The sequence below is a fragment of the Pagrus pagrus genome, assembly GCF_965226575.1.
Source record: "Pagrus pagrus genome assembly, chromosome: 14".
In the NCBI taxonomy this organism is placed as follows: domain Eukaryota; kingdom Metazoa; phylum Chordata; class Actinopteri; order Spariformes; family Sparidae; genus Pagrus; species Pagrus pagrus.
Window position 1 is genome coordinate 14600359 of NC_140198.1, and position 61849 is coordinate 14662207.

Sequence of the window (61849 nt, forward strand, 5' to 3'; positions counted from 1 at the left end):
AAGCTTGGGGCCATAGCATTCTGAAATATAGTTCTACATGAAAATGTATACCACCTCCAAAATAAGAGCTGAATTAGCTACATGTATGCAGGGTAGAGGGTTGTAGTTGGTGTCATGAGTAGACTTTATTGTCCTCTTTACTCTGTTGGGAATTCCAATCCAATTTGACTGCCTTCCGTTCTGGAGGTACACATATCACACATATCACAGAGTGAGATAAGGACAATGTGCCTTTGTGTAAACAAATGTTGAGGTTGGGGAGCTGTCCCTGAGGACGGAAAAATGTACTACAGAGAGGAAGCGTTTGCTAAAGCGTGGGCTGAGCTATATTGTGCATCACTGTCACTGGCTAAGTCAAGACAAGATCTTAAAAACACTCATAAAACATGCAGTCACGGTTTAAGGAGTAATGTAAACAAGTTTCAGCCCTCCAGTCGGAAAAAGGAAAACATTCCTGTGTATCCGACCACATAATGTATGAAATTTAATTTTTATTGCCTATTTTAGAACATTAAAGACCTGCAAACATATTTCCTAAAACTACTTTTTCTCTTTAAAAGGATAACACAGCTGAATATACATCATAACTCAAAGTATGTATGGATGACTAAAATATCATCCATCTGGACTCACAGACTTTTGGCATTTTTCTGTCAGGTGCGCTTTCAAAGTCCCAGCTGTCGGAAGCTAAGCTATTTTTTTCATCATCAGGCTTCATCCTAAAATCACTAGTCTTTTTTACATGTGCAACGTCAAAGAAAAACTTTATTAATGAACAAGCTGGACAGATTTCCAGTGACAGCTAATACAATTATATTATATGAATCCAATATTTGTGTTTCATGTCACTATATCACTCTTTCAACAAATTTAGAAGTTCAAAATAATAGGCACTGATACTGACAATAATGCTGTGTTTCTAGTGTGTTCCACTGTTTTAAACATAAAATCATGCCAGTAGTATTGGCTGATTAAAGTAGTTCAGCTCTTACTGCCTCAGACTGCTGTTTGACAGGCTGTTCTGACGGTGTATACATTGTGCATGTTTGATAGTGTTATTTTTAACCTGCTCATCTGCTTCCTTATTACATCAAGGCCATCCGATGTACTCCCATAAAAAATAGATGATGTTAAGCTTGTCTCAAATTCTCTAATTAAGGTTTAATGATCAAAGGCAGCAGCGGACTGATATTATCTTAGATGGGACTGTATATTTAAGGGGCTTTAAACCATATGTGACCGCCATTTACCATTCTATGATTTGTCATAAAACTTTGCTGAAAGAAGTCTTGAGTGTATGTTACCATCTTCAAACTTTAAACTTGGCAAAAGTATGACTGAGCCTGTGTTATTTAATTCAAGTCAAATTATCACATCATGGCTAAATCCATATGAGACGCCAGGTGCTGTTTGACCTGACCCATCTGACCTCCTTGCGATAAAGAGGGATTATAAACATTAAGGTAGGACAAACACCTGTAACATCATTTGAAAAATGTGACAGTCGCTGTTTTTTTGTTTTGTTTTGTTATTTAAGTTTTCAAACAAGAAGCTACCATATGTCCATCATTCACATGGTAGCTTCCACCATCCAACATGATTCTAAAACCAAAGTGTTACACAAGCAATATTTAATAGTAGCTGTGGTTTACACAGATAGCAGCGTATCACTACCTCCGACTTTATGACTTGTTAAACCAAACAAACTGCTCGCTCATTTATGTTTAAGAAGGAAAATGTCAAACTTGTTGGGACAACATGAAAGTACAGATTACCACTTCCTCCCGGAAGTGCTTCTATCTCTTTGTTTTGTGACAATGAGTCAGGTAAGGTCACCTCATTCAGGGTTTTCCCGACACAATATCACCCCTGCTGTGACATAAGATATGAGAATATGAAGTGTTTACAGTGACAATGATAGGGAGCAGCGGATATATAGTTATAATGTCTAAGTAGGGCGGAGGAAATGATGGGGGTGTTAAAACAATAATTTCTGTATTGGTGAATTATATTATATATTGAAGTATAATTAAATCTTTATTTACAGTCAGAATCCTCCTAAAAAGGTGCAAGAACTGAACGTGAGTTAACAACATGTTTTTAGGACACAGTGATCATTGTAGTGAAGATTTAGATACGTCATTGTGTCATAGGTATCTATAAAGGAAACAAACCTGATTTAGGATTAGTGCATTACCATTTTTTGTTATACTACCATCATTATGAAAAGTGCAATAGTAACAATTTCATCCTTAAAATGTGTTCTGCAAGAAATGATTACCATATAATTAGATGATCTTTTCAGGCTATCGAAAAGATAATCTATTTTTTCAATAGCCTTTTCAATAGAAATTTTAATGAAGATTTCAACTTTGTGTTTTCCCAGGCTTTAAGTTAATTTATTTGAAAGTAGCCATTGTTTCAGCTTTGCCTTGCCTTTCAGAGAATCCAAGGTTTTTATTAATGTCAATAGATCCCCTCAGGGATAAACACTTCTTGTTTCCATGGTGACTCTGCTTGTTCAGCACTGACATAGTGTAGATCGAGCTGTGTCCCTGGTCAGCCTGCTGCTTTCATTTGGTCCCACAAGAACCAGGCTTCACTGGACATGACGAGTCACAGAGAGGTAGTGAACTGTGCTCAAAGAGGATTTAATACAAAACTCAAAGAACAACAAATGATCCATGTTTGTCTACGCTTTCATTTTGCCTTTCATTGCTGATGTACCAGATGACTTAGGTAACAGGTGAAACACAACACTGTGTTACCACGATGAGACCCCAGATCATTTTACAATTCATTGCATAATTAATTTCTTGCTTCCCAGACAGCCTTAGAGAAGAGGCAGAAAAAATGATGGTCAAATTTTCTCCATGTGAGAAGAATGTGCCAGAAAATTAGACAGACATTGCTACACTGGCATAGATCCATATGATGTGAAAGGGATGTATTGGTATATTGTGCTTGTAAACTTTGGCCACATGCTGTATTACAACTACCTGCACAACTACAAACCACATAATATTGGCTTTGTAAGCCATGTGCAGCATATCTCAATGGTTTGCTTATTAACAGTTACCAATTGAGATTTATGGACCGCTGTCATCAGATATGCAGGTGCTCTACACTACAAATGATCTCATCTACTAAACTGCATGACATTATATTGCTATTCAGCAGCTCTTAATATAATAGAGGTATATCTGCACACAAAGGTGGGCATCATAGAACAAATTCAATCTAGCTGGTGAGGTTGGATGAGTCAACAGTGTGTGATAACATCGTGGCAAAACATCCGGCCCAGAATGACACATGGTAGGCCGACAATATAGATATATTATTTAACAACATGTAAGCAGTGAAACCACTGAGAGCAGAATGATACTTTGGCAATGTGCCAAGGTCATGGCCAAGGAGACTTTTATATGATCTGTGTACTGTGCATTTGTATGCATACCTCGTCGTTGCACAATGTTCTGCCACAAACTGACATTTTGGTTGTACTTATAGTAACCATCATTAATAAATGTTACATTTATGTGAGTAAACTTTAGTTAATAGTCAACAAACAATGAACATCAGTTGCAACTTTATTATGGCCATCTAAATAATAGATGAACTACACAGTATTTATTAACCATTTGCAAAGTAATATAAACATCAGTTGCACGTTTACAATATACAATTGCTTAACATTTTTAAGCAATTTACAAAAATAGCAATTGCACAACAATTGCTTAAAAAACACTTGCAAAGGTTTATAAACACCAGTTGCAACTCTGTAATGGCCAGCCGAATAATGTTTGTAGACAAACCACACAGTAATTATAAACAGTTTACAAAGTAAAACTGTTTAAACATCAGTCGCAACGTAACAATAGACAGTTGCTTAATAGATGGTCTATAAAGCCTTCCAATGTTTGTTACCAGTGAAATAACTATTATCATACAGTGTTACCAACATTTTTAACCATTAGTTCATCCAGGATGTGTTGATTACACAACGCAGACCAGTAACATCTTTGCAGAAACACAAATTTAATTTCTTTGTGACTTACTGGAACAACTTCCACATAATTTTTAATTATCTTATCAACCAGCTACACGTTGAAACCAACAAAAGAGAGTGATGCAAGTTAGAGTGTATGCTAATGTAGGATCAAAATGATTTAAACTGAGTGACAACATTAAATCCTGTTTCAGCTAACAAACTAATATGCTGGACGGGTGAAGTAAAACCACAAGTTCACTCAGACTTGCAATAATGTTATAATAACTGCCACACATGCAACCACTTACAGGTTTTTGCCTTGAATATGTACCTATGGCTTGTGTGTTATAACAATTTACTGCTGCATGATCAACCATCCACCTAAACCATCATGTGAATGTGTAACAAGAGAAAATGAGAGATAAATGAATCACTAAGCAACACATCCTGAACAGTCCGAACACCAAACATCGTCTTTGTGACTGGGAGTTTTATAGAACCCCCAAATGAAGTTGCTCAAAGCGTGTTGACTCACCTCACATGGTTTGTTTTGCAGTAGATCTCTCTCAGATCCCAACCTGCTTTCCCAGATCATGAATGCTTTCCTCTGTTTCCCTGATCCTGCTTAAGTGTAAACTTATTTCTTTCTCTCTCTCTCTCTCTCTCTCTCTCTCTCTCTCTCTCTCTCTCTCTCACTCACGCTCTTTCTTTATCTCCTCCCTCTCTCCCTCTCCGTCACTGCTCTGCGTAGACAAACACTTGGAATGGTACAAATGCTGTTTAACTCCCTCTAATGCGTTCATTCATTGTTTGCCCATGAACGTTGTCACTGTTGTTTTAGCTTGATAATTTATCTCACCCATAGCTTTTAAATAGTCGCACACATGACTCTGCTCATGACAAGGAGATTGTCAAATTGTGTAATTTTCCATAAGAAGTATTTCAACTGATTAAAATGACATTTAACAAATAGGGATTTTTCATATAGAATCATTACCTGTCTTCATTGTATGTATGTTTGTAGCCTCTATATTTTACTTGCAATGTGCAGAAACTACATGGTGAAAATGGGGTAAGATATGCCATGTTTTACTCACTTTAAGCATCATTATGTAACTTTTTTTTACCTTAAAATAACAGCTTCAAAATCATTTTGATCGACAGTGTCATGTAATAGGGTGAATTGTATCTCTGTAACAGCCACTCCGCCCCTCTATCACTTGTTTCTGCGCTATGTAACTTCAGAGGGTAGGATCACAGTGTCACATGCATGTTTACTTCAAGATACAAGTTTTCAAGACAAAGTATTGATATGATTTTATTTACATTTACATTTACATTTACATTTAGGGCATTTAGCAGATGCTTTTGTCCAAAGCGACTTACAATAAGTACATTTGTCACAAGAAAGAAACCACAACATATCACTGTCGATAAAGTAGAAAAGAAAAAATAGGAACGAGTTTTGTGTGTAGTTAGCACCTACATTACGTCTGACAACTTGTGACAGACCTGGGATTTGCATCCGATGGTGGTGTAGCACTCAGAAACTGTTTCTACATAGTGTTGCTTCCACTGAAGATGGAGTGTGTGTATTTATATATATATATATATATATATATATATATATATACTGTATATATACACATATACATATATATACATGTATATTATACATATGTATATACATACATATATATACTGTATATATATATATATGTAGTATATACATGTATGTGGTAGATTGATGATTTGTTATACAAGTTGTTATTTCTGCATATGTTTAGCACGTGGAGAGGATATGTTAAGCTAAAGCAGCATTAAATTTGAATCACAACATAACCACTGAATTTTTTTGTGACACCCAATTCAATGACAATTTAAGACAACCAAGAATCTACAGTCATGCTAGCAGCTCTAAGAGGCAGTAGTTGGGAACAGAGCTGCTTTGAACTGAATGCTAACGCCAGCGCGCTGGCTGAGATTTATTTATTCATGGCACTAGATGACAGTACAAAATTTCATGACAATCTATCAAACAGTTATGTGGCGATTGTTCAGTCTGGACACCCATCACTCATCTTCAAACTAGTGACTATCCTAGATTGCAAAGATCATTGTATTGGTGCTGTAAAAACAAAGACATTTAAACATCTTAATTCAGCTTGAGTTCTTTTTATTGAATTTAAACTGTCCAGACTAATGGTCTGCTTGCCCTGTAGGCTTTACCTCAACCAGATCATTTCCAGACCAGCTGGTATCCTAAAAATGTTACAGTATATGACTGGTATTTCAGCCGGCTTTGGAAATGTGTGATATAGCATCAAGTGAACATTTTAATCAAAATTATACCTCTTTCCCCATGACTCTTGTGCACTTTAATTTGGTATGCAGATACCTGCCAGAGAGACTTTGTGGAGGAGGTGAAGGGAATTTTAATATGATGCATATTTGAAACTCAACAAAATCTTCCCAGTGTCAAAGTCCCAACTTTAAAAAAACCAAGACTTTGCTGTGTGACTAATAACTTCTAACATGTGTGACATTGTTTTTGATATCTTTACTACAGGCTCTATAATCTTAACTGTGTCAGCATTAAATAATTTAGAGACAAAAAAAGATTGTCCTCCTCCATCACAGTAAAATGTGGAGCTATTCACATTATGCGTTAATGGTTTCCTTGCAGCAAGGTAGGGCTCAACTTTACCAGGAGCTAATATCAAATCACCCCTCTTACCTCAAAATGAAAACAAGTTAACAATTAAAGCAATTTGAATAATCGTGCAGGCTAAAGAGTTTTATGAATAATATGAGTAACTTGGGGGTTGTGTCAGTCAGCCATACTGTGGTCTGTACTGATGTGGTACAGAGTCACCATCCTCCAAAAACTCCCCTCGAGAAGTTATAGCTTTATTCAACTAAAGAAACCTTCTTTTAGTTGCTTTAAATGGATGGTAAATAAAAGGTTAAAAGATTACAAATGGTAAGATCAGCCTGGATGTTGATAGGAATATTAATATCTTCAATAATCCAAAAGGGAGTCATAAAATAATGTATTTAAGGGAGGAGGAGAATTCCTGAGAATCACACAGGCTGGTGAGACTATTTGTTCAACTAGAAATAGCACTGCGCTATGTTTCATAACTGACCAGGTCAATAAGGGTAACAGAAACTTCTCAAGTGGAGAACAACTTGAGCATTAAGAATATTATGTGACTGGAAGGAGGGGGGGCTGTTTATGGTTTCTCTATTAAAGTGAACTAATTAGAGCCATTTGAATGCTCCAGACATACAGACGTGAACACGCAGCGAGCAACGCCAGATAATTGTGAAAATCATGTTATTACAATCAATTCAATAAAAAACAGGGAAAAACAAACCAACTGCATTATCTTATTCTGTACAGCAGTCTCACTGTCTTATCTTGGAAGCCACTCCTTTCAGCTTTCGCTGGCTGAGTCGGTTGAAACAACACAGTGTTTCATCTTAATAATGAAACAGTTAGCAGACTGTGTCGCACTGCAACCGTCATAGTGGTCAGTGTTTTTGTCTGTTTTAAAATGAATCAGAACCTTAAAAGCTCTGCAATTACATAATGCACTCAACCCTAACCCTAACAACACATCAAGCCTTTCTCTCTGTATTTCTTATCAAGTACTTTGGTGACTGACTGAAAAAAACCAAACACTCTGACTCTTTTCTTCCTCCTGCTGGACATTGGCTGGTAGTGAACTGTAGATTGTATGTTTTTCCATGCTGACACCTGGAAAGTGGCCATATGTGACTTACAGTACTTAATGCTAAAGTTCTCATATTTTACTTGAGGATTTAAACGGTGTATGCCTCTAGTCAAATCCACTCCAGAGTAAAATAAAGTACTTTTGACTCCACTGCATTTGTTTGAGAAGAATAGTTTGTCAATTAGTTTTTAATTTCTCTTGCATGCCAATATCTGGCCCATACCACACAGAATACCATTGGCATTGCAAAATATTGTATCAGTTTCCAGTAATACACGTAGCAGCAGAGAACAAGAAATAGAATAAATGACCACAGAGTTTTACCAAATTTTTTGTAGGAAAAGAAGATGTATTGAATCAGACATTTCAAAATGACTGTACAGTGAAGAAAGAAGAATGCTTGGAATAAAATATGATATCTCTTGTTCTGCTGTGTCGATTTTGATAATTTGTTTTTAAACTTACCATAATGAGCCCAACAGTGTTATAAGCAGTGTAGTGCTGGACAAGGGATGGCTGGACCACTTTTTAAGACCTGGTGCCTACATCAACCCACAATGCAACTGAGCAACTCAGTGGCATCACTGGAGGCAGTTTAGCAGATTACATGCAGCTTCCTTTGGAGCCACAAAAGACTTTATGCCACTGTTTCATATACTCAGTAGTACTCCCATAGGACTGTATACACACTGTAATGTGTAAAATTGGCATAGTTACTCTTTAATCTTTGTGCATCATCCAGTTTTGATAAATATCTGTTTTTATATTACTGGACAAAGTTCTGCAAAAAGGGAGTAGAAAACAAAATTAAACTAAAATAGTATAGTTACTAGTTACTTTACAACACAAACATGTCAGTCTCTGAAAAACATATAATGTTGATTGATTTAACGTCAAACATCAATATATAAAACCAGTTCTAGCTTGACAACAGTAAAATTATTAATGCATTAGCATTAATAATTTAATGCATTCATAGTTCTAAGAAACTTTAAATAGATTTTCCCAAACATACCTAAAGACTTATACTTACGTAACGTTCTCAGTGCTTCAATATAAAGATGGTGCTGTGCAGCTGCATGCTTGTCCTTTGCAAATGCTTCCTATACAAGTGATGAATGTGTAGACTTCAGGAGAGCAGGCTGCATTAGATGATTCTAGCCACAGAATATAATTCTTCTCGTCCATTAACAAGAATTAAAAAGGCCTTCCAGCTGTGTTGTCTGTGTTGTCAATCATCCTCATTCACACGAGTGTGCTAACAAGATGTGAGAGAGCCTGAAGTGACGTTTCTGACTAACAAGCTTTTTCTCACTGTTTCAAGGCCGCTGGTCTGACCTGCTTCGTGTTGCTGCACTTCCTTCATTGCTTTTTGTCTATCATCAAAGCTGTCTTCTAAATCAAATGAAAAATACTGGTACTGGATGAAATATTTCAACAACTATTGGATGGATTGGCATAAAACGCTCTGCTGACATTCAAGGTCTTGAGAGGATGGAAAGGATTTTTCATCTATTTCATTTATTTGGTGAAGTATCTTGACGTCTGTAAGACACACACAGTGTTTCTAATACATATATTAATGGGTTCCAGATGATGTATCCTAATATCTTTGGTCATCCTGTGACTTCACCTGTTGCACCACCAACAGTGAAATATCTTTGAAATGGACTGCTATGAAATTTGGTACAGCTGTTCGTGTTTCCTACAAGATGAATCCTGACACCCTGCCTTGTCCGTTAGTGTCACCATGAGGATCACATGTTGTTTTTTTACTGAAATATTTCAGCATTATGGGAAGGATTGGAATGTATTTGGTACAGAAACTCATGTTCCCCAAAGGGTGAATCCCCTAATAGTGCTGCATTCATCTGTATTCATCAAAGCCAACAGACATATTTGTGTAAAGAATGAAAAAGGCTCCTTTCTCACCTCCACACAGCCGACCAATTAACGTGACGAGGGTGTGAATGCTGGATTGTGGGTTTTCAGAAAGTTATGCCACCCATTCCAACATGTTCTCACACCCAACACAACACGTCAGCTTGGTCAGTGGCCTTAAGCTTCAGACTATGACACTCTACTTGTCCCTATAGTGTCAATTTTGCAATTGAAGAGCTCTGTGGTCAAGTTAGCGATGCAACTTCTGATTAGACTTTCAAAATAAACATTCACATGACAAACTTTGACCTTTGGACCGCTATAAACATTGTGAAACGGTCGTGGTTTGATTAGCTTTAGGCACTGAGCTTTGGGTTCAAAGGGGGTTTCTGAACATCCAGTAAGATCGTTGGATGACAAATACTGGCGGCTTTATCTTGTGGTAACTAGCCAAAAGAAGTCGTGAGAATTTGAACCATAATTCATCTGTATTTACTCCCCGTGATAACAAATGTCAAAAGATACTAAAAGTAATATAAAATAAAAACTGTGTTTTGTAAATGTATAACTAAAATAGTGCATTATAACAGTTTTGATGGTAATTGTAATTAAAACATAGAAAGAATTAAGAATATGCTTATAATAAAAATCCCATACCTAAAATAAGCGTCTACAACTTTCTCTCTAATGCTCAGTGCCCCTTGTTTACATTTGGATTATGCACTGTAGCTTTAAGGACTGCGGAAATAGGGTTGAAGAGACACATTTGATGAAGTGGAGCTGGGAGCTTACAATAGATGCAATCCAAAAGTCAATAGATTGACCTAAACAAACAAGCAACACTAAACAAATTACACAAACTGCGTCACTGCAGCTGCCGTTACATGTTTTGCTTGCATTCTGTGCGTGTGTGCGGTATCACTGTGTGATATGATCCTTGTCAGCCAAATGAATCGCCCTCTTGGGGCAATAAAGGAAGTCATTACTAGATATACAATGTTTTGCTTACTATTTTTCAAAGTTGTCATACTCTGGGAGTATTTTGTGATCCTGTATTCTTTGTTGAGTCAAGGCAAAGTAATTTGTGATCTCAAATGATTGTATAATTCACTCACAAGACAGCTACCAACGTGGCTCCTGAACACGAAATTGTTATGTGTGTTATGCAGGATTGTTAAGCCAAATTCTAACACGTTCAAGGCCGTATAAAAGCCTCCAGCTATTTCTCGCTGTGTTGTAAAGAAATTCAGCCAGTCCTCTTCCTTTGTGCGCCGTCATATTACATTTCCTTTCCAAGGGAAGCCATTCTCTGACATCTCAGTGGATTACTGCTCCTCTGTAGCCCCTCTGGAGGACACTTGACCCTGGGAGGAGGAGTGAGACTAAACCCCTATCTGCCCTCTTCCACCCCTTTTTGTCCCCGAGGAACACTGCCAGTGCGTCTCCACGTCAAAATGACTCATTAGTTTTGTCTGTGAATCGAACCGGCAGCAATGTTTCCTTATAGAGAAACAGGGAAGAGTCCTCAGTGCTTATACTTGGTAGCTGTAACGGCAGAAAGGGGGTTGCTTATTAATAAAACAGGCTCATGTAAACAGACAAACAAAACCTGACATGGGAACTGAAATCTGCTTCATAGTTTTGCTACTGACCGGAAACTTGGCACAGCTACTGGATTTTTTGCCACATTTGGCACGTATCTGCAGGAGCACTTTGTCCACATATAATGAGATCACAGCTACAGCTCAAGAATGTGAGCAAGCTTACATGACAACCATACTGCTGTCTCAGTGCAACCTGATTACCCCGTGATATAGCCTATTTGCATATTACCCTCCCAGTACAAACACAGTACAGTCAAGTACAAATGGATGCTGCTTCTGTACCTACATTTGCATGCGTGCACACATTTTTCTCTCTCACTTTAAACATTTAGCCTCATAATTCATTATTAATCAAACCAAATTTGAATAATGCATGTATAATATATTTGAACCAAATATGCTCGATAGGGCGTCACAACATCCACATCTAAATCAAAAGGGATTGATATTACACCACTTTAACAGACCATATTATACATTTAACACCAATTAAAAGTAAATTATATTCAATTTTGTACTGAAATAACCTTTTCTCAACAGGATCAGAAATCATCTCCCACACATGATGTTATTTCTTTTATTTCTGGGAGTTGCATACACAATAAAGTACCAATACAGCACTATATAATAACATATACAAATTGGTACAACAGATATACAAACATTTTTCTCAGCTGATTTTTTAACTTTTGATCACCTGTCTCCATGGAGTCAACAGTCCTCTGCTCACCTTGAAGGGCATTATCCCCCTTACACCATGGTCACTTGCCACAGAAAAAATAATACAATTATTAATTTATATTTGAATGCACAATGCGATCAAAATGTTTTTCACAGGCAATGTTGTTACCCTGGCGACACCTGAGGGTTTGACTAAGAGCTGGAACAGTCATTACAATCCTCCTAGGTTCTTATATAATGGAAACATTGTTCACTACTCTGGTAAATAGGACAGATCATAGATAAGACTTGACAGCAGAAGATGAACTGGTCTGCTCCGCTCATAGATGCCTTTGGCTCCGCTATTAGCCAGAAGGCTCACGTTATGCTCGTAAGGGGTAAAATCAATAACATTGACAAACAGGTAATATCATTTTATGATATTTTTAACAAGAGGACTAGCTAGCTATCCAGCCATGTCATTGCTCCCAAATCAATACCAAGATTTTTTACAAACGAATGATAGTCCATGTGCACAGTGAGAAGATCGCTTGCGTTCAGAGGGGCAGTGTAGGCTACTGTGCAAGGAGAGGATGCACTAAAGGATTACACTCAGCGTTGTAAACAAAATATTCATTTTTGATAACAGAGTTTAGCACGTTTTACTTGAACTAAGTAGTGGCTCAACAGGTGTCTGTCTATCAGGTGTTAATTGGCACCCTGCAACCAATCAAGCTGAGCATCCACCAAGATCATATTAAAATAAAACAAAAACAAAAAAGCAGAACAAATAATACTATGATAAAATAATCTGATAAGAGATACATTAATACATCAAAAACAAAAAGATCTGCATGTATGTGGTGAATGCCATTAAATATAAAATAGCACATAAAATGACAGTCTAGTGAGGATATACTTAAACTTGTCGAGTTTAAGTGACGTTCACACTCACTATCATTAAGAAAAAGTGCATGCTGCATAATTTGAGAAGCAGGTCTCGACTTGGTGTCCTGAGAGTCTGAATATGATTATACTGCATATTAAATATAATATGAATATGAATTTCCAGTGCTCAGATGATGAAGATGATTTCCATTTTTTCACAATGACTCTACAACAAATATTATTTAACATTATCATATATAGCAATAATAATCCTAGCACATATATATATATGCACTTATTTGGGCCAAAACTGCTATGTAAAGCTACATAAACAATTGTCATTCGTAACTATAAAACAAGTTTGGCGACAAGCCTTTTCTTTTGTGTCAGCTGTCCCTGTTTGCATTTGAGTAATATCAATGCTGGCATAATTAAATTGGGGAATACAAAGTGAGAATTGTTAGTGTGTTTCAATATCTCCTCTACAACACAGGAAATAGCTTACAGCAGGAGACGCAAGCTGGTTAATAAAACTTCAGAAAGTCATCCGCAGAGATTAATGTTCTATTGTCATGTCTTCCAAGGGACACAAAGACAGTCTTGATTACTTCATGCTAATTAAAGCTTCATCAGAGGATATGCTGACACAAGTTGTAAAACTGCCAAATCAGAGTTAAATCCTTACAGTAAGAGGAATAATGAAGAACCAAGTAACTGTCCGCATTTACTCTCGCCTTAAGCGCATTTGCTTTAAAAAAAAAAGCCCAACTCTTTACCCAATCATTGGTACGTCACACAGAGGGCAAGATGAAGACAATTATTTGCATGAAAGTCCAAAATCTATACTCAGAAGACATTTTCTCACCAAAACAAACACAAAGAGAGGTTAAATAAGAACTCTCCGCCCTTTTGTTGTTGAAATCCTTGAGGGTTCCTTCCTCCATGGAGCGAAGCAGGAGTTAACAATTAGCGCACTTCGTGTCACAGCAAGTTTACAGTAGGAGTTGATAAAGCATTTCAGAGTGTAAAACATCATCATGATGACACCGTCAGAGTTCATTTACACAACAAAACTGACACTCATCGTCACACTAATTGTTAACGGCTACAAACCGGAGCTAAGTGGACTCAAGATAGTTTGTAAAGGTCATGTGAGCACCAGAAATCAGAGTCCGCTCAGAGTGCCGTCCGTTCACGAGATTAGTGTTAAAGATGTATTCATTAGCATCCTGTAGATGTAGCAATTCACATCACAGTTCACTGTGCTGGAAAGAAGAATAACAGGGCAATTTGCACAGAATTTGAGAAATGTCTGTCAGTGCACAGCAGGCTGCCCTGGGAGAAGGAGAAAAGCACTGCAGTGGAAGTGAGTTTGTCTTCTTTGAAACCCTCTCACACGGAGAGCATACAACATCAAAACATGTTGCCAAAAAATATTTAAACCTAAAGGATTTATTACCTTTAGCTTGTAGTGTCTATTTTTCTCCATTATGGCTTCAGAAGAATGACTGAAACGGTCTCTCTCTGCTCTTGTTCCTACAGTAAATTTCAAAATAAAGGGAGCCCTCCTGGCAAAGCCTCCCTGGGGAAATGGACTTGCCTTCTACTTTTGCTGCTATGTGTGACATTTTACGCTGCACTGCGTTGGCAAATGATTAGCATATGTTCTACTGGATTAAAAGCATGCGTGAATCATTGGTGCCACATACAGCTTAGTGTGGTGCAGAAATGCAAAAAAATGCTAATGAGCACCGGTGGCCTTTTCAGGATAGTGTTCTTGTTTGTCGCGTGCTTTCAGTTTGCACAGAGTAATTCAATGTGGCTCTCAGGGTCTGTCCACTTTGATCCAGGCTGAAATATCTCAACAACACAGGCATGCTTCATGTCCAAATGGTAGATGCCGCACCTTATCAAAAGCTCTTACTGTGCGCTCCGGATCTCATCTGGCCAGATCCTGTCTCAGCTCTCCTGTCTGTCGAGGCAGTTTGAGCCTGAAGTTGACTGATGTGCAAAAATTCCTCTCAATACATCACAACGACTATTATGTGGAGGGTGCATACTTTATATATCATCATAAGATTTTTGCACAGACATTCCCGGTACCCAGACGACAATTTGGACTGACTGTGATCATCCCCGGACTCTTCTGCCATCATGACATCGATATTTCTGGCTCTGAGTGAAAACCACCAGTTAGAGCAGCAGTTCTTAAAACTTTATTAAATCAACCTAAACTGATGCAAATTCGAGCCTGGACCTCCATTTGATAAGATCGTGGCCCAGGGTCCCCAATCTGATTTTTGCTTTTAGATATTTTATGACAGAAAGTGGATGGAACCTAAAATAGACGTGTATGTCTGTAGTTCTGTAGTAAAAGAAGTCAGCATTTTTGCACTTCTCTCGTCTCGAAGTCAATGGGTTTTTTAAATGTTCACTACTAAATAAATGCCTGAAATAAGGTCTGTGGTTGACACAAGCTTAAGAGATTTTCATGTTTTGTTCTATGGCATAAAATATGTCAGTGTATACCCTATGTTGTATCATAGCTAATGTGTTTGTATCACATTAGCTTTATTCCTCCGGGTGATTTCATTTACACTTCAAAAATCATAACAGTGGTAATCATTTGTTCAGAGTATCATGCTAAACAAAAAACGTGAAGCATCATAAACTTGTGTTTGCCACATACCTTATTTTCTGCAATAATCCAAAATACAGTTAGAAATCCCACAGACTTCTGGGTTAACCTACAAGAGTACATCATCTCTGCAGCACAACACGGAATTATAGTGAAACAAGTTTCAGAACCCCTGGGATAGATTTCCATCTGGTGTCTACATGTCCAAATTCTAATTTGGTTTATCAAAAATTACCTGAAAAAACAAATTCACATCAACCGCAGTTGCACTAGCAAATGCTAGCATGTTAAAGAAAAGTGGTGAACATGTCACATATTAGCCTACACCTGCTTAACATCAGCATGCTGGCATTATCACAGTGAGTATGTTAGCATGCTGACATGGAGGTTAAATTGAGATTTACTTTTAAGTGCCTACAAATGCTCTGTGACGCTGCATAAAAATTCACCAGAATGCAGGAAATTAAGTGTCTGACACTCAAAATGTCATGGGGAGGAGAAACCTTAGACCCCCCTTTATTTGTGTCCCCTGGGCATGGAGCAGCTTGAAAGGTGTTTGTTATTTTTTCACATTAAAGGTGGCAACTCTAGTTGAGGCAGAGCAGTAGGAGGACAGCGGAGAGTAAACCAAGAAAATAATTTCTCCTTAAAACATCACATGATTTCATTAAGATCAGTGTATAAAGTTCCACAGTTCTGGTTTTGTTGCTGTTATAAAGTTGTGTTTCAGTGCAGTAGTGAGTGAGACCTGGCCTCTAGACACACTCGCATCATTGGATGCAAAATTAGTATACCCCCCAAAGTGCTGGATGAGTCATCAGCATTTTTTTTTATTGTTTAGCAGGAAAGGACAAACTCTGAAATACCATTAAGAATAACTAGAAAACATATAGTTGACAATCTGTGCAACACGTGATAAAAAACATCTATTTAGATTATGATAATTCTTGCTAGCTGTCAAATATGAGTCCATTCGTTTATCCCTTAGCTCTTCTTAGCTCTTCTAACTGACTTAAACGTGGGTCTTTTTGGCTTGGTATATGTTCAGCGTTCTTCTTTTCGTTCACCTCAGCTCTCTGCCATTTTCCTATGCACAGGTAGTATGCAGGTTGTTTGAGCTTGTGAGCTGGCAGCTGCCCATGGCTCTTTATGCCGGGGCTGGTGAGAGCCGTTGGACCTCAACCAGACGGACCAGTGAACCAAAATAATGAGCTGAAGGCGGCTGAGGGCTGCGCAGGGCTGCAGACTGGGGTGCTGCTTTTCAGCGGTGTTGGCAGTGTGGGAACACTTTCACATTAACAGGGAGCCATTTGATTCAAAGTTAATATCAGCTAAGTTGCTTAATGGAGATTGAAGGTTTATTTTTCAGCTTGTAGTTTGTTTTTGTTAAGTCATGGAACAGCCATAAAGGGACAAGCAATGTTTGATTTGTCACATGTCACACTGTTTTACAAGAATATATATACGTATATGCATGTGCTTTTTTTATATGCAAACATGCATACAGTATTATATGGTGTCTGTTTTTCTTTAATGGAAGTTTAAAGTTGTAATTTGTGAGAAAAGGCCAGAATTTGAAGGTAGCTCTAAAACTATAGGGAGCGGCATACATGCTTACAGCTGCTCATTATCCCGGAGTCACTACTTACACTACACTACAGCTAGCTGCTGTTAGCAAGAAGCTCAGCTAGCTGCGGGGCTAAGTGGACCTAGTAGCTGATGGAAATCTGCTGTTTCAGTGAGTTTAATTTAGTTCCTGTCGAGGTTGAATGAAGTGTGTTTTAGGATGAGTTAAAGAGGCAGTTAAGCTCGTCTTAGTTCGGTATAAGAGAGAAACCTGAATTCTGACATGTACGGTTGTATTTTCCATTATTAAGTAAGGAATGTAGGTTTAGAAATGTTTCCTTTTTTTAAAGATTTTGTCAGTTTATTTTATTTATAATATGACTAAATAATAAACCAACTGCTTCTACATTTCCCAGCTGAAACTACAGGGGCTATCGGAGTTTGGGCTTTTTGTGGTACCAGTGGTATTAGGAGACAGGAAGAGCGGGGACTAGCAGGTTAGCATGCTAACTTCAGTGGACATCTCTGCAACACAGCACAGTCTTTGGCATAACATCAACATTGTTGTTTCTTTACACTCTGTTGATAATGTAAGTTAATTTTTAAAATGCATGTTGCTTCTTTAAAAGGAAACCTACTGTACAACATTTAAAAACAAAGACTGGTCCACATGGCTGTATCTGGCATGTACTGCACATACACGCTCTAATAGCCCACCAGCAAATACACCCTTTTCACAGCATTAACACTGATAACATTAAGGACAGCTGCAGAAAGCTACTTTAAAAACTACTGAAAGTGTTTTTTGTGCAGTCTTTTAGACAAGTGGGCACATCTTATTTGCACCAGCACAGCAGTTCTATGCCTGACTGGAGATGAATTGTCTCTGAGGCATAACAGACGTTTTAGTATTGATTAGGTAATTTCCCCCAATATCTGCCTCCAGCTCTAACCAGTTATCACACTTCCAAAGAAGCAACGCAATCAAATTGTTGATGTGATTACATAACTGAGACGCACTGAATTGTTCCTTTGTGCCAGGAAGTGAACTACGCGGATGCTTTTTATGGCTGTAGGGAGGGTTTGAACTGATATTGCAGAACTAATTGTCTTTGAAATTTAACACTTTAATGTTCACGCTGATGACAGGTAGTTTCATTCACTGTGAAATATATTCTCTGATATGGAACATAATTGCAATATGTTGTCTGGCCTGTTTATGTTTTGTTTTATAGACCCATTTGTCTTTGGCTTTTAGGACTCAGTGCAGTGCTGTGGCCGCAATATTGTTCAGCAGGACCACTTTTCAAAATTGGCCAGTCCATTTGCAGAGAGCTGAAGAGTCTCCGTCTTGAGTCAAGAATTTAAAGCATAAGTAAGCATGGCTGAAGTTAGTTAATCCTATTTTCTAAGTTTCTATATTGTCTTCTCTGTGTTCTTCCCTGTATTCTTTTTTTTGGGTTAGTTGGCTAAGTTTCATGAAAATGTTGGTTAAGAGTGTAACATGTTTTAGATGAAAATATTTAAAAACTAACTAAAATTATCAACAAAATGTCTTCGTCATGACATCTATGTTTTGTGATGCAGCTGTATGCTAAGCAGGTAGCATAGCTAGCCTGTCTGTTTCAAAGGTCCTGTGCTGGCGGTGTAAACAGCAACACTCTCCCAGCACTCTGAGTCCCCAGTCGAGACCACTAGATGCATGGCTAACTTGGCTAACTAGCTAACAACAGCTACAGTCAGCAGCAGTTGGTGGTTACTCTGGTGATATAGCATATCACCAGAGTAACCAGTATCCCCCTTTGGTTTGGAGTATGAATTAGACAGCTGGCCAAATTTTACATATTGCACCTTCCAAAAACTGTTATCATGATAATATTTACAGAAGGTAATAATTTAACATTACACATGAAATTAAATCTGACTTGAGTTGACTTTAACATCCTGCTTCGGTTAAAGCTGGCACTTGCATTTACCCACAGTGCTGTCAGCACCCAACCATGTGGTCTGAGGTGCAGGTGTGTTATGCTAGTAGCAGCTGATGTAGCCTCAGGCTAGCAGAGAAGAGGAGCGGGTGACACAATTCTGGTAAACTATCTTGTTTCTAACTTCACACTCCCACGTTTTTTTTTTATTTTCATTTTTCAAACTTGTAGTCTTCAAACTCAACCGAACATAACTTGAGGCAATTTATCAGACTTCACGCAGCTCCCTCCAGAGCCACAAAAAGCCTTTATACAACTTTTTTTCACATATGCAGTTGTACTCTCCAACGCTTGGAAACACACTTTGATGAAGTTGCATACAGTGTAAAGTGCTGCGGAACATTTATAAGGAGATTATTGGCCATTGTCAGAACAATGCATCTCTGTATCATTTCTACCTACTTAGAAAACCATGTAGTTAAATGGACCTTGGTGGCAGACAAGCTGTACTTGCATGAGGCTGCAAGGCTGTTACAGTTGCTATGGACCCACATTTCCCTCTAGTACCATTGTTGTGCACAATTTCATTTTCTGCTGGCATTACTCTTCTGAGAGGTGTTTAAATTAAAGCATCTAAGTATTTCCTGCTCAAAAGGCAATAACCCAATCTTTGATGCTCAAATAAACTGTTTATAAATTCCTTGCTCATAAGCTTTTATCCAAAATGCTCCAAATCTCATGTTCCCCTCACATTGATAATTTATGACGCCAACGGTTTTGGTGCAGTTCACTTTTTATGTGCCTGTATCCATGAGAGTGTTCATAGGTTTGTGCATGTGCACATGGACATTTTGACTGTGGCTCACGCTTCATTGCAGCCTTTCGTCATGTCATTGTTTTACTCAGAAACCTTTTATGAAGTTCAGATTGTTTGGGGATTTGGAGACCATCAGCACAATTGGCAAAGGCATAATGAATGTTTCTCTATGTTCCGCACTCTGTGAAATGGTTTAGATGCACTGAAGCTGTACGTCTTGGCTGAAAATGTTCTTTATTTCATCCAAAAAAGTGTACAAAGGGAATTTTTGCATTCAGAAAGCTCACGAAAAAAAAATGAACAGATATACAGACAAGATAAACAGTCAGTTAATTCTGATTTATTTTTGCATTTCAAAATTATTCCATTCGAAAACCTTTTTTATACTGCACATTAAGTCTGAAGGGAAGCAGGAGGAGGGGACAATTTAAGGGGAAATGTAACAACACTGGAACTCAGAGTGCATTAATCATAACAGTGCAAAAATATCAGAATCTCATATGTGAGATAAGATAAAGAAATATGTGGCTGCGGTTAGCAGTACATTTTAAGCAAGCATTGTTGACAACAAAATAACATTAACTTTTAAAAGTGAAAAGTGGAATTCCTTATGGTTGATAATAGCGGAAGGTCACAAAGATCAGAGGTGAATTTGAGTACAAAATCCTGCTTTTAAGCTTTGACAGTGTGCAGGAGAGTGGAACTCTACTGGGAAAGACTCCTATTCAAAGTAATCTCACTCAATGGGATGGGAGGGAATAATAAGAGTCCTCTGCAAAGGCTTCTGCTGGTCACTTGTAACACAGGCTTATGGCTATTAAACAGCACACATGTATTGTAAAGAGGTCTACACTTGCTGGATTTTCCTGGGCAGCCATTTGAACAGGGTCTTGCACAGCTTTTTGCTTTTCACCTTTGACTTTGATAAGTTCTTAATGATGATGTTTCTGAGCAGGCTAAAGTTCAGGGGCTGGGAGAGGTGCGTGGAGAAAGCATTAGTTCCTCTTGCTGAATGATTCAGAACCTCCAAGAAGCGTCTTTCCTGCTGCCTGAAGTCATACTCCACACTGGACAGATAGACATGAAGCCAAACATTAATAAAACCCCAAAAAATGCAGATGTACGACACAGAATGTGTCAAATTTAGCTCAAGCAAAAGAAAGCAAATTAATCAGCAGAACAGCTTATTTTTTCTATTGTGCATCAAGCTTTTTAGCTCCAGTTAACTTTGCTTTGTGTTGTGCTCCTCATGTGGGAAGCTTTGTGCTTGTCAGATTTCAAAGTGGTTGATTGGTTTCGGCAGGAAGACATTCCCCGGCAGGGTGTCTTTGTTTTTTCTGAAGGTGCACACATCTCGTTCGAATATCCTTATCTCCCATTTGGCCTTTAAGGACCACATGCCAACACACACCAGTCAGCGAATCAACTTATGCAACATCTTTTTGTCATGCAAAAGGGGGTTTGAACGTAAGTAGATCAAGAGGAATGTTTTGAATATTTCAAGATAAAGAGCGTTTTAGGTTTCGCTTTGTAGCGCATGGGGCATTTTTTCCAAAAGATGATGAGAAGACTTTTAGATTTCTTAGCCTCTCTTAGCCTCGTTTCCACATACAGCGTTTCTGGGACAATTGTTTTTTACTCATATTTTTTCCTTTGCCTCCACCTGATGCAACATTTCGGCTAATGGGTGCAAACTGAGACCAAAGTTTGAATATTTGCCTGGAGCTACTGCATAACACTACACTTTCAACAAAATTGGCAATAAGTATTAAAGGTTTTTCTCAGACCACAGTCAAACAATATCTACTGTTATCTTTTTTCAATAAAATGAAAATTACACTTTCACTTCTTTCAATAACCCTCTTTATTGTTATAGTCAAAAAGGCAGATTTAAATTGAAGTCTAAACTGCTGCAGGACATGAAAATGTGAAAATGTCTCATTTTAAGATAAGACTACTGCAGATAAATTCCACTTTCTCTCACAGCTCATGTCATCTGCTGAAATATTTAATGTTTATATGACTTTTTAACGATGCTAACTTCATTAGGTCAAAAATCAATATAAACTGTCATAAATCATGTCATGCAGGCTGCGTTGACACAAAACTTCTTCCCATTTACTGTCTTGAATTTTACAGGATCTAATCTGCGGTGTGAATAGCACTGATTGTCACATACAATCAGTGCTTAAATCTGACAGTGGCTCCGAAAGATTTATGGTCCACTGGAAAATGTAATCTCCCTATGTATTGTGAGTGAGAAACAAATGAGCAGTACAGAGCTTTTCATTTGGTGAGCTGCCCATACAGTAAGTCATTAATTTTCAGTGAAGTGAAGTGAGCCGGCTGGCAGACAACTGCCTGGCAACCGAAATGGCAAATGGACTCAACCTTGTTGAATTGTGTGTGTCACGTACGAAGGACACTTTAAATAAAACCTGCATTCTGAAATTGTCCTTGAATGAAATGATACATGGTCCCACTGCTGCTTATGTCCAAATGTTTAGTAATATATGTATGTATATGTAAGTAGTTCTTAATTCTGGATTAATTGAAATCCATGTACATATATATACATATATATATATATATATATATATATATATATATATATATATATATATATATACAGTATATATATATATATATCAAATAGATGATTGACTCCTATCCCAATTGTCTGGGGGTGGCGCCCTTTGTCCTGCGGCACACAGTGTTTTGTGTGCCTGATGCTCAATGAGAACCCGAAAGTAAACACTGACTTATTATTTTAATCCAAACCAGGATCTTTTCCTAAACCTAACCAGGAAGTTTTAATGCCTAAATCTAAACAAAAAGTTGTAGTGCCTTACCCGAACTAAAAATACTATAATAATACATGATATAATATAATATAATATAATATAATATAATATAATATAATATAATATAATAAGAAGGACAGGGGTTGTTGTGTGTTTGTAACACAATAATGCCTATCCTATCGAGAGTTCAGTGAATCAGTTATTGTTTATTTAAATAAGTAACACATTCATGGTACGAAGAGAAAAAATAGTTCTTGGAGAATTCCTCACTGGAATACTGTTTTAAGAGAAAGTTGGTATGAGATTTAAATGCTGGAGACACAACTGAACTTTCCTTCTGTCAAGACAGGACAAACAACTAATTTGTCACATTTGTTCAGCATTTTTGACTCACTCGGTTCTATTTGTGGATTGGAATTTGTTGTTGTATTTTTTTCCTAATAAATAATGAAGCAGCCCATGTCCCAGACTGCAGCAGTACATTTGTTTCCAGCAGGCCAGCACAGAATTAAATGAAGAACAATAAAAAAAAATCTACAGACATAAATACAAATGTATTAAACATATTAAAAGTCTACATTAAATTTTTATCTGGCATTGTTTTATTTAAATATCTGTACAGAAAGATGTATTTTAGATGTAAATATTGACATTGGTGTTTGTTCTGATGAATATAAGTTTCAGACTGCAGCAGTACAATTATGCCAGACGCAGAATTAAATACAGAATTTGAAACAAAACTGTGTGTTTACATTAAATATATGTTAGGCATTTTTATTTTTTTAGAAGTGGATCTTTTTCTCAACACAAACAATAACACAGTCAACATTTGACTGTCTGTGGAGCAAACACAGCACACGTAAAGTACACGGTTGTATATAGTTAGTGAGTTAATGGTAGAAATACTCGTCCGATCAAGTAGTGTCATTCTAAAATATTGATTTCAGTTCGTTTTCTTTCAATCCTTCTGAAAATATCTCACCTGGGAATGTTTTAGGACTGGGTTAGGACAACTTTATCTTAATGAAGGCCCCCTGCTCCAGCCTATAATCACCACCAAGGAGTAACACAAAGCAATTTCATATTCAGGATATTCCTCAGCGGTAGTCTTATACTTGGAAAAGAGCTGAATCTTAGAGAGGCTCTGATCACTTATCAGTTTGAACGCTGCATGCATGCATAATTGACAATTTCACTATTATCTCACCTGTAGACAATACACGCAGTCTTCTGGCAGGTTGAGCAGTTTTTGAGGTCCTGTCCAGTTTTGTAGCCTCGCCGACTAGAATAACAACAAGTAAATAAATTAGCATTCCGTAAATTAGAGCGTTTTTCCCCCCGCAATTTATCTCTCCTCCTTTCAGATTCACAATTTAATATTCCCTCCACTCATCCTCTGTGTCTGATATTCATTCAGACCGCAGTTGGCAGCGATGAGCTTGATAACATGCATTATGTCAGACATCAGTCGGTTATTAGGAGTCAGTTATTCTGAAACATGACCTCAGAGGCAGTCACAGCTTATTAGCACACTACAGTGGATGAGAATGATTGACAGAGACACATTGCCAGAAGCAGGTTTTAATTCCTGTTATTTGTCCCAGAAGAGTTCTATGGCTAAATAAATCTCTCTGAGATGTGCCCTCTTGAAATGCCCAAGTAGTTTGCTGTCACATTCAGGCACACGTTCACAGACCTGCTCGCACAAGGTGTAACAATGTTAAAGTTTCACGTCAGCACACTACCATCACTGATATATAACACATTTATAGTGACCACAGAGACAGCTTCGTAACATATTGACAGTATGGTCAAATTCAAAAGGGGACTTCTTACATCATATTCAATGAATGGTTAAATGGTAATTAGTTTCTCTTCTTCAGGCTTTTTTTTGTGTGTGTGTGTTAGTGTCACCAGAAAATCAGTAACGGACAATTTGTTGAATGAACTCTGAACGTCAACTTCACATTGCATTTAGCTGTTACATTTTAGAGGAAAACAGTGTTGCACAAATTATCCATATTTTCTTCAATGCGTCACACAGGATGACCATACAGTTTCTGTGACAAACATTCACTGCCATCATTACCTACCTTGTTATTGGGAAAACGTATCTTATCTGTTGATGAAAAATGTCTACCCCTGGAAACTACAAGTGGGCATAAATAACCTCAAACTGGATTTTATGTTACAAATGTTACTGCTATCATGGTAACACAATAACCATATATTATATATGGTAAGTTTAACGGTGTTATTGATAACATTCAGTGACAAAATGTGGCATTTCCAATTTACCCCCGACCATTGCATTCATGTTACAACACCGCTGTTGTTCTAACTATCCGCCCCCTCAAGAGCTTGCCAGTTTGCGCATTAGCTAACATTGCTAAAGCTAGCTAATGTTAGGGCAGTATGCTGGGTGCATACTGTGCAACCATTTTTACGTTTTTTTCCCACAAACTAGCAACTACCAAGACTGTCGATCGCTGACGAAACACAGATACCATGCGATACCAGCAGCATTATACTATTGGCTAACAAATCTTGAAGCTCGAACCAACTGTCAGAATTCTTACACAGAGAAAAACAAAAGAATGATTTGGGATCTGACAAAGTTTTTTTTTATTATTATTGTTTCACCATCATAATAATAATGTTTTTTAGGAAAAGAGATACTTTCATTCTGCACCTTTCTACAGGCTCTGTAGATGTATTAATTTAATAAATGATTTGTCTACATCAAAATGTTATCAATATGTTCTTTAATTAAGCTTTACTTTATAATTATTTCATTTTCAACAATGAAATGCTTTATAAACTGTTATTAAGCAATGTTTGCGTAAAGTTTCAAATGATTTTTGTAACAACATTTTTGTAAATGGCTAATAAATACTGTGCAGTTCATGTATAAAGATTATTTGGATGGCCATTATAAAGCTGCAATTGATGTTTAATTTAGTATAAATTTACCATTATTAAAGATGGTTATTATAAAGTGTTACAGAAGCTTTTTGTTTGGACTGAAACACAATGCTGTTTGCCAAGAAATTACAAAGTCACTGAGTGTTTCGAGTAAATGCAAGTGATGACTCACTGGAAAGTCAAAGATCAGCACTGCAGGACAGCTTTTAAAGTAAGTGAGTAAGCCAAAGTCTGGCAAACAGCTATACCTGAATTGGACAGAATTTAGAGTATATATATAAAAAAAAGAATCAAAGACATATCTGACCCTGCAGAGTTAAACTATGACTCAAATGATTAATAATCATAATCATTAATAAATTATTAATAATTATTGTTGCAATTCCATATGTTAAACAGATAAAACATTACTGGGAGTCATTTCACCTACACTTACAAACACACATGCAGACACACACTCGTCTCCTTACCCACTCGATGGAGTGTGGCACGTCTCCAGGTCATGGATAATGTTAAGCAGAGTAGTGATCCTGTCCTTGTTGGCTGCCAGGTTGGCCTCCACAGTCTCGAGCCTCTGCTGTAGGGCTGCTGATTTGCAGCACTGTGGGGAGGGAGGCAGCAACAGGGCTGCATCAGCTGGGTGGGAGTGAGCCAGACTGGTGTCCTCTGGGCACGGCTGAGGGCGGGCAGGGCTAAACTTTGAATCTGGTCTGACGATTGCCTGTGCGTCGCAGGGCTGGAGGCGGGGAAGGGACGCCAAGTTCATTGTTGATGACGGCAATATGGAATTACATTCCTGGCTTGCATGCGGACAAAGCTCTCCCTTATTGTTAAAAGAAGCTGGTGTGAAAGAAAGCTCTGGACTTGTGTGTACTTGTGGCAGCGATGAAGTGTCTAAGTATTGTGGGGATGAAGATTCTGTGGTGGTTGTGTGCACGTGTGGTCCAGTGTTTTCCAGTGATGAGATGATGGGCTCAGAGTTTGTTTTTGTCGGGTTATTGGGACGTGTCTGTTCATCTGCACTGGATTTGAGCTTAATATTTGCATGCCTGGCTGATATACCCATGGCAAACTTTTCTCTATTTGCATCCGTCTCCTGGGCTGTTTTCACTGGTGGGCATGCAGCACATTGTCCCTCATGTTCTGTTTCTGTGTATCCTTGATAATGTGCAAGCCTTTGTTGTTCTGTGTTTATGCAACCCTGCAGACAAGAGCTGCTTGACTTAATTAGGGAAATATAATTCTGAAGGCCAGTGACCTGTGATAGATTTGAATTTTCATGCTGTTTTGATTCATACACAACTAATTCATTGATTAGATTACCATTGAATTTGTCAGTGTTGGGAATAATGGTTGATTTGGGATCGCTTGCATCACTGCCTCTGTTATGATGTTTGGACACATTTAGCAGCTCAGATAATGCAGCTGGAGTTGTTGTGGAGTCGTTCCCCTGATTGGAAACAACAGATTCATTATCCGTTCGAGTTCTGCTGTCTGCCGCTTGCGTGTGACCGCGTTGATGTGTGCGGGGTGCTTCATTACGACTGAGCTCTCTGCTGCGTTGTGTTGTGTCTGCTGGTTGAAGTGAAGCTGTACCTGACGAGCACACGTTCATTTGGTTTCCTGACAATGTAGATGAGGAGGTGGCGGCTGTGGGCGGTGAATATTTCAGATTGACTGAGGAGTTCCTGAGGGCTATATTTTCGTATAGGGTGCTGCTACATGTAGATGTGGAACTGGAGGCTGCGCTCGAAAGCAGCCGAGCTCTTGAGTCTTGGGGTTTTGTTGCATTAGGAGCTGCGCTTAGAGACGCTGTTGAAACGTGGAGCGTAGGTTCAGAATTGGAGTATTTAGGCTTGATTTGTGAAGGCTCAGATGTGTTTTTAGTGCTGGTGTGCGTAATTTGATCTGAATTGGAGTTATGATTCAAATTGCAATGTGGTGTAGTTGTGCGCGCTGTACTATCAAAGGTGGGGAATCCAGCTGTGTCGACAACAGATGCTTTACTTGGTGGTTTGCTGTTAATGTTTGAGGATGGGTTTTCTTGCATTTTATGACCTGGATCTGGCAAAGTAAGTGGTATAGGATGTGCAGTTGTTTCCAGTTTATGAATGGGGTCTAATGCATTGGCTGCCAGTGACACAGTGGGACATTTAAGGGTCTTTCCTGCGCTATGAGTTGTATTTGTTGCTATGTTTACTTGCGTTGAGTGCAAGGTTTCATGTTTAGCAACTTTAGCAGGTATACTTTCAGTGGACATCAGTGCAGTATTAATGGTTGTTTGGTGCGTGTTGGTAATGGATGCTGTAGTGTACAAATGAGAAGGTAGGGACAGAGTATTTTCAGGTGTAGCATGTACGGATACACAAACATTTTGAGGTACAATATGTTGTTGTTGTAGTGTTTTGAGGGGCTTGGGATAAGTGTTTGAATGTGGGTTGTTTGGTTTGGTAGCTGTGGCCATCTGTGGAGTCAACGTGAGGCTTGTCGGTCGGGGGATCTTACCCTCCTGTGACGGTTTTGTACTGGGATCATCGTGTCTTGTTTCAATAGTTGCTTTAGTGACAGTGATAGTTTTAGCATGCAGGATGGTTGTGGGTTGGGTTGTGTCACTGGCAGCATGCGTCTGTGACAAAGTGACCAAATTGCTCCGAGAGTGCACCGGACAAGCCGGGTGTGGTGTTTTCCGATACTTTAGCTCTTCACTGAGATACAACAGATGTGGATTGACTGTAATGTGCGTCCGTTTGTCTCTGTTTGTGACGCTCTCAGAGATTTCATGAAGCTTATGGGGCATCTGGAATTGCGTGCAAGTCGACATCGAGTTCAGGCCCTTTTCTCCGAGGCAAGCGTCAGCGGTGGAGCTTTTCTCCCCCAATGTGACAACAGTGTTGGCTACAGACTGTCTCCCACCACAATGGCTGCATATTTTTTGTGGCAAACCGAAAGGTCGGGTGGCAGATAACAGCAGCGACTTCCCAGACTGCTCTGCATAATGACCTTGCGGTCTGGTTTGGTTTCTTCCACTCTTTGCAGGCTCTGCTTCATCGCTATCGAGGCTAATACCACCGATCGCCTCTGAATCAACCACGCTGCCATTGGTGTAGCGGGCAGAGGGTTTCAATTTAGGCCTGACGCTGGTTACAGTCCCTGCAAAGTGTGGGTTGGTCTTGATTGCCCTGGCATAGCAATAAGTCCCACTACTGCTCCTCTGACTGCAGGTCACATCCTTAGAGGCCTCACCAAGTGCTCTGAAAGTCACTTCCTTTTTGGTCTTGGCTTCCCCACTTTTCTGTTTTAAAATAGCCCTTTTCTCCTTGTCACTCTTTGTTAGCAGTAATATCTCCCTGTATTCCGTTTCCTTGGTAATATAGCTGCTGGATGCTTGAGTAATGTTATCTGATGGTGTGGACAGTGTATCAGTTAGCTGTACACTGTTCTCCGTGGGTGGTCTGCTTATCCCCGGGGATGTCTGAACACCAACGCTGCAGTGAGGTCCCCACGTCTGCAGCAGGGCTCCTCCGACTCTATCTCCTCCCGTCGTCCTCCAGCCGCGCACTCCAGCCAGGGCAGGGACACCTAAAACTGGAACCGGAGTTGTCAGGTCGGTCGCTCGTCTCCCCATCCCTTGTCGTACTGACTCAAAGGTCTGATATTTCAAGAGAGCAGCGGTGTTTCCACACCATTACATTCGTCTAAAAGTAAGAGAGGAACAAGTTTACTGTGAGAGGCTTTTTGAGACGGTGCTGTGAAGAAATAGATGAGTAAGCAGGACAAGCTGAAACAATGCACAGAGCAAGAATTGTGACAAGGAAGTGATTCATTGCTCCAGGAATTAGGGATAACTAGAGTTGTCAAAAATAATTTGCAGATTTGAAATAAGGGAGGAAGAGTTATGCTCTCATTTGTAAACTTTTCTGACAAAGTGTGACAGGGTAAGACAGTGGTTGTCAAACTGGGGAGCAGGCCCCCCTGAGGACTCGTAAAGCAACTGCTTGGGGGACGAGCAGGGACACAATATGGAGTGAAACTGAGTGGAGTTAATATGATTTGTTAGGGAAAATACAAAAGTGGGCTGACGCTAACATTTTGACCGTTTGTTCACCAAAATCCAACTTGGATGCTTTTTATATTAGTTGCTTTCTTTGTCATTGTTAAGGGGTAAATACTACTAAACAGTAGTATAAAGCCTTTTGTGGCTCCAGAGGAAGCTGCATGTAATCTGATAAATTGCCTCCAGTGATGTCATTCAGTGGCAGTGTGGGTACTGTAGGCACCGGGATTTGAAAGCATTGCACTCCTATAACACTGTTGGACTCATCACGGGCAGTTTAAAAACAAACGATTAAAATCAATACAGCAGAGCCGGAGATATCCCTTTTTTATTCCACGTATTTTTCTTCCTTTTCAAAACATGACGCCTACATTACCCACCATCCAACGTTGCTACTGAGTGACATCACTGGAGGCAATTCATCAGATTATACGCAGTTTTCTCTAGAGCCAAAAAACGATTTTATACGCCTTTTTTTCACATATGCAGTAGCACTCCGTAAGACCTGTAAACACACTTTAATGTGTAAAAAATGGTGAATTCTCCCTTTAATGATTGATAACAATTGTAGGTTGGGGGACGTGAACTTTTGTGAAGCTTCTGAACGGGGAAAGAAAAAGTTTGACGACCTCTGGGTTAAGAGATAGGAATGGCAGTCTATTGATGCTCATAATAAGGGGAGGCTGTTGCTGGGAAAACAAGTGTTCTATATTATATTAGCATTTCAAACATACCACACAGATCCCCCTCTCAGTGTCTGACAGCACAAAGAATAATTTATTTGAGGAATAAAATTCCAAACGTGGCTCCTGTGGCGAACTCTCTCTCCTCTCTCGCTGAAATGTTTGTCATAGCGAGCAGCTCCCGCTCTGTTGTCCTCCACACTCAGCTCACCTTGGAAAGAGGCCATAATGTAGACACTGATGCTACGGCGTAGACTTCATTAAGCCCTGCGTGCATTTAGCTGGAACACCCTTTCACAGAGGTGGCATTTTGTGCCTGTGCGTGTGTCCGTGCCACCCGTGAATTCACATGTGCCAGCTTCCTTCTGTGTGCAGGTCATTTTAATGATTTGCGCAACAACGTTTCAGTCAAGAACAAGGCGATAATGTGTGGATTTTTGCATATGAGCAGAGGTTTGATTAAATACAGTGTGTGTTGGTGCTTGCGAGCTTTGATTTATGACATAAATTTCAAGCCAACACATTCTGACAAGCCTCCCTCCATCCTCACCAACAGCCCAGGGATGTCAAAATTGCGAAAAGAACATTTAGTCACCTTTTATTTTGGTTTTTCCGTGTCATTTCATGTTACTTAAGCTCAGTCAAGTGACCTATGTCTGTTGTCACCGTCTAACGCTAAGTGACAACTGTCCTGCCCCGTTAATACACCATTAAATTGCAGTGGAAAAAATAGATTCTTGCAGTACCACACACTTTTTAAATAATCAGGACTAAAGAACGGAGCTGCTTCTGGCTTCAATACAATTGCAACCTGAAATGTGTTTGTGTTTTAAGCAGGCATACCTGAGTGTCTGATCCTGCTGCAAGATGTTTCCTTGAGTCCAAATGTCAGGAGCCAGTTCTCCGCTTTCTTACGTCCTCATAGGTCCTCAAGGTTTGGAGTGACTTTGTCTTCACATCTTAAATCCCTTTGGTGGTAGATTTCAAACTCAAACGAGTCTGCATGCAGTCAGTCCTGCAAAGCAGTGCTGTCTTAATGAGCCCTCTGTTCTAATGCTCAGATTCTGAACTAATCTACCTTTTATTGATCAGGCATGAAGCCAAGCTGTGTCCTCATTGTATCCCCTTCTCCTCTTGTTTTGGTCCTGCTGCTCCATGCTCACTCCATGATCACAACACAGCAGTATGCTACAGTATGCTGCCCTCCAACACACTCTGTGCTACTATGTCTTGCCTTTTTTTTTTTACCTCCTCTCTCTCTCTCTCTCTCTCTCTCACCCCCTCTCCCTCTCTCTTATTTCTGCCACTGCCCTCCTCCCTAGCATTCATGTATCCTGATCTACAGCTGGGTGGAGAAAGAGAGCAAGAGAGACAGAGAGAGAGAGAGAGAGAGAGAGAGAGAGAGAAAGAGAGAGGGAGGAAGTGACTTGCATCAGTGGGGTAGGGACTGTGTGTAAATTACCATGCAAGTTAAAAAGCAGGAAAATGCAATGACACCAAGGAGGAGATAGAAAATAAAACTGCGAGAGAATGATTTTACCCCAACTCTAAACTGTATTTTAAACCACGAACAATTACATCATCCGGACATATTAATTTCAAATGGATATGCACCATCTGGATTCCCTTTACTGGCAGTGACTCAGTTGGTGAGATTTAAATGCAAATGGCTTTTATCTGATCTGCTCTCAAACAAAATGCTTACGATTGTACCAGTACCAAGAAAGTCACTTTTACCCATAAATGGTACAGATATATGTATGAAGCTGGTTTTGTTGTATACGTGGGCTAAATAAATGTATAGGAACATGCATTAAATGTACTACAAGGAACTTTGAATTTGTTACGAAGCAGTCTCAGTTTCATACCAGTGCCTCTATATGGCCTACATTAGCAAACAAGACCATCAGAGAGAATATTGTCTGTTTTCTATATAGCTATTTGTAATGCCACCGGGTCGGGTCAGACTGAACGATTTACAGCACACAGACAAGAAGAGCCTATGTCTACATTTTTCAGTCAAAGTTGGCAGTAAGAAGTATTAGGGAGTGCTGAGCAAAACATCTTAACAGTGGTGGCACTGACAGGCAGAGGGAGAGTTGGGAGATTTTTTGCAGTTTAAATAGACTGCCCAATTGACAGGGTGCGTTTGGTAGATGAGTGTTGAGAGTGGGGCATGCCATTGTATAGCAGTGCAGCTAAAGTTGCATGCCTGAACTAGCGCCCAGGCGTCGCTCCATTTTTGGTCGCCAAAAAAAGCGCTGAAAATCTCAAAATGTTGGCTTTCACAAGAAAAATATTATAACCAAGGTGTTAGTTGTAGGTTTACATGTAACCTATGCTGGCACTAAAACAAAGTTTCCTTTTTTTCACCATCGTAATATCACAGTTATTAATCCTACATAGCACCAAATAGATGACCTCATCCTTTAATCAGCTGTGTTTAATAAACAAATATATTATAAAAAATATGTCGCTTCTTTCTTTCACTCGCATCAAAAACAAATGCACGAGCTAGCCAGATCACTACTGGAATCCCAGCCACTTTTGTCCACAGGGGCCGCCAGAATCAACACCAATCTTTGTAGTTGCTTTAATTTAAAATGAATAATTCATTACTGTTCATCATTACCATTTTTTGTTATTGTGACAGCTGTTGTACCTTTTGAAATATGATCCGAGGCTTATTGTTATTGTTATATTACCAGCGAGGAGGATCCCGTTTCTTTTCACACAGCGTTTCCATCAAAAACAAATAGCCCGCAGCGCACGGATAATTATACTCTGTATGTAGGGGCTTGTCAGTAATCACTGTGCTCTTGTGATCAGCAGTGAAAGTACAGCCCTACCCAACTGTCCCACGGTGAGCTCTGTCACATTCAATTCTTGTTCTGCGCTTTAGCAGCAAACAATAGCGGAGTCTGTTTTAGAACTTGAAAATCACAACGACGACTAATTAACACAAAGTCAGTGAAAGTCGTTTCAAATTGGTGATCAAAACCGCCTTACTTTTTGACTGACTTATTTTGAAATCCCCCACCAAGTCGCCGTGGGAGAGATATACATGACAGTTTGATTGAACCCTTTTGTGAACCAGCATCATAGTTTGGAGTTGTTTTAGTTTAATTAGAGTAACTTCCCTGCCTGCTTCAGTTGAAAAGGACTGGAGAAAGTCTGTTCAAAATGGAAACTAGGCTGTCGAAGAGAAATCTACAAGTTAACATAATTAGAGAAAAGTTTCACTTCATAAAAGTCATCAAACCACTCAAACAATATCATATGCTGGAATCGTGACTCACGTAGACTTAACCTTTGCATCTTTGTTGGTAACATTTCCTTTTTAGGAAAATCTTCACCAATTTTTAGCCAACCTTGATTTGTACTCCAGTTGTTCACTCTAATATTACTCGCTCTGCTACACTAGTCAACTCTAGTCTACTCCAGAAACCCACAAACTCTATTATCCTGTCCCAGTTCACTTTTTAGTGGGTCATATTAGGCTACATTACATCACTGGAACACACATTATAAACTGTTAAGACTCCTTTTGACTCCTCTTTCCAGTATACAGACAGTCTTATACACAACAATATTAATGTTTATAGCATTTTCACATCATTTGTTATCAGAGAGGAACTTCTCAAATAGCAGGTGGTTTACATAATTTGACAACAGTTCTCAGTAATTATTCAAATTTACGGTTAGAGCGTTGAAATAGCTTCATAATTTAGGATGCCTGCGTGTGCTGAGTGGAGCAGATTGCACTCATATAACATCACTGCAGCCCTGGGGAACATGAGGCTGACTTTGTGAATAAAAAATTGTTCCATAGCCTCGAGGTGATTACACATGATTGTATCAGTAAAAATGCCTACTGTGCCTTAGTAACAGTTTTACTGTCAGTGTAAGAGTTTTGTGTGTTTTGCATTTATTAATGCTAATAGTTTGTTCTTCTTAAGAGAAGTGTATAAATGTTGCTTCGTTTATTTCTCACTCAAAGTGTGAATCTTCTTCATCGGACCCTAGTGCATGAATGTACTGTATTGTATCATCTATTCCAGTGGTGAGAATAGGCTGACAGTGAATTCGCCAGGATAAAATGCAGTCTCAGTTCAGAATGCCATTAATACCTTCACATGTGATACAGACTCTGTTGACATCACTGTAATATGGTGTCATATCACTTTTAAATGACATGTTTATGACCTGACTTTCATATCTGGAGGGGAAGTGGATGGTGGTGGAGTTGCAGGCGAGACGGATGCCAAGCCAGTGACCGCATCACAATGCTGCGTGTCAGCGTTTGCGAGAGTGAAGCCACTGGATACTTTTACAGAGACCTCAGGACAATTTCCAGCTGTGTTTGTGGTGACAAAACAAGTATTTTAATCCAAAACATGATGTTTCCCTAATGTTAACCAAGTGTCTGTTGTGCCTAACCAGACCATATGCACAGCAGTGTACATTCATTATGATAAGTCATCCGATGCCTGCACATTGACTTAAGTCTTTGTCTATGCAAGAGTAGAGAGGTTTCTCCAGATTAGATAAGATAATACTGTATTAGTCCCACAATGGGGATATTTGCATTATTACAGCAACAAAGGAGGGAGCAAAAATATAAATAAGCATCAATAAAAAACAATAGTAATAAGTAATACAATACGTAAAAATCAAGAGAAAAATGAGAAAAAAAGAAAACAGTAAGAACAAGATTAAACATAAATACAAACCAATTGCACCAGTGCACATTGGTATAGCACAGTGCACGTTGAGATGCTGAAATTGCACAGTTGAAAGTGTGTGAGTGAGCAGCAGCAGTTCAGCAACGCCCTACACAAGCATCCAGTGTGGCCAGCCTGTTAAGGTGAAGCAGCCTGTCGCTGAAGGCGCTCCCAACCGCTGTCAAAGTGTCCTCCCAGAGGTGGGAGTCGTCCTCCATCAGGGATAATATCTTAGCTAGCATCCTCCTTTCTCCCACCAACTGCACTGGGTGGAAGGGGCATCCCAGGACAGAGCTGGCCTTCTTAATCAGTTTGTCAACTCTCTTCCTGTCAGCAGTCGAGATGCTGCTGGCCCAGCACACCATTACATAGAAAATGGCTGATGCCACAACATAGTCAGAAAAGGTCCCCAGGAGTGCCTCTGCTTTCCGAAAGACCCGAGTCTCCTTTCCTGTAAAGTGCATTTGTGTTGTCTGTCCAGTCCAGTTTGATGTTCAGATGAACACTCAGGTACTTAAGGTACAAAAACATGTCATTCAACTTTAATATGGAACTTAAGAGCTCAATGAAGGAGGAGTTTTTTTTTTGTATTTGTTTAAACCTGCATTTATAAAAATGTCCACTGTGAGGCAGATGAACATCAGATACTCTCACAAAGCCTCTCAGTGCAGTTTTGGTTTTGGAGTTCCAGGTAGTTTTAGAAAACAGGAAATGAACAGCGATTTGATTATGTGAGAACTGTCCTGTATGTCTGTCTGTTGCATGTTCATTCTTGTATTTAATTGTAAAAGACTGTTGTCCTCCTGAAAAGTCTTGTATAACTAAGGTAAGCATTGAGGGTAAAGCACTACTCCTCCTGCACATTGTTACAAACTCCCCCCTTGTGTTCTTCTCTCTCCTAACTCAGGTGCTCCTGGTCAGCTGACTGGTGGGTGCTGCCCCATTTTTGAGTGAGGAGAAGGAGCTTTCTCCCACACACTGCAGGTCTTCTCTTTTTTGTCGTTTTTGCGCCTTAGTTTTTGTTAATTTACTTTTTTTTTCGAGCTTTGCACGCCTTGTTTGTTGCTTGGCGTTATTCACTAGTTTGGGGAGGGCAGTTGTTGGTTCCCATGGCTCATTGCGGGACAGGTCCAGACTTCCGCCATCTTTTTTTTCTTTTTGGCCATGCTTGCTGACTCCCACAGTTTTGGTTTATTCATTCTGGCATTGTTTGTAACAGAAATCATTTTACTTTACAAGCTGGTCCTCCAGTATCGGATTGTCTTTGTGTATTGCTCAAAGGTCACAGGGCTTATTTTGTTGCTGTGATGAGAATTTTATTATCTATTAATTGCCATTCACCATCCCATTTCTCCAAGTCATACTTGAACTGTGTCAGTTTTAATTGTTAATGTAAATAGTCATTTTTTTGTGTGTGTCATGGGATAAATTGTGTCATTTTAAAGCTGAATGAAAAATGCATACAATATGCTAATAAATGACAACAAAAGAATACAGGATGCAATTTTCCTGTGTTATAGAATATGAACTATGTGGGTCACTTGCAGGTCTTTGCCTTCATCAGTAGATGTCAGTATTACTGGAGAGATGAACTCTTGGAGGCGGCACGGGGGGCGTGAGTGATGATTTCTCCAGTCTACAGGCAGATGGAGCCCGTGGCACGGACATCGACAGACTCCCTCAACATTAAGAAAGGGAACTCTTTGTTCAAATGGAGGAAAAGATTAAGTTCCCATGTGAACCGAACCAAACCTCTGTGGTTTCCTTGGATCCCTGCCATCATGTGTCTGACCCTTCACCTTCAGCTCACTGGAGAAATTCTGAGCACAAAAGGTTTTCATTAGTGACCCATGTCAGATATTTGTATTGTTTTTTGCTCCATTGATTTTTTTATTCAGTCACAGGTCAGCAGCTTGGATGATTATCAGCTCCCTTGTTACCATCTGTTTCAACTCACTCTGATTTTCATTTGGCAACGGAGCAGTTTTCACATGTGTTTCAACAGTGGTTGTCGCCCCTGCCAAAAAACAAGGATGTTTGTAGCTTGGCTGAGTTGAACTTTAGTAGGAGAGGGGATTGAGTAATATTGTCAGTGTGGCTGAGTTGTTTATTAGGGGAAGGACACATGTTTCAGTTTATAGCCAGAGGTTAACGTTTAAAAGCTTAATATTGTCTGACGGGAAAGATTATAAAAGTTTCACAATCCCTGATGGTTTGTTTCCTGGAATAATGGACTATATACTATTTGAAAATATTTACTGGAATCATACAATACTATAATAATGTGCTGACAGTAAATGTTACCCTCTGTCATCCACCTCGGTTTCATTAACAGTAGTAGTCAGATTGTTCCAAAATAGGTTGTTATCCAAACCTTTGATAAGAAGAAACTCTTTTCCATATTATTTAAAGGATAAGTTCACCTAAAAATGAAAATTAAGTCATCATCTACTCACCCTAATGCTGATGGAAAGTCGGGTGAAGTTCGACTTATGTTTTAAAATGTAAAAAAAAAAGAAAAGACAACAGGAAAAAAAAACATAAAATGACTCCACACAGCTTGTCCAGCGTAAACCAAGTCTCTGGCATTTCCAGGTTTTAAAAGAGGTCCCCATCTGCCTGAGCTGTTTAGGAGCAACTCTGTGAAGCTCCAGAAATGTTTTGTGAATGATGAAAACTTCCACCAGACTTTCAATCGACAATGTCGGTGAGTAGATAATGACCGAATTGTCATTTTTGCGTGAATTTATCCTGTAACACCACTGTTGGTTGAAATAAAGTGAGAACACAGTTCAGATATTAAGATATTTAAGAAAAACTTTATTTGTGACTTGTTAACAAAACACATTACCAGATTGATGAAATCATAAGAATCACTATTATCACCTTTACAATGATGAAGCAGGTGTACAAAAAGAAGTTATTAACAGATCTGCACTGTCACAGTCCACTGGTATGTGCCACTCACTGCCACTACCAGTGACTGAGGAACATTCACTATACACAAGCAGAGAATACATCAACTTTATTTTTTTTTAATACCATTTTTTTTACTTATTTTCATCTTTTTTTTTCATCTTTTTTCATTTTCTTTTTGTCTCTACTGGGCGAGGGATAGATATGGAGGGTGAGTAAATGATTTCCATTTCACAATAGTGTTTGTTTGATCATCGTTTCGAAGCTTAACACAACTTTAAGGGTCGGTTTTCTCACCTATGAAAATCATGAGGGTAGAAACAGAAAAAAAAAAGCATTTCATAGCATAACACAATAGCATTATGTATATCTAGAAGATTAAATTCATTTTCAACAGGATAAAAAATGTGATTCTTTTAGGTTTTTTCCACAAGTTACTGTTCGCAATAGCGTATATGTGTGTATGTATGCTGTGTGTGTGGGTCTTTCAATGTGCGTGTATTGTCTTTGAGAATGTGTATCAGAGGTATATGTATTCCAATACGCATTTCCCAGTGGAAAAACATATCTATGTATATATAGTATCTATATAGTATCTGTTTCCTTTGCTTATAACATGCAAACAGCCACTTGGTGATCTGACAGCACAGAAGTACACCTGAAGGACAGGGCAGGGGGGTTAAGGAAACGTGTGCATGGGAGGGATTGAGCCTGATAGCAGCACCTATATACCCCTACGGTGACTGGTAAGACGACGGTTGAAAAAAAGGAACACTGAGGTGAGATTTAATGACACTTCTCCACCACGCTAGACCTGGGTTTCACAATATGAAACAGTTCACACCTGCGTCACTGCATTTCTTCCAGCAGCATAATTGCTGATGTTTGTGTTCAGCAATTAGGCAAAAAAAATGCATACTTTTAAGGTCTTTCCAGCTTTGATTATTGATCTCATCTTCCCATAGTCCACCATGTTACCTCTTTCAACAGAGAGCTTCACCTCCATTTATCCCTAAGTGGGCCCCCCCTCCCCTTTCCAAGTCAACCGCCAACATCTTTCCGCTGCTGCTTCGCTTATTTTGCAAGTGGTTTCAACCGACCCCGGTCAATCGACTGTCACTAATGGCTGACACACAGGAAAAACTGCAACACCTCTGCTCGTGCAAAAGAAGAAAGACTCGCCCAATTAACTCTGCGCTAGCTTCCTTATCTACACAACACACTACAATGACTGCTATCCTCTGCGACTCTTCTTCCGCCCCTCCATCTTGTCTCATCACAACCACGACAGCGTAATCTCACTTTTTGGCGAACCTGTCAGACGTCCTCGCGATGCGATGCGTGGAACCGAGGCGAGAGATGACAGGGCTGTCGACAATGAGCCATCAGGAGAGACACTCTGGCTGAAGCGCCTAAGCTCCGTTTGAAGTTAACCCTAACAAAAGATGTATGTGGTGCATATGTGTGTACTCTGTGTGTGAATACGCAAATACACAAATGTCACTGTGTTACGACGGCACAGTTCATCGAGGGACGGTGACTCGAAAAGATGCCGTCCGACCGAGTTGACTTGAAGAAACTGGAGTAGAGGGAGGAAACAGGCAGCGGGCAAGCAAATCCTACAAGCACTGAAGCAGTCGAGGCAGTGGTGCAGGGCTTGAAGAACAACTACTTAACATTCAAAGACAGAAGTAGAGGGATCAGGCTTGAACAGAAATGAAGCGACGAGCAACGTTCCTGCGTCCCAGCCATATAATACACTCCCACATTAAGGATGGCACTGGCCTTCAGTCTTGGGGTTTCCAGAGAGGGGCGTGTATTCTTTTGTGTGTTCGTACGTATGAGAGGATGTGTGTGCGTGTTTGCTCGTGTGTATGTGTGAGTAAGAGGCGGAGAGAGAGTCAGTGTTTGTGTACAATAACGTGTGTGTCAGACTGGGCGTGCTGATACACGGTGGGATTAAGACCCCATGACCGGCTCCATATTCCAAGAGAGGGGGCAAGGTCAGGGGCCGGTTGCATCAGCTGCACGTAGGTTCCCTAGTTATATCCGATAGTAGCCACTAATCCCGATTCACGCATTGCTAAAACACAAGCGGTAGCACCACGAAAAAATCTGTTACGTAACCTTAAGTAACAACTAAATAGTTAAGCAAGCAGTAAAGCAGGTGCAAATGATACAAAGTCACACAATTGCACTCACTAACAGTAAAGCAGGAATTTTTTTTTCTTCTTTTTTTTCTTTTTTCTTTTTGCACACGGCGTATTTTTTTGTCTATAGTAAATCCATGCCATTTTGCGACTTAAAGGACTGTAGCAGTGATTTTGGATGTTTTTGCACCCATTTTCTACAAATTTTTCTCGATTTGCCAATTGAATTTTTATGTTTTTGTCATCTTCTTCTCTTTTCTTATTAAAATCAACATTCTGAGACTTGCTAGACATACGTGATCCATCATGTTTAATTTTGCCATATGTTACTTTATAAAGGAGTGCAGGTTTGAGTCTGCACCAGGGATGGTTCTTGATTTTTGAATACGGTTTGGTCTGGAAAAAACACATTTTCCATTGCTTTTCCCTCTGTTGTTACCGGGCCTGAAAATAACGTTTACAGGCCTTGGTAGAATGGCGTTATTATTACCAGGCTCTGGTAAAACTATATGCTACAGCACATACGAACAGCAGATCATCAAATGCCTATCCCTAGTCTGCGCTTCAGCTACCATGTGATGAAAATGTAACTTAAACAACAGTAAAGACGAACACTGTGATGGATTTCATAAAGCAAAAAACGTCTCAGCTCATTTATTTTTGTGTAAAACCAATGGCTGCCTGCAGGGAAGGGAAAATAATTTAAAATTTCCCTGAAGTCATCGGTCTGTGACATAAAGTATAAAAGATTTGTAGAGAATGGACGAAAACATGCAGAAACTAGTATTGTCCTTTAAGAGCTCAATATGGATTCTATTTACCAATCGTAATTTTTCTGCCAATCTAGTCAACTACAAATCCACATGGCTCGTCATGAGCGAGGTGCTGATTGGCTACAAGTCTGAAGTCTTAATGTTTTTACTACTCTCCTTACTACCTATGGTACAATCGAATTTAGTAACTTGCTAATTGCAAATTAACTAACAGTTACGGAGCCACTAACTTTATACCCTAACCTGGGAACTAACTTGCGCATAGTTGGTGCAAACCAGTCCAGTTCCTCAGCCTCTCCAATGTGCTATGATACACTGAAACAGAGCTATTAATTCGAGTGTGGTCCCGCTTGTCTCAGCCACCTCATTCTCTCCAAGGTGCTAATCTCATGGTACATATACTGTATGTTGTTGCTTTTTCATTTTTCTTTTTTTTTATACAAAAGACCACATTTTCTGAATTTCTACAAGGCCTCCATAATAGCGAAGACAAAAGCCTCTGTTTCATTTATTTCGTTCGGCGTCCGCTACACCTCCAACTAGGCGAGCCGAAAAGGAAGGGGGGCTGCATAAAGACAGAGATGCCAACGCAGGCAGCCTCAGCTGACAATGGTCAGATACAAATAGTACACCTTTTCAGGTGTTTTTGTTTTTAGTTTACAAACTGGCAGGGGGAGGGGGGCAGAAAATCACAGAAAAGTTAATCTAATTCAATAAAATCTTAATTTGGTCCAGTCTTTAGGTGACGTAACATTTGTTTACCATAAACCTTTCAAGGGCCAAAGTTATGGGCCAAATGAGCCAAGAGAAAGAGAGTTAGTTTAGTTGGTTCACATGGTGTGGGGAGCCAGGACTGGTCTAATGAGGGTTTGGCCACCGTACAATGTCTATGGTGCAAGGAGGCTCCCTCTGTTCTATAATACGCATTTGGCTTTTGTTTCTGGCTGTGGGATTGGGACGGTAGCTTGTTGGTAGCTCTGTTTTCAAGTCACCCCTTCTCCTCTATTCGTCCCCCCCGTCATCCTTTCCTTTATCCTTCTTGTCCTTCTTGTCCTTCTTCTTCTTTTTCTTCTTCTTGGCCTCCTCCTTCTTGCCGAAGCTTATGAAGTCACCCTTGTCGTCCACAGGGCCGGCGTCGTGGCGGATAGAGATGATGGCCGGGGATCCGGGGATGATGAAGGCTTCAGGAGGAATCTCTCCAGGCTTCAACGGCTGAGGAGGGCCGTAGCCTTGTGCGGCACCGTATCTGAAGTGCCAGCTGTTGCTGTTGACTCCAGCGCCCACTGGGGGTGACAGCTCTCCACCACCCTCTCCATCTACACAGATATGATGAAAAGAAAGAGGAATCAGGTTAATCATGGCTACTCATTACCGTTGTTCAATCACTGTTACCACCCTGCTTTATTAGGGCCTGTTGCATATTGGCTGAAAGAATGTGACCAACAAAAAAAAATGTGATCTTGCTGAGGTGCTGTGAGTGATGACCCTCTCAGAAGCATCTACTGTATATACAGACATATGTCTTTTGTGCATAGTTTGTTACCACTGTCATGTGTGTATGGCAGAATATAAAGCTACAGGCTGCAGCCAGTTAGCTTAGCTTAGCACAAAGACTGAATACGCAGGAAAAAACCTGGTGTGGCTCCGTCCAAATCAATATCTTTTTCAGCAAGCTCGCTGACCATTTTATATCTTGTTTGTTTAATTTTACATGGCGATATGTATGCATTGGCTAGGAAGCAGTAGCTAGGCAGATTTTCCAGGAAAGGACACGTTATTGGACCCACTGAGTGAGATTGATTGGGGTTAGGTTTACACTGGCAAGCCAATCAGAGGCAACAAGAGAGGTCTTATCAAGTAAAGCAGTGGGATCCATCACCACAAGGAAAACACTGAACCCAGCCATGAAATAGTCTGACCCCCATCCTGTCAGATGGCTAATACAAATTAATTAATTGCTTGCCATGCACCACACTGTACTTAAACTTTATAATTTGTTCTCTGAGATGTTCATAAAATCTGACACACAAGGAAAAAAAATCAAAATCAAGCAAAGGCGAGCAGAGCGGTAGCCTGACAATGGAGCGTTATCCGCGGGGTGTAGACATTTTCAGGACAGCGATTCAGCCGAGACCACAGGAGGGAACGCTGGAGGGGACTAACCTTTAGACCACAGGGATGTTTAACTTGGCAGTGCGATTTGTATTTGCATTTGGATGATGGCAGCAGTTTAATCCAGCTCTCATAGGAGGCCAGAGACGGGGATTCAACCTTAATTGCTCAAGCACGGATGCGACAGAGAAAAGGACCTCAGATAGCAAGTCGGGAAAAAAAGATACTGAAAAAGAGTCTTTAAATAGAGAAATTATTAAGTAAAGTGAAAAATGAGACATATCTGTTAAGGTCAAAAGGTGAAAGATGCCAGAATGGAGAGGAGAGAGGATGTTGGATGAGATAAGGCGAGAGAGAGAGACAGAGAGAGGGAGAGAGGCAGGAAGGAGGATGGGGGTGGGCGGGTTTTGCAGACACGGTGCTCTCAGGCCCACACCAGTTCCCTCTGCACTGACCTACTTTCAGTCTGGATTTTATTTAGATCAAACACAGGCCCTTGCAAAAAGATTCTGTTTGATTTTTCTTTGTAGGCTATTTATGACATTGCTGGAGCGCTGAAATGGTTCCAACCACTGTCCCATCGGGGAGTACACTATTTTGAAAATACACACTTGTCCATAAGCACAGTGCCTCACTGAGTCCCAACAACGAGCTCGTCGAGGATGAGAATAAATTACATGTATAGAATATTAAAGAGCAGACGTTATGGACACTGCCACACTGCACAATGGATAGCGCTGCATTAACCACTCCTGTAAAGGAGCCATGACTCACTCACAATTGATCATGTATTATTGTGCTAATGCAACGCTGTAAAGGACGGATGCTTTGAGTGCAGCAGGTTTTAAGGAACATAGCAGCAACATGCCATTGTGACCAGAACATGAGACCGCAGACACACATAAATTATTTGTTTTCCACTTGCAAAAATAGAAGTATTCATTTTTAAGTTACATTAAATAATTAGCATGTGACGGACCAGTATAAATAAACCATGAATGAAAACTGAGAGAAGGCCAGATTTAGCCTAGCTGTTTTTTTTAACCACGGTTTTGTCTCATATTAAACAATTTTTGTGCAGCTAATTGACCTGTGTAATTTAGCTTGTTTAATGATTAGTCAGTGTCAGATGTTATCATCTTATCTCGCCATTAGCAGAGTTGGCGTTTTAATACTCTAATGCTAGTCTGTTTCTGAGGATTATGACATCTGATGGTATGATCTGTCTGTTTGTATTTAATCTGGGTATTAAAAAGAGGAAGGAAGAGGATCTGGTGTTTTGAATAAGTCCCATTCAACGGCTCTCAATGGTCCGGGCAAGGAAGACTGCTTCTCATGTGGAGGAGGACAACCGAGCTTAAAATAAACCGAAAAAGACAGCCGGTGAGTTAAAGGAGGTGTGCAGAATACTGCGATGCAGGATGTGGATGAGATTATTGCGCGGGTAATGCAGTGCATGGCATCGCTGCGCACAATGTAGCAGCACCTCCATTTTATATAACCGACGCACCATTTCCTGTTACCTGACGCTACTATTTAAAGGAAGGTGATTTGATGCTCAGTCAGAAGAGGCTGGAAATACTTTATTTAGAAAGTCTTGTGTTGACAGATGACTAAAGGTCAACAAAGGGTCTTTCTTGGGGGAATGAATCTCATATTACAGAAGAAGTTCAGCTGGAGACGAAAGGCCAATCAGTGCACAACAAAAAGGGTTCCTTATTTGGAGTATGAATGTGCTCAATACATTTCAATTGATAAAGCCTCATGATGCGCTTGAGCAAAGGTGAGGGGTTTACTGAACCATTAATATCCATCCTCTAGTGCACATGGATATTAACATAAGCTTTTATAGACATTTTTGACATAATCTTGATTTGATCCAAGTGTCTGGAATCAATAGTGATTATTGGGTCAGCTAATCGATTTTGGTAAGACTATTACAGTAGCCATGACCTACTTAATTCGACAATTTATCATGGAAGAATAAACAAGACCTAAGATATGGTTTAACTTTTTGAAACTGTTCTTCACATTGAGGTAAATTCTTGATCTGAAGCTCACTAAGCAATTACGAAACGTGAGCAACATAACCGGACTGGTACCGGAGCTGCAACTGCAATAAAACTCCTGTGTTTTTCTGGCATTTTTACACCCGATGGGGCAACAGCAGTTCATATTCCTACGCATGACCAACTGAGCTAAAATGTCAAGTGGCTGTGTAGCGTCTAATCAAGTGAATATTGTCTCAGCGTCTTGGGACATCCCAGGGCTCTCTGCACCGGCTGTGACAAATCCAAATGTCTGACATTGTTAATTAGAATCCCGGCCCAGGTATTAATCTGAGATATTCCCGCGTATGTGTGTGTGTGCGTGTGAAACAGTAATTTACAACGAGCAGGTCAGATGAGTCTGCGCCGCTGTGAGGAGCTTTGCCTCGTCTGTGCCACAGTTTCCCTAACATGGAGGATTATTTGTAACTCTGCCATTGCTTCATATTAGCCTATATTTCCCGGCAAACGCGCTGAAAATCTGAAACGGATTATTGTCTAACCGCTGGTAAGCGGGTCAGTGCGGCTCCTTGTGAGGAGGTTGCCATGACACCTGGTGGAGATGTGTGGGTGTTTGAAGCCTCGTTTCGTGTAACCTGATGTCCTACATTTAAAATAGGCTACGTTATTTCCTGTCTAGTCCAGGATTCCATCTAAAACGAATCCCTCTGGTGGTTTGTAGCACATGCACAAATCTGACAGCCCCGTAGTGCCTGTGCAAATATATGCGGTACATCATACATATTCTGCATGAGGCACATCTACCCAAACAATCCTTTTTTGGATGTTATTTCCCCTCAATTACTGCCTGCCCTCTTTTCCCTCTTAATACCTGCCCTTGCAGAGTCCCCATCCCTTTCCCGCTCCTTACGCCTTCCTTTTTTTTTTTCTGTCTCTAAATCTTCCATTCAGAGATATGAGCGGTTGCTATGGAAACTGCCTTCGCCCACTCCCCGCTGATGGAGGGTGCGGCCGCTGCAGCAATCTTTCAGTTAGACAGTGTTGCCAGGCAACAGGTCACATGGCGTTCCCTAGCAACAACACTACTGCAGGAACCTGCCAATCCTCTTAACCTTTCTCTTTCTCCATCCCCCCACACCTCGCTTTATTTCCCTCCATCCCCCTGTACGTCTCTCCTCTGCTCTTCCTCTCCAAAATCGCTTTTAATGTTTCCGGATCTCTTTTTATTTCACGGTACCTTCCTTTTACCGATGATAGCTTCTCTCCCCCTCTGGCATTAGACAAATGTCTCCTCATCTGCGCCATGGGTCACTTACATAAACCCGGTTGTGAGCGCGCCGCATGTAGATACATCGCGGCGTATCAGACAACTTCATGGCGATAACAATCCACTGCAGACATGGAAATGTGTCACAAAAAAGACTCCACCTCTTCATGCATAGTAAAGAGGATCAACCTGCAATCCAGTACATGTCTTTACCTGAGTACTGAGCTTCTCCTAACAATTCATTTTCTAAGGCAACAACACACCCCTGCAACCCAGTATCACGCTAAAGCATGTGCATGAAGAGTACACATTCTCATGAAGCGGGCAAGTTATACATTTGGTTATACTTTCCAAATAAAACTAGCGGAGAAACATTCCAGGTGACAGTCACTTTGGTCAGGTTTAGGCACTAAACTTCTTGGTTAGGTTTAGGAAAAGATCATGGTTTTGGTTCAGATCACTACTTCCTTAAAGGACCAGTGTGTAGGATTTAGTCGCATTAAGTGATGAAGTTGAAGACTCCAACCAACACCGTCATCCCATCTTCCTTTACAATGGAAGTTGAAAACTTGGAAAAACAGGAAAGGCGCTCTCCAATGTTTGGTTCATCCATTCTAGGCTACTGTAAAAACATGGTGGTCCAACATGGCGGACTCCATGGACGAGGACCCGCTCCCTATGTAAATATAAATGGCTCATTCAAAGGTGACAAAAACAATGATTCTTGTTTTCAGGTGAACATGATTACTCGATTCGATTTCTGCCAATAGATCCCCCTAATTTCTACACACTGGACTCGACAATCAACGTTGACCAATGCGGTTGACCAATCCATCCACCCAGACCCTGCTGGTCTTGAACCTTTTATATCCCTTTCAGGCCTTGGTGAGGCAAAATATGACACTGACATGGTATCCTATCCTGTCTTGGATGGGTAGGTGTTCTTCCTGCTTTGTCATGATATTGGGCTGACTGCTTATAGGTTGCAGTATGGTAGGGCTGAAAAAAATGTTTAATTATTGATTAATCTGCCGTTTATTTTCATGATTTATTGATTATTCATTTAGGCTATAAAATGTTTGTATAAAATTGTGAAAAATGCTCATCACAATTTCCCTGAGCTCAAAGTGACATCTTCACATTGCTTCTTTTGTCCAACCAACAGTCCAAAACCCAAAGACTCTTCATCTTCTTTCATAAATAACAAAGACGAGCAGTAAATGTGTACATTAATGAAGCTTGAACCAGCAAGTGTTTGACATTTTTGCATGTAAAATGACTCAAAAGTTTTAGCAATTATGAAAATGGTCAGCAATTACATTTATTTTCATTGACTTATCGACTCAACGTTGAAGCTCTACTGTACACAATACTGTTTGAGTCTTTACATGACCTCAGAGACGGCTTTTCAAAAAACAAACAAACACATTTCTCTGCAGAAAACTGTCCAGAAACTGGTACATCGTGTACCTCAAACGATTGCAGCTCTCCTTTCCACAGACAGAAAAGCTGACAGACAGTGAGACATATTCTGTCACTGACTGGTTGAGTGATTGAGTGTGATGTTACCCTTCACCCTCAGGTCTCTACCTATGTTTTAATTCCTGAGCTCGACAGAAAATCAATGAATGGAAGCTTGGCTGGAGGAACCAGGGAACAGCTAACACTGTTTCGAAAGCCTAGTTATAAAAAGTCTTCCAGTAAGCTGACAAAAGCTGTTAGTCATTAGCTCTGAGCCAGTGTGTCTGTGAATGATAAAGCACAGTTAATTTTTTAAGGCCAGTTCTACTCATCCTGATGTTGTGTTGCAACACATTTTCAATGTTCCCACCCACTCTTTCCTCATTAAAAAGCAGTCGCCTTTCTTTTTCAGTCTGTTTCTCTCCGTGCTGCCAGATGCTTTTATGGGAGGACATAGCTGTTTATATGTGGCTCTGCATAAAGGCCCCGGGCTTTTGGCACCTCAGCTAAGCTCTGCATGAACATCAAACTGGAATTCAAGATCATGTAGATATTCAAAGGACAATTCTCTCAAATCCCCAGTAAAAACAAAGATGAATTTAACACAATGAATTCAGCGTTTTGAATAGGATTTAATGCAATGGATGATTGTTATGTGTAAAGTGTGATTGTAATGGAATTTAGGCGTGGGGAGCTTTGTTTTTAAAACAAGCGACATTTACTTTGAACTAAAATGTTTTTACAAGTTCAGCATTTTGGGAGATATGCTTATTCTTATTCTTTTTTTAGAGGCAGACCTACATAAGGTGATTGATAACACTCTCAGGTCTGCAGGGTAAATAGAAGCTAAAGCTAGGAGACGTTTAGCTTAGCCTAGCATACAGACAAGAAGTAAGGGGAACCATCCGCTTCCATCAAAAATAGACTTGGCGGTGCTTGTGGTGGTTTGCAAGAACATTGCTCCTAGACCACTTTCACTTTGATAATCATGTTTCGATTGATGAAATACGTTCTATTGCAATGCTGAAAAAAAGATACCAGCTTTAACATGGCTTTTAACAAAAAGCTCGGAGTTGTCATCGATCCCGCCTTAAACTTCTACTTTTCCATACATTTTGGAGCCATCCTGCTCAGTTCCTTCCATTCAAATGTAGATCTAAGTACAAATAGCTAAATCAATTATACTTTTCTGTCACCATGACCCCACAGAAGATGACACTCATGGTGCTTTTTCACTCTATCCTGACTCGTAGGCTTCTACTCACCTGCAGCGCTGGACACAGTGGGCCAGTTCTGGACCAGCATCCCCTGTGCTCCCTGCATCACAGAGGACTCCTCCATGTGGACCGAACTGAAAGGCAGAACACATGCAGCAAACTCAGTGAGACACATCAAGTCGTTAGAAAGACTCACTATTATTAATTATGTTTATTTTCCTTGATAGATATATAATCACCATCATCATCAATGGTCACTGTTTCAGGCCTTTACAGCAAAAGATGCATCAAGTAAACTATTTACTATTTATGTGGAATGCCTTAAAACATTACAATGGAAGACCTTTTACCCTAAAAACAAAGCATTCTTACGTGAAAAAGGCCTGTGCCGAACATCAGAATAAGAATGCATGAAATCTGCCTATCATGGTAAGTCGTTCCCACACTGAAATTAACTACAAAGATTGAGTATGACTCAAGTATTTTGCTCATTTTGGTGATCAAAGGCAGTTACTGGCTGCCTGTCAAGCCTCGTTTTTGAAACAACTAATCAAGGATGAGAGAATATGGCCAAAATGAGAGAACCAGTGAAAGAGAGAATACAAATGTGCACATTATGTAGCCTAAAGCAGAACTCCTCAATTCAATTTGGCTGTTTGAAAACCCGAAGTGCTGTTTATTACCAGATAGTTAATGGCTTCCACCTGGTGAACTGCAGTCATGTGATGACTCGTTTGTAATATGACTGCTGATTTTATGGTTTACTCCAAAAAGAAACTGCTCTCTCGTTGCTGAGGAACAAGATTAAGAACCACTGAACCATTGTTAAGTATCATCTGACATATGCGTAATGGCTGATACAAGTTAGATTATCCAAAAAGTCTTCATAGTGGTGGTGGTGGTGGCTTGCTTTAAATACTGGTATTAAGGGGACTTGTTCTATGCCTTCTCCTTTTAACTACATCCTTACTCTTACCATGCTGACGGCCATGTTAGCAGTCCCCAGCCTCAGTGGCGATGTGTCGACATTACTGTAAAGTGACTGTGTCAGCACACAGTACGTGGCCATGCAGGTGACTATGGAAATAACCCATTTTCAAAGTTTGAGTCATTTTGTAGCTCCTGATAAACACAGCCCTTGATGTTCACTCTTTCATCCCTTTTTTGTCTTTCATGCAACAGAAATAAACCTCAGCTTGTCATCATCCAAATGCCTTCATTGTGCAGTTAGGAGGAGTGCAGTAAGTCTGTTTAAAACCACTTAAAGGCCTTCTGGTTCGTCAATATCTGCATTTGAACATTCTTTGTACGTTGGTGTCACTGGATCGCTTTTAAACATTTGCAGGGAGCAAGTAAAGGCAGGGAGATTCAGCCAAGCAATGAAGATGAGCAACATATATGTTACTGTGGCTTTTTTGTTTCATGGAAATGAGGTTTTGATTATGGTCGCTCACACCATTATATGAGTCAGCACGGGTATTCATCCCTCCATAGACAGTAGGTTTTCTTCTGTAGCATACAGAGACTACAACATGCATTTTGCTGTACAGCCTTGCCTTGTAGGATGACAATTAAATGAACCTTTAAGTTTGATTTTGTGGATGAAGCTACATTCATAAATGCATTGTTCAATTTGATGTGATCCACCTTCACTTTTATAGTTAAATTACATCATATTTACATTTCAAAAATTAATTTTAATTAATTTTAAAATTAAAATTAAAATTGAAAAATGTTCAAAAACCAGTTCATATTAGCCCGGTTCAGATCAAAGTTACCAAATCTGTGACCATGCAGCCAGTGGAGACTTGAGGAAGTCCCACACATGATCCCCAATGAAACCACATTTTGTCATATAGTTGTTTTTCTATGGATTGAACAAAACAGATATCAATTTTGAGTGAGCTTTGGAGGTGCTGGAAAGCATTTTGTTACCACAGCCAGGCCAACTGTTTCTCACTTTTTTCAGTCTTTATGCTAAGCTAAAATAACTGGCTACTGGCTGTCACTTCATAATAACAGACAGATAGAGTAATGGAATACAGTATCTAAATAAGCATATTCTCCAAATTGTTGAACTATTCCTTTTTTGTGTTTAAATGTGCTTGTTGTAAAATTGCTTTACATTACAATGTTCGAAGAGAGAAACATCCAAAGCTTTCCCTCAAAAGCATCATAATACTAAAAATGTATGTTTAAATTTAGAAACTCTCATAATGCATGAACAGCCATATGCATGCGTGCGGTTTCAACCTAGCTGAGAATCCCCCATTCATTGATAATGAACCTAGAGCTCAGTATATAGGAGGGCCTACCCCGACTGGGGCCTCTGCAATGCAGCACATTGTGCATCCATCTCAAACTGCAACAGACTTGTTGTGTTGAATAGGGATTTGCCATGAATATAAAATGGCCATGTGCATTTTAAATAGTATGTGTTTAATGTTTTTACATAAGCAAAGGTGCTGGTTCAATGTGAGTATGACACAGATAGCACTGGTGCTTTCTACACGGACAGACTACACCAGTAATGTGGGTCAGTGATGTTGCTGCTACATGCTGTGTGTGGAGTGATACGTTACAGTCTGCGTGTGTTGGGGTTAGGCGTTAACATGAGCCTCTCTCTGTCTATGTGTGTTACAGGCGCTGCCATTTCAGAGACGGCAGCGGTAAATTGCAATGATGATTTATGTTAATCCATGTCATGTTACAGTGACTTGATGACATGATGCACATCGTGATACCCTCCGCACCAGAGAAATTAACACTAATATCCAATTAAATCAAACTTAGACGGAGCAGTAAGCATTGTTAGCATGAAATTATGAAAATTCAGTGCAAGTAAGAGACATCTGGAGGTAAAACTAATTAGTCCATGTTACAGTTGTCCTCATATCAGATTAACAAAACACTTCATTACATAAATGCACCTATTAGACTTATTTTATACGGTGGCTGACAAGGGCAAGAAAGAAAACGTTAAGCATGCAGTTAGAGCATGTCTCTATCTATTTGACACAAAAAATACACTGCAATGGCCCAACACATTTCCATTATGAGAATAGTGCAAAAACAGATGATTTAAAGTCGAAAACACACAAACACTAAAAACAAACGCAACAGAAATCGCATATCCTGTCGATACAACAGAAGCGAAGTTCTCCAGGCCTGTAGGGGAAGCACTCTCCACCGACTGCAAGAACCAGGACTTAAATTGACTTGATGTTGACATTTAGTAGTCAGGCAAACTAAATACATTTATATTATAAACTGCATACAATTTTTCATAGCTGTAGTGTATTGTATGCTAACATTGGAGTGATCTAGTCATTTGTTGGTTTGTTCCCAGGATTACAAAAAAACTACAGAACAGATTCCCACGAAACCCGGATGGAGGATAAGTCTCAGCCCAGAATAGACCCCATTAACATTTGGTGCAGATCCGGATGAAGAGACAGATTCAATTTTATCTCACTTTCTTTAACATTTTTGTTTATTTCTCAGGGACTAATGCATGGATCTTGATGAAAAAAAAACATATTTACGTGGCACCTGGTATCTATGAGTGAGTACAATTAAATGTGGATCCTAGATCTGGTGAGCTTAAATTATCGTCCAGGAGTTATAGGTGGTTTCAAATTTAGAGCAATTCAGGGCCATCAAGTTTGAAATTGGATTAGGCTTGACTGAATTAAAGAGGACTGTTGGGCCTTTGCGAAAGTATGCAGTTTACTGAGTGTCATTCTAGTTATTGAAGTATTTAGCAACACAAAAAGGTATTGTAAGTGGGATGTGGGGTTTCTTAAAATAACATCTGTACAGATGTGAAGCACTTACAGTCTAAATATCTGACAGATCAATCACAAAAGTGACTGTCTTTGTATTTATTATCTCTATCTTTGACTATTAATGCTTTCAATCTATTTATATGGTTTGAGAGGAACAGGTCCACTCAGCTGATTTATATACACCATGAACAGATATCAACGATCGCCTGTATATCATTTTAATAGGCTACCCTGTCATAATTAAAACAGTATGAGTCTGTGTACAAACTGATATAATGGTCTGATAACATTTTAATAAAACAGAATCAGATCAAATAGGATGTAAGTGTTTCCGTCACTTCCTGTAAAGACTATAGGCTGCAGGAAAATGTCCCACTTGCAGCTTTTTGTCCCTGCTCATTGCTAATGTTGCTGCTCTTGTCCGCTTTCCAGGCGAGGCCACGGATTAAATAATAATGTACGAGACACAATTAATCTCAAACAAGGCTACTATCTCATCCGGTCCATTCTCTGTTCATAAATCAAGGTATTCCTCTAACTGCTCCCCCTAGAGTCCTGGAGAACTTCCATTGTGTCTGGATCTAGTTATTCTTTTCTATTTGTTTTCCGGGTTTGTGTGTTTTTGACTGCATTGTTTCCATATTTGAAGATTTCTCCTCGTGAAAATGTTTTGGGCTGTTGCAACGCGTATTCCCTTGGCCACCAATTGTTGATGGATCCTCATAATATCAGTATTCTCTGATTTGCTGTGGGTAGCTAATGAGGATGCTTACACGTGTAGTACCTCATCACTCAGACAAAGATGGAAATACTCTTGTCTGAGTACATTGCTGGGAAATAACGATCTTGTGTAGATGTGCAACCATTTATCACTGCTTAACAACAACCTAACTAAGCCTTGTTTCAGTGTAATTATTGCCGCAATGTGTTAAACCATATATAATGTAGCTATCCGTCTTAAGATCAATCTATTATTGGTATTTGGTCAAGCAATAAGGTCTTATCTGAATTAACAAGGAATTAACAAGTCTGACTGGAGTCCCAGATGTCCTCTGCTGTCTGTGTACACAACTTCCCCCCATCTCCAGACAAAAATATATAAATACACACAGAAATGCACACGTGTGCATGCTGGGCAGTTGTCCGTGCAGACACTGATGCGTGTGTGCATCTGATCATCTAAGAAAGGTCATAGTCAGCTCATTTGTCCTTCATGCTTCCTGCTTAAAGACTGTAAATGGGGGAAGCGGCACTCAGAATGTAGATGACCTATATAGTATTACACTGCAGAGGAGGAGTGCTATACATGCACTGATGGGTGCCACACATGGCTTTTCCCAAAGGAGGAGGACGGGGTTGAGGTTGAAACAGATGCTGAGGGGCCACTAGCAGTCGCGTCTGACGATGGCAGAGATTTTCAGTGATATGTTGCAATGTCTTTTTTATGATTTTTAATAGAGGTCACTATGAGGTGCAGTTGTCTGCAGGTTTTTTTTTTGTTTTTTTTTAGAGATACCATACATCGCAGCTGTGGTTAAGAGCAGCATGAGGGTCACTGTAGCTGTAGCACAGACTTGATGTAGACAGTGTGAGTGGGATGAATAGGTGTAACTTTTTCGATATGATCAAAAGTTGCAAAAGAGTTAAAGACGGAAAGTGCTTACCTCTGCACCCCTGCCCTCAAAGATGCAGAATATCGCCAGTCAGCATTCGGGGCTTTTGGCTGAGCGAGCAAGAGGTACATAAAGAGAGAGAGAGAGAGAGAGAGAGAGAGAGAGAGAGAGAGAGAGAGAGAGAGAGAGCGATGGGAAGATGGGGGAAGAGAGAGTTTAGTTTGATCTCATACAGTGAAGCGCCAGGCTGGGCCATGGTCTCATCAATTAATCATGATACACATCCCAGCTCTGGACGTGATAGGAACACTGCAGTCGTGTCCCCCATTGCACACACACACACACGCATGCATACATATTGATATCCACACACAGGACTTTAAAAAGGCCAGTGACTGAAAGCCATATTGATGAGTTTTTGGACAGTCTCTCACTCCATGGCTCTATAAATGTGAGAGCAGGGAGAGTTATGCCCTTTTCCTGAGTGCCGGGGTGTTTGTATAGTGTTTGTATAGCCCGATGTGTATGTATTTGTGTGTGACTCAGTAGATCTGTCTGCCCCTGATGAACCTGGGCTGAGTGCTTGCATCCCCCAGCAGTCTTTGGTAAGTTATTGCCTTTAAAAACCAATAAGCAAGAGCTATCATCACCAAGGCAACCACATCCTATACATGTACCTCTGGTCTGCATTAGCCCAGTGTGAAGGGATGTCATACAAATACGGTGTCATGTATGTGTAGCATTTAGTTGAAGACAATATGTGGGGTCATCATCAGTGATATATTACAAATTATCTCTGAATAGTCTTAGCTATTAACTGATTTCATTTTCTGTTATTATTACCATTAAATTGAAACTACTGTGTCGACACCTTTATGGTAGTACGTTTGCACTAAAAACCTAAAAGACAATAATACGGCCACAAGAGGCCATTTGTGGGTTCAAGCCAGGAGGAAGCAGCTCAATCAACAAAAATTATAGAATTAGGAGACCAAACACAAACTTGTTTCATCATCATAGACTGCATCTGGTTGCACTGCTCAATATGACACATAGCATACACATCAAAATTAGTGAAATTCTGTCAAATGGTTTTGAGGTATACATTTTTGGTTGCTTTGGCAGGCCTATTTTTAAAAAATGGCTTCTTTTCAGATTTAGTGGTGGATGGTGGCCATGTTTATCAATCAATTCTGCGAAATCCAAAGGGCTGTATACTTAATTTGGTGTTGATAGATTCACAATACTAAAAGTAGCTCAAAACATTGACTTTTAAAGTCGAAGAGGCTTTTGTTAAGCTGGACTTCTGTGTCCAATTTCAAGTCAATCAGACTTACAGCGTTAAGAAGAATTTGTGTTTTTGTGCCGCAATAGACCCTTTTCATGGCAGACAGACTTGTCAAACCAGGAAAAGCACCGGTGTGACCAATAATGTTAATGTTGGCTCCATTCTATTAAGTGTCCCCAGCTAGCCATGGCAGTAAATGAGCATGCACAACAGCAGAGTCCTTGAAGTAGCCCACCTAAATAGAATGCAGTCACCTGCTTTTCCTGCTTTGACAGGTCAAAAAGTCTGCAGTGAAAAGGGTCTATCGTAGCACCACCATCTGGCCGATTGGGCTCATAATTCTTGGGAATCATTTGCACATTATTGAGCCAAGTTTAATGTTTCTATCTACATAGTAGGGTGGGTGATCTGGTGATTTTAGATCTACTTTTCAGGCGACTCTTAGAGATTGCTGTATTTAATGTCCTCATACTTCTGTTTCCAAACTTCACATAACCTCATTGACAGACGTATCAGCAGTGTGTGAAGAAACAGATTGAGTGATGAAGCCAACTAGATGGCAAAGCTGATTGAATGAATTACTTGAATTACAATATTGGGTTTTTGGCTAGCTCATTCCAGCCTACAGCAACTAAAGTCGCAGCATAGGACAACAAATAACAATGAACCGGCACAAAATCAACAGGGTTCTATTCCTTCAGGGTTTGACCTACGTATTCACTATGTCAAGGCTGCCAGGATATCATTCATTAGCCTAGCCAGATTTTGCTGATGATTATGTCTTTACGTTCAAAGAACCATATAAATTTCACAGGGCAAAAGGTCATATTTTTAATGAGCTACTCTTTCACGGCCATTAATTATGCCTGACTCTTGCATAATGATTTTCCCTGTGAATAGGTACTGCGAACATGCACTGTATGCAACGATCGTGAGCATCTGTATCACCGCTAAAGCTAAATTCTGACAGCATCGTGTATGCTGCAGCCCTTGGACGTCAGGAGCACTGAATAAGAAAAGCTGTGTTTAAGACACAAACCTGCTCAGGCAGCAGCAAGTGTCCCAGATAAAGATGGCACATTATGTTCCTCAGCTGAATTCAGAGGGGAGTGTTTTGCACTGGTAGACTCAGCCTCTTTGAGTAAATCTAATTTGCAGGGTTGAGGAACAGAGGCTGGAGGTTAATTTAATTTACACTGCTACACTTGTCTCGGGAAGAGATTTTTCGTATGACTAATGTACCAGTGACTGGCACCTGATAATTATGATGATGCATCCAGAGATGCCCTCTTAGCCTTGGGAGCCTTTGCCTCAACAATCTGACACTAGGAATGATATTATTCTGCTATTTGAAGCATTCATTTCCCAAACCTATCCTGCATTAAAGCCTGATATATTTTCCCAGACTCCTGTAAATCTATGACTGATAGGCATGAAGATTTCCAAATTTAAGAGCTGGTGCTTGTATGGCTAGGGAAACCGGTATCAGGGGCATCTTCATTGAGATCATGCCAATTAAACAGCAAACCCTAACCTTTGATATTAACGTCGTTTTTGGTGTGAATGTTGGTGGGTTTTTTTTTTTACAATATTTAATCTGAATCAATGATTGTTGATAAAGATGCTCAGACATTATACCAATAATAATATAGATATGGCCTTGCAGGTAATAGCATTCAATGTTTCACTCATCTTGAAGGGCAGAAACGTGTATCATTGGAGTGTTAACGCAGTGTCATCACAGTATCATGCACATCTTTATAGTCAGAGGCAGCAACAACTAGTCTTGCAGGGCCTTTGATCGAGTCAATTAACCCCAACTGCTCCTGTGTCACAGCTTTACTCACAGACACAAACACATATATCCACCCCCACACACAACTCAACCCCACTTGCACAGAGAATGAGCGAGTGGCGAGGACTGTACGTGACCTGTTCTCAGTGTAGATGTGATGACAACCTCGAACTGAAACACAAATCTCTGAATCATCAGAAATAACACAGGACCCTGAAAAGCATCAGGCCTGACACTAATGCAGTGTGAGTGCTGAGCTGGGCTGGGCTGAGCGACTGCACGGTGCAAGTGGGACCTGAACAAAGAGACTGAAGCCTGCAAGGATTCAATTCCTAGCGGGAGGGGGTCGAACTTGACATACAGGGATATCATCACCCTGCTACAGAGAAACAAAACTGGCAGAAATTACAGCAACAATGCATGCAACATAAATGAAAAATCATCTTAAGGGTCTTATGTACTCAATGAAAGCCACTACTGTCTAAATCATGCGGGCAAAGGTAAACATAAAAAATGAATGACACACCTCTGGGCAGATTTGCATCGAGGCATCGGGCATGCTCAGTCTGCGTACAAATCCACTTCCGCTCGTGAAGAAGCGGTCTGCACCGCTGCCCCAAGTGCCACTGATGGGCCGTCCTGTGTTGTAGAACATGAAAGTGTCACTGCCAGAGGTGGCTGTCAGGCAGGTCTTGTAGCAGTAAGTCTTTGTTAGGGAGCCGTTCCCACGCACTTCGATGTAGTGAGGCTCCACTTTAAGGTCTCTCCGAAGCACCACATTGTTATTAGGTTGTGCCCCGGCTGCACCGCCGCCTCCCCCGCCAGCACTCACGCTGCTGCTCCCGCCATCTGGAGGGGGCTTCTGTGACACACAGCAAGGGGAGCAGGACCCCGGCTGGGTGCAGTAGGCATGACAGCGGACGATGGCCAGCACCACCACGGTGACCAGGAACACAAAGGTCGTGGCACTCAAAGCTACGATCAAGTAGAGGGTCACGTTGGAGAAAAGCACATTGCTGTGAGGTCTGATGATCCTCTTGGGGTCGGGAGCCACTTTGGGTGGCACCTCCATGACAGCCACGTTGATGGTGGCGGTGGAGGAGAGACTAGGCTGCCCATGGTCCTTCACTACAACGGTTAGAGCGAAGGAGGTGAAGTTGTCCTCCAGGATCCTCCGAGTTGTCCTGATCTCACCGGTGTGCTCGTGCACTTTGAACAAGTCCAGGTCGGTGGCTGTCTCCAGCACGTACACCAGCCAGGCATTCGGACCAGCGTCTGCATCATATGCCACCACTTTGGTCACCAAGGCACCGGGCTCTGCGTTCTTTTGTACCGTCTCCAAGGAGCGCGTGCCATTGCCGGGAGGGTTGGTTATCAATGGTGAATGGTCATTCTGATCCATTATGTAGATGTAGACTGTGGCGACGCGGCTGAGCGGAGGAATGCCCCCATCTTGGGCTTTGACCTGGAAGTGAAACTCTCTCAGTGACTCGTAGTCAAAGGCTCGCAGGGCATACGCCTCCCCTGTATCGGCCTTCACAGACACATACGAGGTGACAGGGATGCCGTGGTTGTTGTCATTGAGCACTGTGTAGGTGATGCGTGCGTTCTCTTTAATGTCTGCGTCCTGAGCCTTCACAGTACACAAAGAGGCGCCGGGGCCATTGTTCTCTGCCACATAGACTGTATATGAAGTCTGCTCAAATCGCGGCGGGTTGTCGTTCACGTCAGCCACATCCACCTGTATGGTTTTCTGGGAGGAGAGGGGAGGGTTTCCTCCGTCTGTGGCACTCAGAGTGACATTGTAGGCATCGGTGGTCTCGCGGTCCAGGAAGGCTGAGGTAACCAGGGTGTAGTAATTTCTGAATGACTTGATCTTGAACGGAAGGCCTGCTGGGATCTCTAAGCTCACCTGCTTGTTCGCGCCAGAGTCTCGATCAGTGACACTAATGAGGGCCACGACTGTGTCTGCACGGGCGTCCTCCCTCACAGGGCTCGACAGAGACGACAGCACTATCTGAGGGACGTTGTCATTCACGTCCACCACCTCCGCCACCACCTTGCAGTGCGATGCCACGGCTCCGGGGCCCTTGTCCATCGCCTGGATGTACATCTCGTAGGAGTTGGTCTCCTCATAATCGACATTGCTCCTGACTCTTATCTCCCCTGTGTTAGTGTCCATGCTGAACATCTGCCTCACTCTCTCTGGAGTGTAGCTGCTGAAGGAGTAATAAACCTCCCCATTTGTGCCCTCATCCAGATCAGTTGCATTCAGTTTAATCACCAGGGTGTCTTTGGGAGAATTTTCCAGCAGTTTCACCTTGTACACGGAGCTGTCAAACGTGGGGATATTGTCATTAGAGTCCAGGACCCGGACATTGATTTTAGCCGTGCCTGTTTTCTCTGGCGTCCCACCATCCACAGCACTTAGAATTAATTGGTGATAAGGCGTCTGTTCACGATCAAGGGGCTTTTTGAGCACGAGCTCGATGTGCTTCGTGTTGAGGGAGGGTTTGTTGGAAACCAGCGCGAAATGGTCGTTGGGGCTGAGCTGATACATGCGAACAGAATTGGACCCAATGTCCGGATCTTGGGCGTTTTCGATCGGGTAACGAGAACCCGGCAGAGCAGATTCAGTGATCTCCAGTTGGTACTCGTCTCTGGGGAACTGCGGCGCGTTATCGTTGGCATCCACGATCTCCACCTCGACGTGGTGCACCTCAGTGGGGTTTTCGACCAGCACCTCGAGATTAATGAGGCAGGTGTTGGATAAATCGCACAGCGCCTCTCTGTCGATCCTCTCGTTGACGAGTAATTTCCCATTTTTGGGGTTGACAATCACGTAGCGCTTACCGCTGTTGGAGGTTACCTTGATTTTTCGAGTGGCGAGCTTTCGAATATCCAGCCCCAAGTCATGCGCCAGATCACCGACCAGTGCCCCATTTTCTAGTTCTTCTGTAATCGAGTATCGCAACTGTCCGAACGAAAGGCCACAAAATAAGGAAAATATCACAAAATAAAAAGGCACATTATTCCCTATCCGGTTGCATATCCCCGCCACAGCCATCGCAAGCTCACAGGATCCGCAGACGGATTAAACGCAGCCTTCCGCCTTTTTAGCTTGCAGTATCTTGCATCCCAGCACCTCATTAAGGTGGGCTAATTGGTCTCCCGGTAAATGAAACAGCAGCGGCTCATCCATTGTGTTACCCGGCTGAGGTGAATCCTCTCCAGCGCACCCATATTTCCTTTGTCCGTGATGCGCCTTTTTGTCTCCAGTGCGCGCTGCTGACGGGTGTGTTTCCCTGCCGCTGGAGCTGTGAGATCCGTCAAGACCGCTGAATTCAGCCCTGACAACACCGGAAAAGAAGTGTTGTCCTTTCACAATAAAATTACATAAAGTCACTTTTTTTTTATAAATGAGTTCAGTCAGCTCCACTAGACAGGAGCAAATGAGAAACTTAGGGAACCAGGGTGAAGAGGCATTATAACAGAGGGCTGGTTGTCAAACTGATGAGGGGTTTCATTAATTCCTATCTCATAATTTAGTTTTTAACATTTTTTTTTACCTTACGCTCAAGAAACAAACGCTTACTTTTGCTGTAATCACTGTGATATGCACTGTCATGACGCATGTGCCAAGGATCAGCGTGCTTGTGTTTCTTTAAAAAAAAAATGAGCAGAACAGCTTGTAGTCACACAGAGACTTTATTTTGAAAACTACAACCGGAAGCTGGCTAATTGAATATAGCTGGCTTGACCTTGGAGGGACAGCATCCCACCCTAGCGCGCACTCAGACTCCGGCTCTCTCCTCTCGACTGTGGCGCAGCTCCCCTCCTCCTCCCTCCCTGCCTCCCCCTCCCACCCATCTCTCTCCTCTCATCCCTCCATTACGATGTCGGTGTCAGGTCTGGGAGCTAACCGACGAGCGACACATGAAAGCACCTCCAGAATAAAGAAAGGTGGCCATAGGACGCACACATTCTGCCACACCGGTCATTTCACTCCTCAAAGCCGACTCCCTGTGCAGCGCATGGCTGGAAAAACGTGCTGAAATGGAAAATATGACCCCCAGATTGTTGCTAAAACGTCTGAATCACCCTTTTCTAGACATACTGTTGCTCGTAAAGGTATAGTCACAAGCTCCAATCTGCACCAAGCATCGCCACCTCCCCCCAAAATGGAAGATACAAGCAGAAAAACGTGGTCACATAGACACATGTGTTTTTCTTTTTTTCGTGTGGGGTGGGAGGACTGGCTTCTGTTTGTCTCCCTTTGTCTGTGCTGGAGTCGCTAATGTGCCGGTAGCGATTCTGTGGCGCAGCCTACCGCATGGCGAGCGTTTGGCCAAGGCGCAGCAGAAAGGAAGCATCGCACTGACAATCACAACCTTCCCTCCACATGGATCACTGTCAGTGGCAGACCCCAGACTGTCAGGTCACATAATCGTATTTGAGATGCCTGTGGTGGACCCCACAAAGCACGAGTCTCATTTCCTGTCTATAGTAGATATCCTGGAGAGAAACATGATATAGGGTTATATATGGGCAAGGGAAAAC

General features: G+C 40.7%; 2 protein-coding genes across 2 annotated transcripts; both read right to left on the reverse strand.

Annotated features, from left to right (window-relative positions):
- Window positions 1-19983: 19983 nt before the first annotated feature.
- LOC311268902 (uncharacterized protein) lies at window positions 19984-31382 on the reverse strand. The gene is made up of 4 exons (XM_084372847.1): window positions 31020-31382; window positions 25910-29134; window positions 23722-23796; window positions 19984-20777 (listed from the first exon to the last, which is right to left on the reverse strand). The coding sequence occupies exons 2-4, from the start codon at window positions 29062-29064 to the stop codon at window positions 20558-20560; spliced, it is 3450 nt and encodes a 1149-aa protein (XP_084228973.1). The 5' UTR covers window positions 29065-29134; window positions 31020-31382; the 3' UTR covers window positions 19984-20557.
- A 6317-nt stretch (window positions 31383-37699) lies between these two features.
- Window positions 37700-60612, reverse strand: LOC311268817 (protocadherin alpha-C2-like). Its single transcript, XM_084372694.1, has 4 exons — window positions 57816-60612; window positions 54258-54316; window positions 48854-48939; window positions 37700-42055 (listed from the first exon to the last, which is right to left on the reverse strand). Exons 1-4 carry the CDS (start codon window positions 60354-60356, stop codon window positions 41742-41744), a joined length of 3000 nt encoding a protein of 999 aa, XP_084228820.1. The 5' UTR covers window positions 60357-60612; the 3' UTR covers window positions 37700-41741.
- Window positions 60613-61849: the final 1237 nt, after the last annotated feature.

Coding starts and splice junctions, on each gene's coding strand:
- LOC311268902 (XM_084372847.1), bottom strand. CDS start 29,064: ATGGGGAGACGAGCGACCGACCTGACAACTCCGGTTCCAGTTTTAGGT. Junction 23,797..25,909: donor TGCCACACTCCATCGAGTGG/GTAAGGAGACGA, acceptor TTGTTATTCTAG/TCGGCGAGGCTACAAAACTG. Junction 20,778..23,721: donor ACTGCGTGTATTGTCTACAG/GTGAGATAATAG, acceptor CTATCTGTCCAG/TGTGGAGTATGACTTCAGGC.
- LOC311268817 (XM_084372694.1), bottom strand. CDS start 60,356: ATGGCTGTGGCGGGGATATGCAACCGGATAGGGAATAATGTGCCTTTT. Junction 54,317..57,815: donor CGATGCAAATCTGCCCAGAG/GTGTGTCATTCA, acceptor TTGCTCGCTCAG/CCAAAAGCCCCGAATGCTGA. Junction 48,940..54,257: donor TTGAGGGCAGGGGTGCAGAG/GTAAGCACTTTC, acceptor TCTGCCTTTCAG/TTCGGTCCACATGGAGGAGT.